Genomic DNA, 70,745 nt, shown 5'->3' on the forward strand with positions numbered 1-70,745 from the left:
AGAGACATTTACAGCTAAATGGATCCATATTGAGGCCATAGTCTTAAGTAAAATAAATAGGACACAGATGTGTAAATACCAAATAGTTTCTCTAGTGTGAGAAACTGAAAGTGTAATTAAGGATTAAAATGATTAAAACACATAATTTATAAGTTGAAATAGGAAGAAAAGTTTCAAAGGGGTAGGGGTGGCAGAAGGAGATGGGGAGAGATCAGAGTTACAGGTTGGAATGTGGAAAGAATCTATATATAGATTGTGTTTAAAACTATAGGAAGTGATGTAGATAGAGACTAGGCTGGAGCTCATCAGTGGGTTGGGAAGGAAGAGTCACTGAGATCAAAGGAGAGGAAGGTGTGTTTCCAGAAGAAGCACAAACAACTATGTACAGTACACAGTACTCGATAGTGTGATGAATGACTTACTCTTTTATGTTCTTATCATAACATGCTGTGCTTTTCATCCTTTAGAGCATAATCCTACTTTTATATGTAAAAGAGTTTACTGTAAAACAGTGTGCTGCTATGCCAGTGGTAGCCTCAGGTATCTCGTGTTTAACTGCGATTTAGATAATATCAAGGGGCCATCACAGATGACTGATGCATACCTTCTCAGTTTGCACTTAGAAGTTGGCACTCTGTGTGGTACTTTGCGATACACACGGATAAAATTGCCTAATAACATATTTCTCAGATTATATTTCCATCACATGTTACATGACTGTGTTGAAATTTAAATTTAAAAAACTTGGCCTATGTGGAGTCTACTAGCTAATTAGAATTTTTTCTCCAGACCACTGTTTGTTCAATATTAGTTTTGAAAACCTTTCTAAAACAAATCACATCCTTTGCTGTCTTGTTAATGCTTGAGATGTTTTTTTAAATTATATAGAAAAATGTTTAAGTAGTTTTCAGTTTTGCTTTGGTTGAGTTCTATTATATTCGAATACTATTATAGTTTTTTCCCTTGCATTGCTTTTCTTTGAATAATTTTAATTTTTTTTGTTGTTGTTGTTCCGGGAATTGAACTGGGGTCCTTGCGCTTGCACAGCAGGTGCTGAAACCACTGAGCTAAATCCCCGGCCCTGAATAATTTTAATTTTTGTATATGTGTGTGTGTTCAGTGAATGATAATAAAGTTATACATTAAAAAAAAAAAGGAGTGGACTCTCAGGCTGATTCCCGGAATCAGAAAACCTCTACGACGAAACTCACCAGCCACTGCTTTGGGAAGCACGGCCACCCTATGAGCGACTGTCAGGCCCAGGGTTCAGTCCCATCTCACCAGCTGGTCCAGCAGGACCGAAGGACCCTGGGCACTCTGCCTTCTCCCTCTGCCCGGCTGCCATGCCCACTGGAGCCCTGGGCAATCAAGAGGGATTAGCAACCACCTATTTTGGGACTCTGGCGAGTGTCTGGCATGGCCCTCGGTCCCTGTCTTCAACCTGGCCTGCCTTCCAGCTGTCAAACAGCAGTGAGAGGAGCCACTGGAGAGGAGGTGACTCGCTGTTTCTCACAGCCCTTGGGCTGTAACTGGAATGACTTTCCTTTCTCCCATTCCTTTTTTTTTTTTTTTTTTTTTTTTTTGGTACCAGGGATTGAACTCGGGTCCTTGCACTTGCGCAGCAGGCGGCGAAACCACTGAGCTAAATCCCCGGCCCTCCCATTCCTTTTTAATTATGCCTGGAAGTCCAGTTCCCCTCCCAGGTGAGATCTCTTATCTTGCTGGAATACTGTAATATACCTGCACCTGGGCCAGGTACGCTGCCTCCCTCTCACAGGGTCAGAAATAAATCCTGAAGTGTGAGCAACTAAAGGTAGAACAGGAAGAGCAATAAGAGCTGCCCTGGTGGAAATAAATCTCAAAGACCCCACTGATTTTCCTCACTGGAAACGACAGTACTCTCCAAGGCCTGAAGTTATAAAAAGACTATCACCTCTAACCAACAGCATGAGGGCATGGGGTTTACTTACCCCTGTAAGAGGCCCTGCACTGCTCCATTCTTGGGAGTTCAAAAACCCAATGGAGAGAAGAGGTTGGTACAGAACCTTAGTTAGTGAATGAGGCAGTAGTGCCCATCCACCCTGTGGTACCTAACCCACACACCCTCCTTTTTCAGAAGATGCCAGCTGGTTCTCAGTGTTGGATTTAAAAGATGCCTTTTTAATTATTCCTTTACAAACAGATCCCTAGCTTCGTTTTGCCTTGAACATCTTCGTGATCAGGCCTCTCCACTGACTTGGGCTGTACTTCCTCAAGGGTTTAGACATCCTCCTCTTTCTGGGCAAGTGCTTTCCCATGACTTGGCTTGTTTTGTTTTTTGTTTGTTTGTTTTTTGTTTTTTTGGTACCAGGGATCAAACTCGGGTCCTTGCTCTTGCGCAGCAGGCAGCGAAACCACTGAGCTAAATCCCCGGCCTTACTTGGCTTGTTTTGAATCTTCCCAAGTCACGGTCCTGCAATACGTAGCTGACATACTGTCGTGTGCCCCCTCAGAAGAGCTCTCCAGCCAGGGCACCTGTGCCCTGCTGAATATTTTAGCAGACAGAGGTTATTCGGTCTCTAGGTCTAAGGCACAATTTTACAGCCTTGAGGTAAAATGCTTGGGCCTTATCATATCTAAGGGAGTCTGAAAGCTGGGGGGAGAGAATTCAGCCAATGTTCTCCTTCCTGCAGCCCAAGACCCTAAAACAGCTAAGAGGATTCCCAGGAATTACGGGCGTTTGTCGCCTTTGGATGGCAGGGTATGGTGAGCGCAGGACCCCTCTGTCTGCTTGTAAAAGAGGCTCAGAAGGCCGACACCCATATTTAAACCTGGGGACCTGATTCCCAGGGTGCATTCCAGAAGCTTAAGCAAGCGCTTCTAACTGCAGGGCACCAGCACGGAGCCTCCGGACAGGACCTGTCTCAGTCCATATGTGATGAGAGGCGGGGCATGGCTTTGGGAGGCTGGAGGGGCAGAGTCCCTTAGAATCCAGCCCACCTGCTGAGGCAGCCCAAGCTGTGGCCAGCCCCTCTCCAGCCCCAGTACTCTCAGGAGGTCTGATTAGTGATCAGTCCCTGCAGGCTGATCAGAGGAGTGTTAGGAAGCTGTATTAAAGGCCACCAGGCTGTGTGGTGGCGCACACCTGTGATCCCAGCACGTGGGAGGCTGAGGCAGGGGGATCTCTGTGAGTTCAAGGCCAGCCTGGGCTACATAGTGAGACTGAAAAAAAAAAAAGTAATAATAATAATAAAAAAAGCTATGATTCTGCCTGGGAGCAGAGAAGTGTAGATGCAAGAGAGAGCTGCTGTCTCCAGCCCCAGGGCCACTGAAGGCCCGGATGGAGCCGCCATGAATGTTTCTTTTCTCTGCTTCCCCACAGCCTGTGACTTCTCAGGAACTGGTTTACTTTTTAAGCAAGGGTGCAACAGGTTTTTCTTACTTGTTTTGAGATAAGCCTTCATCTTAAAGGAGACTTTTTTTTGGAAGCAAAACATTTCTCGGTACATTTTTGATATTCACAAGGATCACATTGCCATAGGACTTTGCACCTGGACATGCTGTAGCTCACTGCTTTTTTCCCATCCCCCTCCCTTCCCCCCCTCTTCCCCTCCATTTTACAAAAGCTGTTTTCATTTTTTCCTTCTATTCTTTTTCCTTGTTCCTTCTTTCCTTTCCCCTCCCGCCTCCCTTGTTCCCCTTCTCATTTGCACATTTTCTTCCCATTCTTAAAGGATATTTTCAGTACACTGATGGAAGATTCACAGTAGGCTCCTATGGCATGGGGATGGCTTCGTGGGCGTCTCCTGTCTACTTCCAAACACCTCCAGTCGCCTACCTTAACCACGTGCAGCTTTTTGTATGCAGATCATACCTCAATTGCATGATGTAAAAGCTTTGCAATAGACTTAGGACCCGCCATAAACTGATTTTCTCTCATCCTGTCTGCCCTGGAGTGATGGAACACCTGTCACAATAAAATCTCCAGCTGCGCATGCACACACACACACACGGGCACGTGTGCTGACTTCCAAATATAAAACCAATAACCCAGAGCTCCTCAGCATTTAGAATCTACTAGGGAGCCCTTGGAATGGTAGGGTTCCAACAGTCAGTGCACCTGCTGGTGTCCACAGCCCTGGAAGGAGGCCCGAGGTGAGGAATTCCCTACAGTAAGGGGGTGGTTAAGAAAACATCGCTAAGCGTGAATGAACTTCCTGCTAAATAATTTCAGAAGTAAAATATGGAAGATGTCTTAATATTAAATTGTCTGTAAAAGAATGTATATCTAAGGCAGGACATGGGTGCTTTGTAGTATTTGGTGTGATGAAGGGTGCCATCTCCAAAAGTACAAGGGCCCAGCCCAGCAGGGCCCCAGAGAAGCAGCCTGGGGCCCCGGATGTGGAAGATTCAGGTTAGAACTCCAAGCTGGCCCTTGGGCCCCAGGTGGCGAGGTGGGAGGTGTGGCACCTTCAGAGGCCAGGCCAGAGCCAGCCAGAGGGACAGGGGTCCAAAGCATGTGCCTTCTTGGCTTGGGAGTCCCCCCATGGGAGCCCCACCATGGTGGTTGGGACACAGCGCAGGGATCCTTGCCCTGCTGTTTAGACTTTTGGCCACCAGAATCCTGGGCCAAATAAAGTTTTCTTTTTGGTACCAGGGATAGAACCCAGGGCCTTTACCTGAGCTACATTCCCAACCCCTTTAAATTTTGAGACAGGGTCTCACTAAGTCACTAAGTTGCTCAGGGTGGGCTCAAATGTATAATCCTCCTGCCTCAGCCTCCCAGAGTGCTGGGATCACAGGAGTGCACTACCACACCTGGACTTTAATCCTCTTTTCATCATGAAGCATCCAGGCTCATGTGTTGTTATAGCAATGCATAATGGACTAAAATACCAGGAGAAATTTTCATTTTATTATCCAACGTGTAATCAGTATTAAAATCAATGAGATATTTCCATTCATTTTTTGTGCTAAGCCTTCAAAACCTGCTGTGGATTTTAGTACTACTCACACAGTGCCTTCAAAGTTACTAAAGCCAGTCCTAAAATGACCCTGGAGCTTTTGGGATAGACTCAAAGCTCCTGCTCTTTCCTTCCCGACCAGGGTAGGGACCCTTGGCCCCGGCAGCACCAGGCTTTGGGATCCCCTCAGGAAACTAACAGACATTAAGTTTGAAATAGAAGAATCAGGGATCAGACTGCTTAGCATTTTCTAAGGAGGCTTCCCTCTTTCTAACAAAAGAGTATATTAAGAATATTCTAACAGGAAAAGCAGTCTTTCAAATTCTACTTTCCAAATATCTTAATAGTTTAGTAAGCAATTTAGTAATAGCCAATCCTTTTGTTTTTTGAGACAGGGTCTTGCTAAGTTGCTCCAGGTGGCTTCGAACTTGCAATCCTCCTGCCTCAGCTTTCTGAGTAGCTAGGATGAGTGTCAGTTCTTCAGCATGGGGAGCAGTCACTGGCACCATCTTCTGGCCTGACCGAAACACAGCCTCTCACCTAGAGAATCTCAAGATGGCCAGGGTCTAGCTTGGCCTACGCATTAGTGCAGCCGCACACCGACAGCAGGTCCGGGGGGAATGGGAAACTTCCTGCAGTCACCATCCTACCTGGCAGTGACAGAAGCGGCAGTGCACATTTGCAGACTTGTCGAGGGCCAGCTGCCGAGGTCTCTTCCCCTTGGGAGATGCGTTATCTCTGCTCAACCAGTGCTTAATGATGAAAGTTGCATCGTCTCCCATTTTACAGATGAGCCCACTGAGGCTCGAAGAGGTCGAAACCACACTCCTGGTTTCGAAGTTGATGACACAGTTGGGATCTGGAGGCTGTGAGCCCAACGTGAACTCTTACCTGCAGTGTTGTGTGGCTATTTGTCACCTTATAATCCATATAATTACTGCCCCTCCCACCCCTGCACTTAAGAGGAGAATGCAGCTCTGGCTCAGTACCTGTGGAAGTGCTAAAGATTCCTGAACCTCAAGATTTCATCCTAAACTCAGCGGAAGTGACAAGGACAGAGGAAAATCGCACCCCACGATATTCAACAATTATCAATGTGTATTTACATAGACACATATGTAACAAAGCACATCACATTTGGAATGATGCACTTGAATATATTCTGTACTCTTTTCGTGGCTCCACTTTTTTTTTTTTTTTTTGTACCAGGGATCAAACTCAGGACCTTGTGCTTGCAAGGCAGGCCTGGTGCCACTGAGCTAAATCCCCAGCCCCCGTGGCTCCAATTTTTACAATGCCAGTTGGAAGAACTACATTCACTTCCCAATTTACCAGGTGGTCCTGGTTCCATTGGGAAGGTTCCAGCTTGGACAACCCTGTGTGTTAGCTTGTTTTTTATGGAGCCCTCTTCCAATGGAGACTCAAATTGTGATTGAATGAGAAAATATTTCCCAAATCACCACCAAAATGGCACATGGGCCTGGTCAAGTAGCTAACACTTTATGTCACCAGTAGAGCTTTCTAGCGATGTATGTTTGTCCCTTCAAGAAACCTTGTATTGGGCCGGGGATTTAGCTCAGTGGTTCCACTGCCTGCCTCGCAAGCGCAAGGTCCCGAGTTTGATCCCCAGTACCAAAAAAAAAAAAAAGAAACTTTGTATTTTCACTTTATTGTATTATTTCATGTTTCATCTTTAGTACTTCACTGTATCAGTATTCTTGGTACTGAGGATCGAACACAGGGTCAGACCAAATGAGAGCAATGGAAAGGCGCGCCTTTCTAATCCCCATCTATCCCTCTTTTCGGCAGCATCTCTCCATGTAATGGTCACCACCAAGTGCAGTGTCCACCATGAGTAGCCAGGTCACGGGTTACAAAGAGCAGTGGCAGAAAAGCCTGGCAAAACCAAAGGGAAAGACTAAATACAAATCCAGTGTGTAGGACCACTAGGTGGAATCCAAGTAGGACACACGTTCACTGTCAAGTTCTTCCAATGTTTTTGTAATTGATTTTTGTACAATGTTGGAAAAATGAAGGGAAAGGTCACGTGTCTTCTGCATGAAGCTTATATCCTCTCAATGAGAGCAGCTCTACTTTTAATGGTATAAACGGGCCTGACACTGAAGGGTCAGGGCTGCACCGGGATTCTTCTGAAGCAGAAGATGCCATCAAGTGAGCAGTGCTTGCTGAGCACCTACCGCATCAGCACACTGTCCACCTGCCTAGAGGTGGTGACGTTCCTCGAAGACTCTGCACTCTAGGAAGTGTGGGAACACTTCCCAGTTTAATGATTTCACTGAAGCCCTTACCGGCTCACCACCCACAAACGTGCAGCGCACTGCCTTGCCCGCACAGAGCCAGGGGCTCAGCTACCCCACTCACGTTCTGCTCTCAGGGAGGCCAGGTCCCATACTGGATGTAAGCAAATCTTAACTTATCCACTACAGAAACTGCTCCCGGTGACGTGGCACACACGTCCTAATCCTATTAGGCCCATGACAGGCGGTGATTTTGTCATTTCCAAACACAGCCACTTTTTAAGAACAATGAAACTCGGGCTAAGTTGAAGCTGACAAGAACATTCCTACCCCACATGAAAGCTGGCTGTCAAGATGATCAAGCTTGAGTCTCTCAACTCAGGGATCTTTTCTACTTACTAGATCTTCCCATACATGTAGACTGTAAAACCACAGGTCTGATTCATAAACAAGCTGAAAATCCCGATTTTTCTATTGCACCTGCCGTTTCTCTCTAAAATCCAAATGCTAAGCCTGAAAAACAGGGGCCAAGAGTTAGTGGGCCTCAATTCACTTAAGATCTGGCAAAGAATTTAAACCACTGAGTGCAGGTAGTGTCAGCTAGCAGATTTTATTTTCATCATTTTTTATGAGTAGGCAAACATAGCTTACAATATTACTGATAGCAGATTTTCACATTCACCAAATTAGGAATTTACAAACCAGCCCCAAACAATAAGGCATATGAAGCATTTGGGACCAGAGGGTAAAATTACAACAGACCCAAATTTCAAACACTAAGTTGAGTTTCATCTTGGATACTCAATGGCCAGGAATTTTAACTTACATGAAGTAAAAGAAACATCCCAAATGACCACTCTGGGGGTTAGGGTTCAAGAGCAAGTCCCATGCAGGAGGCCTGGGTTCTTAATGTGAAGGCTATGTAATTATCACCTGCCTGGGCCTGCGAGGGAGCCCGCAAAAGGCCTGTCACTCAGCGAGAGGAACAGTCCTCATATCAGGGACTAGGAAATCAGCCAGCAGGGCTGGGAAGCAGGAAGCAAAAGAAAAACACTTCAAGCTCTGCCTGCCAAAGCGTGGAGGGGCCAAGACATCTCATGTGGCAGAAGAAATCACAACTCAGGATTCCTTCATACGTAGGGTGCAAGATTTCTGCAATCCCCAAAGGGGTCTGAAGTCTGAATTCAAAAGCCAAAGTTGAGCAGGACGACCATTTCCGAGACTATGGGGCAGGGCACCGGGAGAGAACAGAGGAGCCACTAGGCAGTCTTCAAAATACTTTATTACAAAATACAGTCAGGGCCCGCAGACAGTTTTCCAATGCTCTCCAGTACATAAACTGCCAGCAAAGGCACTGCCAATACCTGGCACTGCCCGCCAGAATCAACTTCTGTAGAAATTTCGGTTTCCTTAGGGCACAGGAAAACTGCAGCAGGTAGCAGAATGGAGCTGGCTAGTGGCCAAGGACTGAACAGCTGAACAATGACAACAGCGTTTCCTCCCGTGCATGGCTGGAGCCACCGACGGCTGGGGCCTAAAGTCTTAGAGATGAGGCAGCGTGGGTGGTCGTACACTCGACACCCCACCAGTCAGGCCGCTACTTCTTATTCCTGGGCTTTAGTTCTTCGGCTGCATTACGCAGGAAAATGTAATTTTTCTTCTGAGGATTATAAAATTCATGTCCCTAAAGAGGGAAAAAATCCAAAGACTGTATTATTAAAAAGCAGGAGTTAGCAATTGCAGGCACTTTTTCTATGATGACTCTCAAGCTACGGGCTTGAAGCATATCATCCCTGGCAGGAACGAACACAAAGACCGTGAAGAGAAAAGCCAAATGTTAACAACAGCCATGTCCTTGGAGCATGGCGAAGGGCCCGGAGTTGCTGTGGAGCGTCCTGCCGAGAGGGCTGGGCCTGCACTATCTCTGGCAGAGTCCCTTTCCAGCCTCCAAGACTTCAGTGCCAGATGTCTGCCCTGGCCCAGGCAACAGCCTGGGCCCCACAGGATTCACAGGCGGGACGGCTGGGCCTGCCGCGTCACAGGAGCAGCCCCACAGGGGGAAGCAGAGGCCCAGGGTAGTCCTAGTCTCCTGTGCAAAGTCCCGGACCTGAGGGGGCCCTCGGGAGACGGGCTAGCAGCTACCAAGGCTGTGTGCGGACCAGGGCCACAATGAGGTCTGAGCCGAGGAAGAGAAGCTGAGAGTGGAGCAGGCAGGAGCCTGGGCGGGCGCAGCTCTGGCGTCCCTTTCCTGCGATGGCACGAGTTTATTCTCACACCAGCAGGTGCGCTTACAAGTTCTACAGCCACCAACGGTCAAAGTGTGCGAAGAGCTTTTCTTAATGATTACACCCCAGGAGCAAGCCAGTATCCGTGAGATGCAACCATGACTTCACACTGGGATAACTGTGTGAACTAAGAATAATGCAAAATTATTTTTTTGAGACAAGGTTTTGCTATGTAGCTCAGGCTGCCCTTGAACTTGAGGCAACCCCCCTGCTTTAGCCTGCCAAGTGCTGGGCTTGCAGGCGTGTGCCACACCTGGCCAACAATGAAAAATTCTTAAAGTCATGTGTTTAAAAAATGGCTCAACTGTGATTTATGTAACCCCCAGTATTGATTGACAATGCTTGGATAAATCACCTTACTTTTTAAGGAGCATCAAAGCAATGAGCTTTCTTATTTTCAGCTTATATTTTAAGTGCTTTTAATATAAGCAGCTCTGTATGCGATTAAATTAAAATACAGCTTTATGAAGCTGTGCAGCAAAGGGCAGAAGACACTAGGCTAGAGAGAGAAGAAAATCACGACATAGCGGAGACCTGTGAACTCACAGCGGAAGACAAGTGGCATGCAGGCCGGCGGCAGCACCTTCCCATGGTGGTTGGGCACGTACCCCAGCCTGCAGCTGTCAGCATCACACTGGAGGCTTCCCAAATGCAGCCAGGGCCCGCTCAATCCTCCCTCCTCCTGCTGAACCTCCCACCACCCACCCGAGTGCCACCAGAGATGGCTCCACCGTGCAGCCTGGGCCCCTCCCCTGCACATCCCTTCACTCTCCCAAGTGCTGGCCTCTGGCTCGCCCAGGGCCCCATGCCCAGGGGCAGAGGGCGGCTGGTCAGTCTGCACCAGCCCCACAGCCCTGGCAGGGGCCCTGCAACATCCCTTGAACTCTCACCTTGGACCAGTCGTAGCTGGACGCGTAGGCGAATATGTTGCCGTTGTGGTTGAAGCAGCACGCAGATATCGGCTGGTCCAACTGTTCTGAAGTCTTCAGTTTTGTTCGGGCATCTTTGTCCCAGAAGCTGAACCGACCATCAGAGCCCACGGTTGCGAGGGTGCCATGAACAGGGTGGAATGCGATTCCGTTTACCTGCAAGGGTTGACGTGTGGTGAGGGGCAGAGGCGGACAGGAAGACTTCCATCAGTATTTCCCGCAGGAGCCAGGAAACAAATCCTCGACCACACTGCACCCCCCACCACGATCCGAGTCGCCTGCCAGCCCAGAGGCAAAGCAAAGTCCGCCTGGGATGCACACAGGCTGCAGAGGTTAGGTGTGGACATGGCTGGTGACACCAACCAGGGTGCCTCAGGGGCTTCCTTCTGCTCTTCCAGCGAATACCAATTCCTCCGTCCTAGCTATGAATACAAACTGTGTACCAGCAGCAGTGTGGAAAATGCTCCCAAAGTCTTACTGCCATTCCAAAACAACAACAACCACCCACAATCAAAGCCAGTCTCCCCACCGGTGGAGACACAAACTACACCACACAGCATGAGTCCCATCTGCAGGCACGCACAGGCCGTCCTCACTCACCCCGCCGGTAATCACCCGAGAGCCACCCATCTCCTCGTCCAGCTCCTGGGCATGCGCCCTGTAAACATACCGCGTAGATGTCCTGGGGAGCTGAAGTGTTAGTCCCATTGGATCGGTGACATTTAAAGGTGAAATTATCTTTGGCACTGAAAAAGAAAGGTCCATCTAAGTTTTCCTTTCTAAAACAGTCCCAGGTGGAAGTCCCAGCCAGTTTAGCCCCACTTACGGGTTTGGGGGGTTGATGTAGTGAATAGCAACTCTCCCCTCAATGCTCCCCAGGGCGAAGCCAGTCGGCTTGTTCTGTTTGTCTTTAAAAATAGCCACACAGCGATGCTACAAAGAGAATTACGTTAACACACTGCAAAGACAGTTAATGTCAAAGCAAGTAACTGTCAGCCCATTTTCAGTTTTTAGAAAAACCACAGATGTTACCTAAGCACAACAACAGAGGTGATTTTTTTTTTTTGGTACGTGGGATCGAACTCTGGACCTTACGCTTGCGAGGCAGGTGAGCTAAATCCCAGGCCCTTCACAGGAGTTTTTATCCTCTAGAAAGGGTCACTTCCACTGTGCTGAGCCTCTGCCACAGCACCAGCCCCTCCAGCGGAGCACGGGGCACCCCCAGCACCCTGCTGGTGGGGTGGGGTCCCCAGCACCGCCTGCGCGGGCAATCGCACAGGGAAGGAGGGCCGAAGGACAAAGCGGACAGAGCAGCATTTTGCAAAGGAGGATGTGCTACACACAAGTTAGACCGACATTCTAGTCTTTACTTCAGTGAATGTGCACGTTTCGATGCCACACACAGATGGAACCACAATCTTCCCTCTTGTGGCAGGCTCACTTCACTTAGTGTGACATTCTCCAGGTTCATCCATGGTGCTGAAAATGCCAGCATTTTCTTCCTTTTTAAGGGATGTGAATTTACCTATTCACATTGATTTCAGTTAACAATACTGAAATTCACAAAGGAGTCTACTCTTCTCTTCAAAATGTGGATTTTGACTTTTTGAGATAAAAACCTAGCTCAGAGTGATGGTGCATGCCTGTGATCCTAGCACTTGGGAGGCTGAGGCAGGAGGATCACTGAGAGTTCAAGGCCAGCCTGAACTACATAGCAAGACCCTGTCTCCAAAAGAAGCCCCAAGACAAAAAACAAACAACAACAACAAGATAAAATACCCAGAAGGACTGCTAGATCCTATGGTAGCCTTACTTTTAATGTTCTCAGGAGTCTCCATACTGTTCCCTATAACAGCCCCAGGATTCTGCATTCCCTCCAACAGTGCACAGGGTCTGACCCCTTCCTGCTGCTCTGTACCCAGCTGTTTCCCGCTCCACCGGGTTCTCTGGCCACTGCCCCAGCACCAAACACTCCCCTGCCACGCCTGGCCTGCTCCTCCTCAGTGCCCCAAAGTCCTCAGGTGGGACTCCTGTTCTCCTGGTGTCTCGCTGGAGCGCCAGGAGCCATTCCCAACTCACCTCTCCCTTCTTCTTTCTTCACCTCATCGGGCTCCCTCACTGCCATCTGGAGAGCATCTGGAGTCTGCTCCTTTCTCTCCCTCCCCAGCCACACTAGATCTAAGCCCGCTCAGTGCTTAGGTCAACACTTCACGGCACCGATCTCAGGAATGATTTCTTGGATACAACAGCAAAGGCACAGGCAACCCAAGCAAAGAGAATCAAGTCTGGCTTGGACCTTGCTGGGCTGGGGCCTCTGCGAGAAACACAAAGGAGCTGCAGGGCCACTGGTCCTGCAGGAGGCGACTGAAGGTGCCAGGTCCCTGTGAGGGAAAACGTGTGCACAGGCAGATCCCCAGACGGGGACAGGGACGGGGACAATCGACATCAGCTTTGTTCTGAGCAGGATGAGGAAGACCCAGCAGTCCCGTGGCAAGTGGAAAACTGAAGAGGAAAACCTCATAACCACATAAGTGTGAGGGGGCAGAGTTAAGGTTGGTAGTGACAAATTTTAACGGGACCAGCCATCAGATGTGCAACTTTACTCAGCAGCACTTGGCCACCAGAGAGGTCTGGGGAGGACGGGTGAGTTGGGCTCATGCACAGACAGCAGGGTCTACTCACTAAATACTGTGTCATCTCCTTTAATTCACCCTCTGAGAACACTGGGTCTTCCACCTCAGGTGTGTGCACTATCTTGCCTACAACGGCCATAGTGCCACGCTGGACTGACTCACCTGGTGCTTCAGCGGGGACTCTATCCTCCTGAACTCCGAAGGCTGATTTTCTAGCTGGTAGACAATTAGGCCCCTCTCTGCTGTTGCCACTACAGCCATTGGATATATCTAGGGAATGCAGAACAACAGAGATGCACTCGACATGAACGGTACAGGATTTTATACCAAGTATTCGATTGATTTTTTTTTTTTTTTTCCTGGTACCGGGGATCGAATTTAGGATCTTGCACTTGTGAGGCAGATGCCGTGCCACTGAGCTAAATCCCTGGCCCTCGATCAATTTTTAAACTCACAAAATTCTCCAAGTTTAATAATTCAGTGACAGCAACATGTTTCATAAAAACCTAGAGAAATTGTATTTGAAAGTAGGACCCTCAAAATAAACTCATCTTTTTTAAAACTATAAAATACGTGAATATTTACAAAATACTGAGGAACTGAAAAGAAATAAAATCACCTATATACGAGAATGACTAACACAATGGTACATTTTATTCCAGTCTTTTTTCTGACCATTATGTGTATAAACACTTCTGTATAATCCGTGCCCTTTGCTCAAAGCACATGGCATGAGCATCAGCCGATTCCTCACTTTTCCAAGAATACCAGAGTGGCTGTCAAGAGCTCCCTCCAAAGCACATACTGCAGGGTCACAGGGCTCCTTTAACCCTGTCAGCCTTTTAGGTCACTTTCAATGTTTCACTATATTATATCAAGCAAGACCACTTACACCCATCAGTTTGAGGATAAATTCCCCAAAGTGGAATTACTGGGATAGCTGATACAAGACCTTAAGACTGTGACTAAATAGATGGAGAAAATTCTTTATTTTCCATCCTATTCAGAGACAGTTCCAAATACAAGAACCATATCACAAAGTTACTACAAGCTTTTCTACCAGCACAAGGTAAATGCTACCCTAGGTATGACATGTAGCTAGGTGTACATGGTCACACGAGTGACCCAAACCACCAGCAATTAGTAATTCTGGAATAAATGCAGTCCTCAGATCCCCTAGGACAACTAGGGCAAAGTGAATTCCATCTACTGATATTGCTGAGGGGTTTTAGATTGCCTGCTAACGGCTGAGGGTGATAGGTGAGAAATGCTAAAGGAAATGATGCTCCTTACCACGTCAGCACAGTAACACCTCTCCGGGAGCTGCAAGACCATCATAGGGTTTGATGACCGAGAATCCCAAAACTGAAAGCAGAAAAGGAGAAGCAGGAAGTGACTGTTCAGAGCTGCAGTCTACTCAAGGTAAGAATAAGTGTCCACCGTGATCAGGCCATACAGTCCCTGGTCCTCGGACCATACCTTCAGAGTCTTATCCCAGCTTCCGGTCATCACACAGCTGTAGTTTGGAGCTTTGATCCAATGTATGGTTTTAACAGGTGCATCATGCTTTCCACAAAAGAAAAACAAACAGATCAGTGTAACAGTGTGCTAGAGTTTTGGTTTTAGAATTCAAAAAAAGGCAGAGTAATTTAAATACTGAGATCAGAGCAACAAAAACCAAAGCTATTTCAGTGCTTCCCCATGACCAAAAATATTCAATACAAAGGAATACACATCCACTTCCATTCTAACAAACTCTAATTTGATTTTTACTCACAAGACAGTAAGTCCCTCCCTGGGGGATATCTGAAACAACTAGTGAAGAACTGCACCATTTTATTTACCGAGGAGACAGGAATTAAGGTCAGGGAGATGCTACTAGCACATGCCACGATCAGTACACTAGTGCAGTGCTGTGATCTCAAGAGCACTAACACTGCTGCGGACATGTGTCCATGTCAGGAGGCTGCTCCTCAACGTCCCCAAAGAGCAGGGCCCTCCAGTGGTAGGTTCTCTCCTCACCTGCTGCTTCTCTCAGCATTCATCTCATGAAAATGGCTTTGTCACTAGGTAGACTATAACAGCTCTGCTGGCACGCGGGAAAAGTCCCGCTTACTCACTGCTGTATTTCTAGCTCCTGAGGACAGTGCCTAGCACATGGTAAGAATTTAACAAACACATGCTGAATGACGAGTGACCAAATCCAGCCAGGAAAAGGCAACTCACAGTGCTGGGATTCAAACACGTGAGTGTCCATGTCTACCCATGACACCTATCTGATGCCATCTACACATACACAAAGGACTTAGCACAAACGCTCTGTGAAATACTATGAAAATGAGAATGGCTCTAAAGCTGGTGTTACTTTTGTACTAAAGAGGCTTCTGGCACACGTATGTGACTTGGTATATTATAGGCAAACTGCACTTTGTACCACAGGGTAGAGAATTATTACAATGAAAGAATGATCACCAGCCCGACCCTGCCCGCTCTTTTGCAGTTCTGTCACCTGTGCTATCTGGATTGCTTGGTTACTGTTGAGGTCCCACATTTTGGCAGTTTTGTCACACGATGCTGTAAATACTTTGCTTCCATCCTAAAGTAAGAGAGAAAATTTGGCATTCTAAGGGAACTAAATCTCTAACATATGCATTCAGACATTAAGTTAAACTATGTTCTGAAATTTTTATTATTCTAATTAGGTGGAGGCCATTGTTTTCCAAACTATAGTCATAAACAAAACATTTCTGCTGTGTATTTTACTGATTTATCAAGAGACAACATCTAAAGGATTAAAAAAACGAGTATCACTTCAAGCTATATAATGAAATTTAAGTCTCTTTCTCATCCCTGATTCTAGTTTTTTCTCAAAAGCAACTTTAGGTCGCTTTTAAAATGTTTTTCTTAAAAGGTCCAAAGATGAAGGAGTGAAGGGAGGGGAAGGGGAAAAGAAAAGAGGGAAAGGAAAAACTATGAGAAAAGAAAAAAAAAAAAAAAAAGGAAATGAAATCTATGTAAATAGGGAAGGGCAGAGGGGGTGAAGGGAGCACAGGTAATGGGGAAAAAAAATAAGAACCAAGATATATCACGTACATGTACAAACACCCAATGATAAATGTAAACAAACTGTATATCTAAAATGTACCAATAAAAGAACTAAAAAAAAAAAATGTTTTTCATATTATGATACAATTTAGGTCTTCAATAATCACTGGTCTATCTCAACTAATGTAGCTTTAAAAATAAGCAGTCACTATGTATTGGTTTTATTAATTTTTTCTTTTAATAACTAATCCCAATAACCTGAGTAGAAATTTTCAAATTTTTCTTTTGGTAAAATGACATTCTTGAATTAAAAGTTATGCCTGAAATATTAATAAAATATCTCATCAATTTCAAAACTATGCAAATAAAAAGCAATTTTAGTAAGTCATTTGTTTCTTGAAATTACTTCTGCATCTGCATAAACTGAACTGCGATTCTGAAGTGCATTCCTTCACCAGTATCAGTACTATGCCCTAGAGAGGCACCAGGCAAGATCTGCTCCTAGTAAGGCCATCAACATCCAAAACTTGAAGGTCAGCATTTTTAAACTTTCCTTAACAGAAATGTTTAAGAAAGCAATTAACCCTTCTTCACATGCCAGTAAGTAAACAAAAATGAGCAATTTAGGCAAGAAAGCTGTTCATGGGTCTCATAACAAAAAAAAAGGAGGGGGAGGGAGTTCCATATAAGACAGCATTCTGCTTTGATGCGAAAATGGAGCTAATGTGAGGAAACACAAACAGTAAAGGGACTAAACAGTGTACAGAAATAGAAGCCAGATTGGTATTTTTCATCAAGTATACGCTTGTTTGAAAATCTTTGCTCCAGAAATAAATATTTGGCAACCACAGTGATTAGCAGAAAAGCAATTTCAACAAAAAAAGCCATCAAAAATAGACTTGGGACCGGGGATGTAGCTCAGGGGTTCCGCCGCCTGCCTCACAAGCACAAGGTCCAGAGTTCAATCCCCAGTACCATAAAAAAGGGACTATTTGTCTGAAAGAGCAGTACCTATATTATATAGATTGAATTTCATGGCTCATCACAACCATTTCCAAAATACAATTCATACTATAATTTTATAAATTAAGAGAATTTCATTTGTGTTCCATAGTGTGATGACCAAAAAGGGAGAAAAAAATAAAAAAGATAAACCCTCATGCCTAAATTTAGGACACTGTATTGTAGAGCAATTCAAAACATTCAAAATGAATTAAATAGTTTAACTTATTTGATAGCCATGAGCATTTCAAAAGCATAATGAAATCCAATTATGTGGTGCATAATGTAGACAAGAGTCTAACACTATGCACACATCCGCTAAATAAAAGCTCCCTGTAGGACCATTACATATGAACATTACTAAGTGCAGACTATTTCTGTGGAACCTTTCTGGAAGTCTAAAGCATAAATACGTTTTTCAAGTAGGCACCAAGTTACCCTAAAACATTTTCACAATGGTTGTTTTGACATTTCTCTCATCAGACATTTGACTTACGTCAACAATACATGTGGTTTGCCAGGAAAAAAAAAAAGTCCTCCCAAACCAAAACACCATTCCAGATTCCATACACTTAAATATATCACTCCCACTGGAAGTGCTATCAGCACAGTCTTTACAATTAGCCCAAAGAATATATTTAAGAAGTTTTTATAAATTGTTTGTAGGAAGCTCCCCGCCTCCATTCCAGGCTCCTAGGGCAGAGAAGCTCAGCCAGTCCCAGCACCCGGAAGGAAGCTCCCCTGCCACCATCCCAAGTTCCTAGGGCAGAGAAGCTGAGCCAGTCCCAGCACCTGGAAGGAAGCTCCCCTGCTGCCATCCCAAGCTCCTAGGGCAGAGAAGGTGAGCCACATGGGTGCCAGAAGCACCCCCCCCACCATGGAAATGAGAAGACACATAAAAAAGCCTCAAAAACAAGATTTCCAGATCACCTACAGCAACCCCAAAGGGAAACCAGATGGAACAATCTGATACTCAACCACCTGGACTCTCTGAACTGGCAACAAAAGAGGATCTGGGAAAAATGAAATCAGAAATAATTTCTCAGATAACAGCAAAGATTTTGCTCATGAAGACATGATTAATAAATCTAGAGAGGACACAGATAAAAAAAATAGAGGATCTGAGGAACATGATGGAATCCCAACATAAGAAATAAATGGAATCCATAAAACAGATACAAACAGATTTCCAAGAGATTAAAAACTCCATCGAAAGTCTATGCAGCAGAATGAACCAATGTGAGGACAGAATTTCACATATAGAAGAAAAGATTACAATTAGTGACCAGGAAAAGAAAAATTGCTTTAAAATTGTAAGGGAACATGAGAAATCAATCCAGCAGCTGCTAGATGATGCAAAGAAGAATAAGATAAGACGGATTGGAGTCAATGAAGAAACAGGACAGAGTGCAGATGACATAAAAAAACTCTTCACAGAAGTGATGGCAGGAAACTTCCCAAACAGGGGAAAAGAACTTGACATACAGATAAAGGAGGCATATAGGACTCCAGCTAGCCTTAATCAAAAAAAATCTACACATAGGCATATAATAGTTAGGATTCCAGAAATCCAACAGAATAACAAAATTCTACAAGCAGTGAGAGAAAAGAAACAAATCACATACAAAGGAAAGCCCATTAGAATCACAGCAGACTTCTCAATGCAAACCCTCCAGGCAAGAAGAGCTTGGAGTGATGTATTTCAAGCCCTAAAGGAAAACAGCCTCCAACCCAGGTGGATGTACCCTGCAAAACTATTTTTCAAAATTGACGGAGAAATAAGATACTTTCATGATAAAGAGCACCTCAGGAACTTCATGAATACCAAACCAGCACTTCAAAAAATTTTAGACAATATCCTAGGAAAAGACAATGAGGATCACAACCCCAGGAAACCCAGCAGAATGAATCCATTGGGCGTGACAAATTAAACACAAAGGGGGAGAATCCAACAAAAAGAAAAAGTCATGACAAGGCTTTTAAAACTTTGAACTTCATCTCCCCAATGAGTGTATAATTCAATCTTATTATTGTACTGATTAGTATTTTTCTGATTCTACAGTTGCACACCTTTCCTTGTGCTATACTGGCTATTTATCATCTTCTTATGTCTACATTTTAATTGGGTTGTCTATTAATGAGCTCTAAGAATTCTTTATATATTCTGGTCATAGGTTATATGTATTGTAAATATGGTCTGTTTAAGGACTTTTCATTTTAATGATGTCATTTAAAGTTCTAAATTTTGATGGAATCTCATTTATCAATTTTTTTCTTTTATACATCATGGTTTTTGTATCCTAGGTAGTTCTTGCCTACCCTGAATTTATAAATATTTTTCCTTATAATTTCTTCTTAAAGTTTTATACTTTTAGGCTTTCTTATTTAGGTTTATAGATCCCTTCAAGTTATTTTCATGTATGGAAAAAAAGGGTTGAGGATAATTTTTTATATACGGATACCAGGTGTTCTAGTGCCATTTGCTGAAAACACTATCTCTTCCTCGGCTCTTGAATTGAGTTTATATTCTATAAAATGCTACTGTTAAATAATCTTTCAAAACTCAGTGGACCATATATGTGTGGTTCTATTTCTAGATTCTCTGTTTTATTCCAATGATCTATATGTCTTTCCTTACACCAACACTGCCTTGATTACTGTAGCTTTAGAAGAAGTCTTAAAATTAGGTACTAAATGTCTTCCAACACTGTTTTTGTTTTTAACTTTTCTAGGTCCTTTGTACTCCTACATAACTTTTAAATTTCAATGTCCAGTTCTTCATTTATAGCAAGTATACACAGACCTGAATTTTTATATATACCTTTGTGTCTTCTAATTCTGCTAAATTCAAGTACAAGTTCTAGGGGCTCCTAGAGATTTCTTAGTATTTTCTCTGTAGATGATCATTTCATCTACATATAAAGATTTTGCTTCTGCTGTGCCAATACTATCCTAATTGTGTCATTTTATTGCCAGACTATTTTGGTGGGGACTAGGTTTCAAAGTTCAATGGACAGATAAAGAGTAAGCATATCTGCCCTTGTCCCCTACCTGAAGGAGAAAGCATTGTATCTTCTCCATTTATATAAGGCATTCTCGCTGGAAGTATGGAGTACATGTCTTTAATCTGTTGAGAAGGTTCTGTTCTACTTCTAGTCTCCTGATAGTTTTTACCATGAACAGCTGTAGAATTTAGTCCAATACTCTTTCTCCAACTAGTGACAGGATCATATGGCTTTTTTCTTTCCTCTGTTAAAATGATGACTTTTGGGGGTGGATCTTCCCATGCTGAACCAACACTGCCATCCCTATAACAAAACCACTTTCTACATTCTGCCAGATCTGACTTCTAATAGTTTGTTTTGTTAAACAAATTTCTATGTATGTTCATACTTTTTTCTTCTATTATCTTTATCCAGTTTTAGGATTAGCACAATGTTGAGTTTCTAAAAGGAGGGGAGAAGTGTTCCTTCTTTTTTCTGCTTTAATTGTTTGATATAATTTATCAGTTAAAATGTTTATGAGCCTGCTGTTGTCATATAGGTAGGTTTTCAAGCTAGGAATATACTTCCTTTAATAGGTGCTATTCAAATTTTGTATTTCCTCCAGAGTTAGTTTCATTTTGTCTTCCAAGGTACTTCTCAGAAGTTGTCAAATTTATTTCAAATAAGATTTTTGTAATATGCTTTCTATATCCTTTTAAATTCTGTAAAATCTGTGGTAATGTCTCCTAGATCTTAATATTGTAATTTTAAAAATGTATAACTGATATTGTGTAATAGGAAGAAAAGGTCTAAAAGAGCAGGAGAAGTGGGAGGGGTAGGGGAAAGGAAAAAATATGAGAAGAGGAAAAAAATGGAAACAAGGTCTTTGCAAATAGGGAAGGGTGGAGGGGGTGAGGGAGGGCAAGGAAATGGGAATAAAAATAAGAACCAAGATACTCATGTAAAGGTACAAGATCCCAATGATGAATGTAACTGTATTTTATACCTAAAATGTACCAATAAAGTTAATGGGGAAAAAAATAAATAAATAAATTGTGATGTTCATTATGTTTATACAAAACTGTTTTCTGACAAAGACAGCATTGTGCCCTATGTTAAGAATGGAAACCTCAAAATAATCACCATAAAGCTTCTAAGATTTATGGGAGAATAAACTAGTATGGTTCATAGATATTAGGATGAAATCCACAGTGGGGGCAGGGATTTAGCTCACTGGTACCACCACCTGCCCTGCAAGCCCAAGGTCCTAAGTGCCATGCCCCCCAAAAATGAAATCCACAACGTTGGAATTATAAATGTTTAGAGCAGCCCAGAGTAGAAGACAAAGCTCAAACCATCATTGGAAGAATGAAATATGATATGGTCCAAAATGTGTCCTTTGGGTTTTGTCTCAACCCTCAGTCCCAATAGTGAGGATGGATCTTCAGTTCAGTCCAGCCAGCAGAATCTGACTGTGCAATTTCCAGTCTATTTATTGTACAGACTATGTACATTCTAGAAAGTTCTTTTAGTGCTACACTGTGGTACTTTTTGCCCCAGCAATTTGTAGGCGTGCAATTCCACAAAGTCATCAGTGAGAACAGGCCGTGCTCCTCCATCACAATTAGACACGTCATCTGGAATCACTGCACTGAAGTCTAAAGAAGACTCCAAATATCTTGGTATCGATCATTTATGATGTTCCAACAGAAATTTACTCAGTAAGTCTAAGAATTTAAATCTTCCGTTAAGCACTAAATTCCAGTAGGCAATGGCCACTTCTAGGTCCTAATTCTGTCATGCCGTCCATGAACTCCTGTGTGGAGAACTCACTGTGCCGCTGCTCTGCACTCCCATGCAATGATCAAAACACGAATGCTGGCTGGACCGAGTGCCAAGTCATCACAGAATTGCTGTATACCATCTACTCCAACTTTATGTTCATCTCAAGGATCTTTGTATCTATTGTATAGTTGTTCTAACTTCTTCCTGTCCAATGATCCTTTACACTCTCTTGTATACAAAGTTCAAGATTTTGGAAAAAATCTGTTGCAACATCTAACTTCCAGTCATTTTGAGAAAGACAACTTACTGCAGTTATTTCACTAGATTGTGTGAAGATCATAAACTGTTGAACTTTATCCTTCTGTGACGATTTCAACTTGTTCACGTTGGTGTCCTCCAGGCCTCTCCCCTCCTCCTCCTCCGGCTCTGCAGCAAATGGGCGGTGGCAGCAGATCCTCTCACAAGCTCACCAGGCTCTGGCTCACGTGCAGTGCGGGTGGGCCCCTGGCACAGCCCGAGGAGGCTGCCCAGGACCGCGGGAGGCGAGGGACAGGGACCGGCAGTGGTCTATGTATTGGTTTTAAAAACAGCCACATGTAGAACTCATAGAGTAAGTGATCCTGGCACTGTTACCTTGAAAGCGCCCATACATGTCCTGTGGTTAAGGTGTGTGGTCTCATTCCAATAAAACTATTTGGTAGGGGCCGGGGATGTAGCTCAGTGGTGCTGCACCCACCTCATAAGGCAAAGATCCTAAGTTCCATTCCTGGTACTGAGAAAAAAAACCCCAACAAATTCTATTTGGTAGGTAAATAGCCCATGGGCCTGATTTGCCTCATGGCCATAGTTTACTAAACCCTGGTTTACTTATTTCAATTCTGGTTTCAGAGCAGAAAAATTCCCTACCCCCACCCCTATAAAAATATTTGAAGCTATCAGTTCTTCACCTCCAAGAAGAGTTTACATCTGCTTCTCCCTCCATTAATGAATTTACAGGGACAATGTCACAAATCCTTGGCAACACAGCAATTCAACTAATAGAAGGTTGAGCAAACCGTGATGCCTCCTATCACGGTACTGCTTAGCCACAAGGACAAACTACTGATACACCCCCCAAACCAGAACGATCTTTGATCCATTATGCTGAGTCAAAGAAGCTAGTCCCAAAAGCTTCTGTCCTACATAGGATCCCATCTTTAAGACATTCTTGTAAAGCAAAACTCACAGAAAACAGATGAGTGATTTCCAGGCACTGGGAGTTGAGGAGGATTTGACTACAAAAGGGCAGGAGAGAATTTGGGGCTGATGGATCTGTACCACATCTTGAATGTGAGTGTGTGTTCCTCAAAACACAGAACTATACACTAAAAAGGTTCAATTTGACTGTATGCCTAATAAACACCTCATAAATAAAATCTAGCTAAAAATATAACCTACTAATATCCAACTGAATAAAGAATGGTACAAAGCCTTGCAAGGGGCCTCGAAGCTTAGCACTGTGGTACATCTGTTTCTTACTTCTGTTAGGCTCAGCCATGAGGCAGCAGTGATGGGAGGAGAGGTGTGGATACTCTCTCCCATGCTCTGCTGTGAGCTGGCAGCTGCCACAGGTGCCTCACCCAGGTACCCTCTGATCTCTCTATCAATGGTTACTTTATTACCAAACTCTTCTCAACCAGGGGGGAAAAACAAAACAGACAAAAAAAAAAACAAAAAAAAAAAGCAGGAACAGGAGGGAAAGCTTACATGTTCAGGATTTAGGGAGGAGAAATTTTTTAAAATTTCAAATGTCTAATATAGTAGTACTCTTTGTTAGTTGGTTCCAGGAGATGCCAAGTGATAGGTAACGAACACATTCTTTTGGCTGGAAAGGGTAGCAAGTCATGCAGCCGTCCACACCAAGAAGACTTAGCCTGTACTTCAAGTACCAATCAAATGACAATTGTCAGGACAAAATTTTCACATCAAAATCAAGCACTGATAGAGAAGTCTCAAAGCACTCAAGTACCAAGATATGATGCTAAGAGAAATGTATTTGTTTTGTTCCCTCTGGGGTTTTCTGATAGTAAAATTTCCAATTTTAAAACGAAGCTCTATCTGGTTATAGTGGCTCATGCCTGTAATTCCAGCACACTAGGAGGCTGAGGGGGAGAGGTTACAAGTTTGAAACCAGTCTGGGCTACTTAGCAAGACTCTGCATCAAAACAAAAAACAAAAACAGTGTTGAGAGATAAAGCTTAGGGACAACATCTGAAGGTCATCACCAGTATCACCAAATAAAATTATAAATATAAATTAAAAACAACAAAGCTCGTGGTGTATTTAAGGACAGGGGCTTCAAGAAGTTGTATAATCCTTTGCTAAAATGTCAATAAAATCATGGATTTTTTTTTTAACCCAAGAAAAGCTTTCAGAGAGATTATCTTACTTAAGTTAACATTAAGAACATCAATAAACTACTGTACTATTAAAAAATTTAGAATTCCTATAATGTGGATATATACATTCTATACAGGTCAAGAATCCTTAATACAAAAAAAAACTGTTTCAAGCTACTTTTTTTGCTGTTTTTTGAGATAGGTTTTGTTATGTGGTTAACAGGCTGGCCTTCAACTCACAGCAATCCTCCCGCCTCAGCCTCACGAGTGCTGGGATTGCAGGTGTGGGCCACCACACCCAGCAATATTCCAAACTTTTCAGCATCACTCACCATTCAACCAGTTAGACACACTCAACCAGTAAAGTCTATGGAAAATATTCCCAAATCTGAAAATTTTGAAATCTAAAACACTTCTGGTCTTAAGCATTTCAGATAAAGGGGCGCTTAATCTGCGTTTGCATTCAGGTTACTGAGTATTCCAAATCACACAGTACTTAAGGTAGAAAAGAACATTAGAAATGGAAGGAGGCATACATCACTCCAGCAGATGTCAAGCACGGGGCCAGTGTGCATTTGCTGGGCTTTTGGAATGGTCTGCCCATTGTCCTGAACTTCCCAGCAGCGAACCTGTGAGAACGAAAAGAGCGAAAGAGAAGCAATTCAGTGTCACACACTGAGTGCTAAGGTACCACTCATGTGCTACTATTCAAAGAACCAAGACGGGAGTGGAAGCTTATGTTTCTACTCTGAATGCTTTAATTTTTTATTACTTCTCCATCCTCAAAGAATACATTTTACTTAAGGGATTCTCTAAGAAAATAAAGAAAGAAGGGAATGGAATTAATATGAGAAAATGAAAAAATGGTAACAGTCTTTGTAGATAGGGAGGGATGGAAGGGTTGGAGGGCAGGGGATGGGGAAAAAATAAGAACCAAGAGAGATTATGTAAAGGTGCAAATTTCCAACGATGAATGTCATTGTATTGTACACCTAAAATGTACCAATAAAATTAATTTAAACAAATGAAAATAAAAATCACTCTAAACTCTCACCAGACAGTTATGGCTAACAGTTCCTGTGCTTTCACTCTTCCTTCAATGTACCCAAATGTTCTTGAAATGACTAATTATACAGCAGCTTTACTTTGTAATCACAGCTTTTCTCACTGGTACCATCATCCTATTCATCTTTAAACATTTTTCTAACATTTAGTAGCAAAGCAAATGAAATTTTTCAGAAACTACATATAAAGCAAAGTTGTTCAACCTTGATGTCTTTCCTTCCCATGCTCCCCTCAGCCCTTCTCCCCGCACTGCAGGCCAGTCTGAAATCTTCTCTGCAAACTTCTAAGTGGTATCCCACTGTATGCACACATCATTAAGCACCATTGCTTTTGAATGCTGCAACTCTCCCACTGTCACTGGCACACAGTCATTCGAGGCAGCAGGCAGTGGCCAGGCAGGCAGCCTGAGCCTGAGTGTAATCTGCACCTGGCCTCCCATTCCACTTCTCCCCGCCTCAGAACCCTGACTGGTCACATGAGGTGGCAGGAGGCTCGTGGTGCTTTAGCTATTGTAAAGACTGATTCAGGTAACACATAAAAAGTAGCTTATCAGATTTCCTCCAGGAGAATCAATGAGACAAGGCCCTTAAACTTAAGATGTCTGAAAAACATTGCCAATTACGCTCCAGAAGAGATGTTCCAATTCACATGCTTACCAGCAATATGGGTTAAGGTTTAAATTTAGCGTTTCTGGCACTATTATTCTTTTAAACCTTAAACTTCTGTTAATTTGATTCAAAAAAGTATCACATAAATTTGTCTTTTTCTGCTTACGCGTGTGGCTGAATGGCTGCAGTTTAGTTTTTGTGAAGTACCTCTTCACATGCCGTGCTAATTTTTCTACCAGTTTTTGTACATGATGACTGATTTCTTTATGAACATAATGAGAAATTATAATAATCATGCAGGATTTGTGTGACTGTCTGAAGTCAAAAAAGTTGAACAAATACCTGAAGAACATTTTCAGGATGCCAAGAAAGGAAATTTGTGTACACCACCATGGGCAACATTCCTTTTCAGAGGTGAGCAATTTGATTTGGGAATATTCTACAAGATCCTGAACTAGCACAGGTCCTTTCAAGCAATGCATACGCTTGAAACGCCTCCACTCGGAAGGCTCACAGCCTCTGAACTGGTTTCTTGAAAAAGGCCATGCACACAGCCTTAGCTTGGCCTCACTCACTTGGCACAGCAGGGGGCGGATGGGAAAGGTGACCCTGAGCACACAGACATGGCTTACAGGAGAAGAGGTACTCGGGAAGCACTTACATCATTAGCCCACGATCCGGCAACAAGAAAGTTCCCCGGCAAGGTTGGGGGGCTAAATGATAGACACCCGATGCTGTCATCAGGAGAAGATGTCACTTCAATATCCTGGGGAGGGAAAAACCAATGTTAAACTGCACACATCCTCACCACATCAGAGCTGTTTTCTTTCTCACTAAACGCATCCTGACGGACTTTTCCTTCCCTCAGAACCGGACTCAGACCTTCCCTTACTCTGAGCTGAGAGGAGTAGTCAGGCACAGCACTGGGAGTCCTGGGCAGGCAGAGTCCCTACAGGGAAGGCCCAAGCCCCATCCTCTGTCCGCCAGCTCACTCCAGCCCTCTCTCCTCTCCCTGCCATGGAAATGCTGCCTCTGCAGGCCCAGCCAGTCAGGGGGAGCAGGGTACTGTCCCGGAGACAGGCACTCCTGAATTCCAGGCCCGAGAAAGTATGGCTGCACAAAACCCCAGAGCTTTCACCGCAAAGGCAGCCCCCAGGCCATCTCTTCCTGTCACAGTGTGAAAATTCCAGCCTGCACTCGCCCTGCAAACCTCATGCAGCCTTGTGTGGTACCTTCATAGGATTATGGTTATCTGTGGTTGTGCTGCCAAACATGCTGGTCCCACCAGTTCCAAAACCAGAAGTTGTTCCGAACAGACTCATTTTCGCTCTAAAAATAAAGTGGAAAACGTTAAAGATAGCTCCTTTCCTGAGTAATAAACATCAGTGAGATGCAATGTAGATACTAAGTCCCAGAACAGAGCTCTTCTGAATGGCTCAATGCCAGGCTTCTCTCTTCAGATCTAAATCTATAGTAAGCAACTTTCTATTTCAGAACAGTTTCACATTTACAGAAAATTGAAAAGACAAGAGAATTCCCATATACTCCATACCTTCTTCCCCTACTATTACTATGTATGATGTATTTGTCACCACTAATGAGCAAACACAGATATATTATAGCAGAGTATTTTTTTAGACACCAGCTAGGAAATAAATTGGGTCATTCTTTACATAGTTAAGAGATACTCAGCTACATGGCAGAAATAGAAGTTTACCTTCTTATTTCTGTACTCTGATCTCTGCATGCAGTTAGCTAGAAAAAGCACCAGTTCTAACAGACTCACAATTTCACATGAGGAGGAGTTTTAACAAAGGAATCCACTCTGGCCTGCTTGAGTGGCCAAAGATCTGGCATTGAGTGGTGGACATTTACTTGGCAATAATTTCCGCCGGACTTTTTTCTTGAGCATCACAATCTACCAGGCCACTCAGGGTTTGAATGGGACCCCTGCCATTTGCCAGAGCTGGAACCCTCATTTCTCCAGGCCTTGCTTTCCTGCTCTGAAAACAAATGCTGCACATTCTTCAAGACTGCTCTGAGGCCCACATCAGACTATGTGAAAAGTGCCACTGCCTGGCGCACAGAGCAGAGTAAACAACTTCCCTTTCCCTTCCAAGGAGAACGTCTAATTCTCTAATGACTCACACGCAATGACATCACATTTTGAATTATGTTACTGGTTAGCAAATTTCTTCACCCAGAAGTTCACCACGTCAGTCACTCTCCAAGAGGAGTCCAATAATACAGAGATACACAGTACTTGCTAACCGAGACAACACAAGATGCGAGACGCTCGAGGGACTTTGGAGGGGATGGGAGTTTCCTCAACGTCACAGAAAATAAAGTGCAAACAGAACGGGTCTGAGCAAGATCTCTGAGCACATTAACATCTCAGAAATCTACTCTGCAAGAGGGCATGGTGGTGCCAACCACATTTCTGCCCTCAAAAGTGCAGATGCACTCAAAACACCAATTGGCTGCATGAACAAGCAAATACCAACAGGGCTCCTGTAATCAGAGTCCAGAAAACAACTGCTATATGGCTCTGGACGCGTTGTTTAGTTTTCATCTTCTCACCTATAAAACAGACAACTAATATGGACTTCACAGTTACAAGAACTAAGTGCAGGTCTTGAGATACAACCTGAGATACAACCAGTTTTTTGTTTTGCAGTACTAAGGACTGAACCTAAGGCTCTGCATAAGTTATGAAAGCACTCTACCACTGAGCTACATCCACAGCCCTTATTTAATTTTGAGACAGGGTGATCCTCCTGCCTCAGCCTCCTGAGTAGCTGGGATTAAAAGTGTATACTACTGTTAGGGCTGGCTCACAGTAAGTTTTTGGTCATTTCTGTCCTCCTCTGTCCCCCAACCTTCAAGATGCCATTAGGGATGAACATGCAGGACTCTAGGCAAAAGTCAAGGCCCTACTAACTGGTGTGGGTCATGCGTTGTGCTGCAGGCACTGAGAAGCTCCAGGCACCTTCCCACTCTCTTCCTCCTTCGTGCACCCCAGCACACCCTCTACTATGTACTTCAGCTCTGGGCGACCTCCTCCCAATCTGCACACCCCAGTTCAAAAGTTGTTTTCTCAGAACTTTTTGTGGTGGTGGAAATGTTCTAAAGCCGCACTGCGGTGACATTTAGACAAATGTATACAATTTCCCAAACTCATCAAAACATGCACTTTTCCTGGGTGGACTTAATGTTATGTAAACTATACTCTGATAAAGCTGTCAGGTGCGGATTTTTAAAAAGTCACCTGCGAGGCTTCCCTAACAAATCCAACCCTCCATCGTCACCCTGCTCCCCGCCCCCCCCCTCCGTTTTCTTCACTGCAATTTCGTGTTTACAAGCTCTGCCGGGCGTGGTCAAACACCTCTGTAATCCCAGCACTTGGGAGGCTGAGGCAGGAGGATCCCTGCAAAGTCAAGGCCAGCCTGGATTACACAGTGAGTTCAAAGCCCGCCTGAACTACACAGCGAGATCCTGTCTCAAACAAAAGAAACAAAAACTCAAAAAACCAAGCTCTTCCCCAGCAGTGTGCTCGCTCCACGAGGGCAGGGATCTCTGTGGAGGCCCCGCGGCACAGGAACCGCCCCACTGAAGACCTGGAGAACTGTCTGGGGGAAGTGCGTACACACGGGCGTGTACACACGGGCGTGTACAAGAGATAACTGGCGAGGGGAGACAAACACACTTAATTTTCGAGTGAGAAGTCTAGAACGGTAGCAGACCGACCAGGGAAGACTTCTCTGAGGAGGTGACAAGTGTCTGAGAAGCCAGACGGATAAGGAGGCAAGACAGAGGCGACAAACGTTGACATTAACTCAGTGTAGCCCTTCCCAGAGCCTCGGTTTCCCCACAAGGAGAACGACAAGATTAGACCCGAGTCACCCACACGGCTCCTGCTCTGACCTGTCTCCCAGCTGTAACCAGTAAGCTCAGCCCACGGCCAGCTGGCTCCCCCGCGGCCCACAGCGAGGCGGTCACGCAGGGGCTCGGGCTCCGCCCGCGCCATGGCGGCGACGCGGAGGATGCGGGCGCAGGGCCTACCTGCGGGGCGCGCCGCGGCGGGCAGGCGGCGGAGGAAGGTGAAGCCTGCACACTTGCTCTAGGGAGGAAGGGAAAAGGGCGAGGTGGTGTGGAGCAGGAACCCCAAGCGCCTGGGGGGTCTCGTTAAACCGGTAACAGAAAGTGCTCAATTACCGCTGAAACAGGGCGCATGTGTCCTTAAACCACTTCCGGCGTCGCCCGGAAGGCGTTGAAAAAGGCTCCTCCTCCCGCCTGGCGAGGACACATGCGCAAAAGAGTTATTGGGGTCAAAAGGAAGTCCTTGTGCCAGCAGTTTGCTAATTGGTGGAAAGTTGCGGCAGGTTGCTAAGCAACCGCTTTTCTAAATTAGCAATTTAAGCTAATTGTGAAAAGTAGCGATTTTCGTAGAAACAGTTGTCGTATTTAAACGCCTTTAAAAAATCTTACTACTGCCAATTTGGGAAAGCTGCCTTTCTTCTGACCAAGCCTCCCGGGGACTCCTGGGTCCCTCAAGTTTCCTGCAGCAAGAGGAGGATGATACCTAACTTGCCGTGCTGTTCCTCATTAGGTTAAGAGAAATAACATGCGAAATGCTCTTGCTACACACATAGAAATACTAAGGATGTCAAAGGACAAAATTACAACCAATTTAGCTAGAGATCCTAGAATGAGTGGTTTAATGAACCATATAGAACAAGGTGGTTTTAGAGACAGTCTGAGTCCTGGGACTAGAAAAAGAAAGTAGATTGGTTCCTTTCCTTGTAAGGTGGGGGACAAGGTCACAGAACAATAGATAACTGACTGGTTAGCATCACATTAGATCAAGATTTTGTTTTTGGTCTGGATTAAAGAGCAGGGAACTTTATTATCATGCTAAATGAAACTGGCCTGTTATCTTTACTTGCTAGGTGTTTTGAAAGTTCAGATAAGGGCTCCAGTTTGGTGACTGGAAACTTAGTATGAGTGACTCTTTTTTATTTTTGGTCTGTTGGGGCCCAGTGTGGGAGCTAAGTGCAAATCAGTGGCCTCCTGTAATTTTTATGTGAAAGGGTCTGTTATAATGACTCAAATACATGCCGCCCCCAAATTAGTACTGAAGAGGGAGAACGGAGCGAGAGAGAGGGGAAGACCCTGAGGAAGGGACCTGGAGAGCTTGCCTCACACATGCTGGATCTTCTCTATTTGCTACGGTCTGCATGTGTTGACCTCCTCGGAGAGCTTTGGCGTCTGGGAGATCTTGTTCCAAGTCCCTAAAACTATCTTAAAGAAATTCTACCCAAAATAATGGAAGGAGGGCCGGGGATTTAGCTCAGTGGTTTCTCCGCCTGCTGTGTAAGCGCAAGGACACAAGTTAAATCCCTGGTACAAAAAAAAAAAAAAAATAGTGGAAGGAAGGAAAAGAACCATGAGCTTCTGCCGGCAGAGGACAGCCTTGGCTTGTTTATGGGAGTTTTGAGGGATGGGGTGGCGAGGAGGCAGACCTTGGAGCGAAGAATCCACTGAGCAAGTAGAAGTAAGAGTTGGTCAGTATTTTACTACAAAAGCGTTCTGCTGAAAATACATGTGCATGCGGCTTAGTTCTCAAAGTGTCTGTTCTTTTCAGCATCACTGAATCAATCGGTGCCTACATCAAACTAACAGTTCAACTGAGACCCAGTCACGAAAGAAGCCATGGATGGAAACCCTGGGTGTTTTGCCTGTTTTTAGAACAAAATGCACCATGTCTTTTTTCATGAAATAGTAACTTCTGAAATCACTTAGCATCACCCATCATGACAGTTAAATTTCCCAGAAAACTGGATATTACACAGCTTTTATTTTATGAGGGTCATTATGAGCCCATAAGGAAAACCAAGAATTTCTGAACATCTTTTTGTTGTACTAGTTTCTATTTCTATTCATTTTAACTATAAACAGATTCCAGTCCAATATTCTTCCTAGATTTAAAGTATGGAGATATTAAACATAGATGAAAGAGATGATGGTGGAAGCGGTATCTGTAGTCAGTTATTTTAAACCGCTATTTCACAGTAATCTGTTTTGGAAATAAATTTTATGATTAGAATTCTAGATGGTTCCAAATAGCATTAATTTTTCATCTGTATCCAATAAAGTTAGGTAGTAAAGGCAAACTATAATGTATGTTGCTCCTTCCATAAACGTTTCCCAAATAATTGAAAATTAAGTAAATTTCCAGTCATAAACTTAAAATTATTTAATTATATCAACTGAATAGATCTGCAAACTATTTTCAGATATACTCCCAAATTTTAATGACTATTGTAGATTTGTTATTCCCTCCCAGTTTGGACTGTGTACCCTAATCCAGATGGTTGCTGGGTTAAACATATAAAATATGGTAGAAATGTAAAGAAAAACTTTGTGATTTATAATTTAAGAATTTTTGATAGTCTCATAAGTAAAATTAACAGCATGCCAGAATGTTTTCAAAATAAAATGTTTAGTATCCGTGTGTCCGTGAAATATGATATATTTGTTAATGTCACAGGCATAGCATCAAGGAGGCCTTGATTTGGCACCAATAAGGGTCACAGACTTTACACTAGCAGTGTGCACACCAGCCCACATGCGCAGCACTGTACATGTACCAGGGTAGTGGGATACAGGCTCTCAGGGTTAAGTTTAGTTATGTGACTTGGGAAAGTTACTTAACCTCTCTGTACCTCTATATTTTCATCTGTGAACTAGGAATGATAATAAAAGTACCTAGCTCAGATGGGTGTGGGTATGAAAGGATTATTGTTTGCAAAACACCCAGAAAAATGCCTGGAAGAAAATAAGTGCTATCTAAGTTTTTTCTTTTATTATTATATTACTCAATTTAACCCTTACCACAGCCTTGTGGGCAGGGCTGGTCTCACGGGTGTGCAACCACTGTAGTCACAAGGATCCCAGCCTAAGGAAGGCCTGCTTGGTTTAATTCTTATTCCTACCTCCTTGACGTTCTTAACCTTTAAAACCAGCCCCTCATCATTTGTATTTTGCACTGGGATCTGCATTTATTGGTTATTGTTGGTTTTTGAGACAGTCTTACTATGCAGTCCAGGTCAGGGGTGAACTCATTGTGGAGCCCAGGCTGGCCTGGAACTGGCGGTGATCCTCCTGCCTCAGCCCCCTGAGTGCTGGGATTATAAGTGTGTGCCATCACACCTGACCGGGACCTGCATGTTCTGTAACTGGATGTGCTCTGGAGATTGGCAGTAACACTGTCCCCTAGTGTTATTGTGGCTTTGGACAGGTAACATGGTCAGTGTTGTCATTTATAAATTACGGTGTAGTTACTGAGTAATTGCAAGGTTCTTGGGAAAGTGAAATCAGACCACACATGAACAGCAATTGACACACGTAAGTTTTCAGAAATGGTATCTATTATCATCACCATTTATATTTATAAACCAACCCAACATTTCTATGAATGCATTTTGTTACTTATAATTACAAGAAACTTTCATTGCAGTGATTTACTAAAAGTATCCAATAAAATAATAAAACTTATCTTTATAAAAATTAAAATGGCTTTATAAGAGGAAAGATTACACTCCTACTGTTAGAAAAGTGCCTTATTAAAATCTGAGGCTTCTTTAGCTCTTCAAACCAAAGAAGTTCTTTGTATTATGGGATTAGACTAAAGAAGAATTCAGGTGCTATTTCAGGCAATAACGAGTAACACCCCAGGAAATATTTACAAATAAGTGTTGTCATTATAAAGATATACTCAAGACAAAGCAAAGCAAAGCATTGGAGAGTACATCAACCCAAATATTTATTCACAATAAATTTTACTAGGTTTACAAATGAGTTAAGGGAGCATGGCTCCTATGCTATGACCACTATACTATGAAGGCAAAAGAGAAAGGAAGAAACTACCAGGCACTAACTGCTTTGCAACATCTCAAATTTATATTATTATTATTTTTGTTACTAATAAAATACTTCATGCCTTACTTTAGTTATATTGTAGAAGACAAAGAAAATATTTTATAGACTTTTACAACATGTAAAACATTCTTTCAAATACAATTTAAAAGTCAAAAATCACATATATTCTTTTATAATTTATTTTAGAATATAGGATAGAAACCAATCTCCACAGAGGATAAAATAAAGCCTTCTAAAGAAAATCAGAACATAGCATTTGTTTTGACAAAACATATAGTGAGAAATTATTTTGTTCTACCTTTACAGAATTAGGGATGGATAGTTTTTCCATAAAAGAGTTCGCCAACTAAAAGTAATAATAAGCCTCAGGCAATCACAAGTTCTTCCAATGTTCTTTCATATCCACCCTCCAAATTTTAGCTTGTTGGGTAAGTATACTCTGGAAAGGTAATCTGAGGACAGGGAGGTCAAAGCTTGGATTTCCGCCTTCATTCTAGAGTCTGCCATCATTTCCATCTGTCAATATAGTGAAAAGAGAGTCACACGAGAGGCCTGCAGTTCTTCTAGTTCAACAAAATACTCACTCTAGATTCACTGTATTGTACAGAACCACAGGGAATAGTCTTTAGGGTCAGTCAGCCAGAATATTTTAGGTCTGCTACAGGTTCAATAAGTAGGAATGGGCTTGGAGTTTTTACTAATTCTTCTCTTATCCTATAAACTATGACACAGCCCATTGAAAAAGGATAAATAACTATGATAAGGATAAAAATAAACCATCTGCATCTGGCTGATCTCAGCTATTAGCTTTCATAGATTTGATTTTGACATTTACTTACTGCCAAACCACACTGACATTAGTTTTTGGTGATATAAAATTTCAAGGATATTTTCAAAACGCTAAGTGAATAGCCACTACTAAAGTGCAAGGTAACGAAACTTTATACAATACTTGAATTTTAAAAAGAAACAGATACTTCTTTTCTCCAAAATGGTTGGCAGGTAACATAAGGTCTCTTCAAGATACTGTCAAGTTTCATTTGGTCCCGTTTTGTAAGTGGAATTAAACTATCTTTAGGTATATTTAACCTGGAAAAAATAGATGAAAAAAATCAGTAAAAACAATGTGTTCCTATGAAGGATATATTTTGCCTATATTTATTGCATGTGTCAAGAAACTCAGGAGTAACAGATAAGAAAATCGATAGAGATCTAGCTCATAAATCTGTCACATCCTAGACCGGCGAATTTTAAAGTTCATAGCTACAGTTCTTAGAGGCGTGAGCTCCAGACTACATGGGGTGAAGCTCAGCTTCACAGAGGCACGTTTAAGCTCACTATGTACTGAAATCTTTGTAATTCCTTGAGGATTCTGAGCCACAGACATTGATCCATCACTTTCCACATAGGCATGAAAGCATGCGCGCACGCGCCCCCCCGCCCCCCAGAGACAGACCATCTAGTTTTAAATTTGAAAAAGTAGAATGTAACTTTATCTTGGTATGTGCTGTAAAAATAGAACATGAGAGCTCTGGGATTTATGGCATAATCTACTTTTTGAAGTCACAAATCCTAGATTTCCCAGGAGAGCTCCAATTTCAAATAGTCTTTTTCAATGTCCCCATAATTATGACCATTTGCCAGTGCCAGCTCCTGTATAGGGGTGACAATTTGATTGAAAGGGAGGCCTACAGCACTTCTCTTGCAGCGTATTTGTGTAACTACTACAATGCTTTGTCTTTGATCGTGTATTTATATATTTGCAGTGGTTCTGAGGGCACAGATGGAATTTATGAGCTGCTGCTAGAGCTTCTCCAAGCCCTCTACCTTAAAATTTACCAGATCATTTGTCCTGAATTTGTGTTAGAAATGATCTTCAAATAGATCACCTCCAAGAAATTGCGACCATGACATATACACTACATTGAACAAAACTTTAATTCATTGGATGGAAATATTAAAAAACAAAAAAGGAAATGTTTCCTCTTATGCTTTCATTTTAAAAACAGTTGATCATCCAAAAACTGCCCACATTCTGTTTTTTGGAAATAAACACCTGTAACCAAGGATGGCTCACTGCTTAAAGAAATCTAATAAACATGTTAAGTTCATCCAAACTGGCAAATTAAAACAATATGAAGAAGACATTTAAAATATCACATTGGCAGAAATGATAAACCAAAGTGTTACTCTCCTGTGTCAAGGGATGGGTGCTGCTCACTCTCCAAGAACAGCAAATCAATTAACCTATCCAGAGGGCAGCCAGAGCCTCAAAATGTGTGCACCCTTTGACCCATGATTCTTCTGGGAATTCAGCCTCAGGGACTAATTAGAGACTCAGGAAAAGATTTAGTTACAAGAAGGTCCATAAGCACACTATCAGAACAGAGATTTGGAAAACACCTAAATGTCTATGCGGGATTAACTAAACAATCACCCAGAATTGAAGCTCAAAAGTAAGAGGCAGTAACATGGTGTCACACAAGAGAAATAATTTATTGATATAGAAAAATGATCACATTATGTTGCATGGTAAAAGCAGATTACAAAATGACAGTATGATCACATCTTAGTGAAGAAGTTATGACTATGGACAGAAAGTACTCTACAAAAGCAAAACTGCTCAATTGTAGGGACTTTTATCTTGTAAATAATTTTTTTCTATTATGAATATATACATTCAACTTGCCACACATGAGGTTCCCAGATTTTAGGTAATCCTAAAATGAGGTTTTATGAGGTTAAAATTTTAAATGTATGGTAAAATTAATTCATGTGGCAAACAATATTGTCAATGATCATCATTTAGTTAGGTTCCATGTATAATACATATTTTAAGTATAAAAAATATACAGAGGGCCGGGGATTTAGCTCAGTGGTTCTGCTGCCTGCCCTGCTAGCACAGGGACCTGAGTTTGATCCCCAGTACCAAAAATAAAAAATAAAAAAAATAATAAAAAGTGTACAGAATGTTTAACCATAGTAATAAAAAATCATTTCTGTAGCTAGCCTTTTAAAGTACAACTAAACAAACTCATTTGTTAAGTATTTTCATAGTCGAAGCAAAAATGCTGATTAATCTAATTCATAATTGTATAATCCTGAGTCATAGTGGACAATATAAATTAAAAACATTTAAAAGTTTTTCTTGGTGCAACTTTCGTGGCTCATTGTCACACATGGTAACGAACCATCATTTTAAATGTCCTAGTCCACTGTACCATCTAACCTGTTAATATCAGAAGGGAGGAGACCGAGCCATCTAACAGCCGGGACTGTGAGGTTGTGGGCTTCAAATGACATAGACTGAAACAAAGAGCAGAAGTACATTAGATGAGACTTACTTGGAGGGAACTGGCATCAGCAGTCCCATTTTTGAAGGAAAACTTTTTGCTTATTAAGACACACAAGCGTTGAACTGCTCTGTAGTACTTTTGTATTAATTTTCTAGAAGCAAAACTACAAGTGAACCTTTCCAACGTGCAGTCATTACTATCTGTGGTTCCATATCCTGCACATTCTCTGTCCTCCTCCATCCGCTGTGAACCTGACCAGGCATTAGAGTCACCTGGAGTCTGAGGTTCAGTAGGTCTGGATGGGGACTGAAATGTGCAGTTCTAACAAGCTTCCCAGTGATGCTCATGTCACTGGCCCAAGATCACACTGCAAGAGCCACTGAACTATGGTCATTTCAGAGTCCCTGCACTTATGAGGCATGATCAAAATATATGGTGAATGTTCAAAATTTTAAAATGTATTACAGTAAGAGATACATTGCCATCAATCTCCATCAAAATACTCTTCCTCACTTTGGACACACTTAGCCCATCATTCTTGCCATTTTCATAAGCAGTCCTGGAAGTCTTCTTTCATGAGCATCTTTATGAGGTGAATGCTGCTGCTGAGTTTCATCCAAGGGAAAGGCAGGCATGATAAAAAAAAAAATACAGTAAATGTTGATCCCATCCAGTGGAAAGGCAGGCTCGTAAAAATATTACCGTATTTTCTCATCCACCTTATTCACTGGATCTGGGCACTGTGTGACTTCTGGCTCTTCCCCAAAGTCAAAATGACCATGAAAGGTAAACACTTTGAATCAATTCAGGATATCAAGGCAGCCACAAAAATGCCACTAACGACACTCACAAAAGAGAGTTTCCAACACTGCTTCAAAAAGTGGCAAGGATGATGTGATAAGTATTTTGAGAGGGATTAATGGCAATGTCTTTTGTTGTAATAAGCTTTTGAGAGCTTTAAACATTCACTGCATTTTTGGATCATACCCCATGCTTCAGGAGGCTGGAGAATGCAGGATGCTGATGCTTCTTGCCCATAGCATGTCTTTCCCTGTCACTTGTGGCTGCTGTGGTCTTGCTGGAAGCTGGACTTATAGCCACTGAGCCACAGAATAGGACTCTAGGTCCCTGGCACAGTGGTTTCAAACCTTTTAGAGACTGAGTCCCCAAACTGCAACCCAAAATCTACTTACTTATCCCAAAGCGCTAACACTGCAATTAAACCTGAATACTGAGGTTTTAGTTTAGAAAAAACAATCTTTTGTCTTAAAAACACAATAACAGAGCTTTCAATGGTACAAACAGCCTGCTACGGCATGTGTGCCATAGGTTCGCCACCACTGCCCTTACCCATTCTGGGGGCCCTTAGCTTCCTAGAGGGTGCTCAGCAAATGCAGAACCATCCCAGTGGATGCAAAATGTGTAAACAGTAAGGAAAGGAAAACTACTTTTGTGTACTCACCATAGATCCATACTTATAGATGCACATTATTTCTATGCCTATTAAAAGAAAATTAACTTTAAAATTAGTTTATTAGTTTATTGGTTTATATGTCAAATTTTATCTAACATCTGTAATTTTTATTTTTGTGAGCATTACTGATGAAAAATTTCTGTTTCTCGGGTTAATATAGCAGACATAACCATACATTGCCTTAAATAATTATAGTCTTCAATTTTAATCTAATCATATTCTCTTAAAATAGTTTATGAAAGTGATTTTTTTGTTGTTGTTTTTTTGGTACCAGGGATCAAACATGGGTCCTTGCACTTGCATAGCAGGCAGTGAAACCACTGAGCTAAATCCACAGACCTGTTTATGAAAGTGTTTTAAGAGCAGAAAGCACAACTAGAAACATGATTTAACCATGACTACTCTGAAGAGTCCCAGGGTAAATTACCATGTGGATCAGCATCTACCAATGTGAAAACGGGAATGTGAAAGAGGTCCCACAGTTTCTTGACTAAAAGTCTCGTGTTCAGATCAGGTATACCTTTTCCCTAGAAGCAAGATAGAAATTAAACTATTAATTTTATCCAGTAGGATAAAATGGATACCATGACTCCCTTGTTTCATTCATAATTTAAAAGCGCGATTCCCCACCTCGGATGGGGAAAACTGGCAGTGACTGGGAGCCATTGTGAAATACATGTGACAGGCTGGAGGACCCCGTGTGCATTAATGCCTCTGCCCCCATTACACCAGTCCTAGGAAATAATCCCAAGGCAACATTTTCACCGAAACAGAAATAAGAAAAATCCTACATACTAAAAGATGATCCCTGATATGTTATTTAAAATGGCAAAAACTAACCAAAACAATAGTCAAGACATCTAACAACAGGGACGTGTCCAGGTGGCCCAGCTCAGTGATAACAGGAAGCCAGCTGTGGGGTCAAAGGGCCCAGCTGTCATCTCAGCTGTGCACTTCTGGATGGCATGGATTTGAAGGAGTAATGAAGCCTCCTGTGATTGGGGCTCTGCAATGGCTTATACAGTTGGAAAAGGAATTACATTATTCAATAATCATGAACCACTTAAGAGTGCCTGGTTTAAATTTAGGGTTTAGTAAGCCCTAGTGGTAGAATAAATTATTAAAACAGGTAGAAAAGTAATTAGCCGGGTGTGGTGGCACACGCCTATAATCCAGTCCTCAGGAAGCTAAGGCAGGAGGATCACTGTTAGTTGGAGGTCAGCCTGGGCTACCTAGTGAGTTCAAGGCTGGTCTAAACTACATGGCCAGACCCTGTCTCAAAAACAACAAAAAACAAAAAATAAAGTAATTTACAAAGCATTTACAATAGTGTTAAGAAAGAAAGGAAGGAAACCAAATGAAACACAACAGAGAAAGGAAGCAAAATACATGTTGCTGGGCTGGGGATTTAGCTCAGTGGTTTTGCCGCCTGCTGCACAAGCGCAAGGACCTGCATTCCATCCCCCGTACCAAAAACAACAACAACAACAACAACAACAAAAAGTGTTGCTGTTAAGAACAAGCTTTGGGTACAAGACATGTAGTCTATGGTAGAAATCTTGCTTGGCATGCACAAGGCCCTGGGTTCAATCCTCAGTATATGGGGGCAGTGACCAGGGGAAAAAATCAAGACAGGCTTTGGATCAGATAGCTCTGAGTTTGAATTCTCTGCCCATCATTATCATAAATGAATGTGCCTGTGATAGTAAGCATGTTTCTTAGGCCTTGGCTTTACCTATGAAGTTACATATCTGGCACTATAGCAACACAGAGCTGAACACAGAGTTATCTGACCCAAGCCCCGGTTTTGAGTAGCCACAGAACTATGGTAAGGCACTTTCCTGGGATTGGGACTGTAGCTTAGTGGTAGAATGCTTCCCTAGCATACATAAGGACCTGGGTTCAATCTCAAGGACAGCAAAAAAATTTAAAAAACAACAAAAATACACAATGCACTGTAGTTCTTATTATCAAAGTAGAGGTGATGAGAATACAGACCTCCCAGCACATGAAAGACTGAGACAGGAGGCTTACCATGAGATTGAGGCCAGCCTAGGCCACCTAGCAAGTTCAAGGCCAGCCTGAACTACATAATGAGACCTTGTTTCAAAAAATTAAAAAAGTGTGAACTTTCATTACACACAGTGCTTAGCAAAGCTCCTGGTCCGTAGTGAGTACTTGGCGAATGGTAGTACATTTTAATGTTTTCCTTTGGGAAAAGATAACACAGGAACGTGCCAGAGAAATCAGACAGCATGAAAGGACATTGGGTGAAAATGGCTTCTTCCTCGCCTGGTCCTCTAGTCCCAGCTCCCTTCTTCAGAGGCAGTCCCTACAGGTCACCACCTGGATAATACTAGTGATTACTGCTGGATACTGTGGCAGTACTGAGGGAAAGCTGTGTGCGCAAGCATGCAGGCAAGGGCTAGAAGGCAGCACGCAAAAAAGAGCAAAAAAAATGGATTATGTGTGACTTTTCCCTCAAATGTTCTTTACAACCACTCAGATCCTCTCTTCAACCCAAACGTGACCCTGAGGCAAGCGTATGGGCATCTCCAGAGCAGCAGCACCAGATGGGACTCAAAGGGCTGGGCTGAACTCCTGGGCCTTCTATCTGAAGTGGCTGGGCCTCCAGTCAGCCTCTCGGTGCTAAGTGAAAGGAGAGGAGACCAGGCCAGAGATGAGCTGCAGGCCATGCCCACAGAGCGCACCCACTGCAGGGCCTCAGATAGGGCTTCTGTTCTACCACTCTTGCTCTGCACTTCCATCTCCACCCTTGTCCCTTAACTTCAAACTAGGCAGATGCCACCTGGATTTTCTGCTGTCCTGCCAAGTTCACCTCTCTAAAACCACACTCCAAATCCTGTGGAGAGCTGAGTGTGCCTGGTGCTTGTCCTGTAGCTGTCAGTGGTGATACTGCTCTGAAATTCATGCAGAAGAGCTGCTGGACTTGTCCCTCACCTCCAGTGGTCACCAAGTCCTTTCATGTATTCCCTTCACCATCCCCTTTCATCTTTACCCCAGGAGAACTGCCCGAAGGCCCTACCAGGCCCCAACTTCCCTATCTCCATCTAACGGGTGCACTGCCACACTAATCCATGTCGTTTCCTTCCTCTACTTCAAACATCGCTGTGAGCCCTGATTTTTCTGCACTAAATCAGGACGCCTCCGTGGGAGTGGCCAGGCCTTTCAGGACTCCATCCACCAGCCTAGTCACCTGCTTCCTCTCCAGAGTCGCTCTTGGCATGCTTCCATAAACATACTTCACACACACATACTTACTGTTAATCCAATAAGCCAGAGGAATTTTAAGTAGATGAGTTGTTTTTTGTTTTTTTTTCTTCTTCTTCAAAGAGCTAGGTTTTTATCCAGATCTACAAAAGCAGAAGGCTGGAAAAAGCTTACAGAGGAGAACCTGGTCCATTCTCTGACACTGTGGTCACCCTACCCACACCTGCTCCAGGCTTCCTTCATCCCCACCTCTTTCTCTCTGACTCCAGCAGGCTTTGCTGGTCACTCCAGGTCCATGAACTCCACGTCACCCTGGAGCAAGAAGTTTTCTGCCTGCAGTGGACCGTTCTGTCCCTCCCAGGTTTATACCGAGCCCTAACTTCAATTCAATGGCATCAGGAGGTAGCACCTTTGGGAAGTGCTTAAGTCATGTGGGTGGAACCCTTCTGATTGGGATGAGGGCTCATGTGAAAGGCACCCAGGTAGATCTCTGCCGTCTGAGGACTGAGGAGTCAAGGAGAAGATGATCATCCAGGGCACCAAAAGCAGGGTCGCACCAGTCTTGGAATCTGCTGGCCCCTTGATACTAACTCACCTCTAAAACTGTGAGAAGTGAATGTGTATTGTCTAAATGACTCAGTCTAGGGTATGCCGTTAAGGCTAGACACTGCCATGAGCGAAGCCTGTAGTGTCCTGTGAGTTCTCTCAATGATACAAATCGTGATGTCTGTGCATCTGTTCATTGCTATTCTTTGCACATTTGTTTTTAAAAAGCAAGCTCCTAGCCAGCCTTCACATGCCTATAATCTCAGCAGTGGAGAGGGTGAGGCACAAGGATCACTTTAGTAAGTTCGAGGCCAGCCTGAACTACATGGAGAGACCGTGTCTCAAAATAACAAAACAAAGAAAAAGGGGTGTGTGTGTGTGGGGGGGGAAGCAAGCTCCTTTTGACTGAGTTAGTGAAATTACTTTATATACAAAGAGAGGAAACAAGGAGCAGCTCTGTTCACCAAACCCTGGACAAATCCCATGCGTGAACATAAAATACATGAAAGTACCTGTGGGAAGTGTGATGGTGACACCAAGGGCCTGTGTAAGCACCCCTGGTACTGGACATTTACTGGAACTTAAAGGTCATGCCCATTGCCTTGTTTTTAGTCATGTTTGAGAATGTTTAACACCTTGGATATTCCTGTTCTTTGATGTCAAGTGACGTGCACTATGGAAACTAGAATGTTGTCCAAGGTGCAGAGATGAGGTTACAAACCCCTCTTACCAACATCAAAGCACACGCGTTAGTCTGCAGAGTGAGGTAAAAGCAGATACTATACCGTCACCATGATGCATGGCGACATTTTGTTGCAGAAGTTGTCATCTAGGAGCCGCTGAAATGTTGCATCTTTTTCTACAATTAACAGAAATTTTGCATCTGTAATTAAGTCTGTGATGTTAAGGCTGATAAACTGAAGGAACATTCTCACTTTTACTTTTACACATATAAACATTTCTATCCCTGTATTCACACATCTGTGTCTCCCACTTCATGGTGAGCATCCAGAAACGTCCCTAAGAAGGGACCAGGCCTGTGCTTCCTGATGGTGACATGGTCTCACTTGCTCCTTACACACTGTGAATGCTTGATTTACCAGTGCAAGGAATCAACACTCCAGAAGTTTAAATACTTTTCTCACTTGAAGGATACTCCGAAGTCCTTGAATATTAGATGGCACAGCAATAGCCTAAGTTTTTAAAAAAAAGGACATTAAAAATTTTAAATAAAAAGTAAGTTAAACTACACATTATAATGTATCACATGAATCATGTTTTCATTTTTCTTTGACTGTATCAGTCATCAAAGACTTATTGCTCAGTGCGGCAACAGTGGAGAAGAAAGTAATTCCTCAGTAAGGAAACAGACACACGACCCACACTGCTTCCCAGCAGGGAAAATTTCTTAGATGCTTTGTAGATACATGGCTTAAAAGACAGAAATGAGCCATGTATGGTGTTGCACACCTGTAATCTCAGCACTATGGATGGCTGAGGCAAGAGGATAGCAACTTTGAGCCCAGGCTGGATAACTGGCAGCTTAGTAAGACCCTGTCTCAAAATAAAAAAAATAAAAAAGGACTGGGGATGTAGTTTAGTGCAAAGGCCTTGGGTTCAGTCCTCAGTACGAAGAAAAGGAAAGAAAAAGATAAGGAAAATGTCCTGATGTAGGAACTTGGGGTATCACCTGTCTCCTTTCCTGACTGCTGGGTGGCCCCATCCAGGACTGAGGTTCTCGACATACCAAGGCCTAGCCAAGAGGGTAGTATACAATATATTAATTTTAGAACAGGAAATGTTTGTGGAGATTACATAAATAACCAGGCTAAAATAGTCAAGTGGAGATTACATAAATAACCAGGCTAAAATAGTCACAGTTCAGCTGTGTGTTTTAAAACATAACAGTTTGTTTTAAATGGAAAGTGTTTATTTCAATACGACAACTGGCATATTTTGAACTATGTGAGGTAGAGCCTAGGTCTATTCATCCATCAGTTGTACTTGAAAATCTTAAGCTCTAAATTATGTAACAAGCAAGAAATAAAATATATTTCAAAATTAAAGGAACCGGAAGGGCCAACGACCAGGAGACGTCAGGATGCTTACAGAAGCGCCACAGGCACAGCTCACTCTGGTGCCATCTTCTTCAGTGAACCTCAGACTGCCAGCGATTAACCCTTTGGATGTCGATAACTGAACAAAAAGTACAGACATCTGTGAAACCTTTTCCACTGATACATATCATGCTGCTATACTCATGTTCACCGGCTATATTATCGTCCTTTTGCTCAGACTGGAATTTGCAGATGAAGGAAAAACTATGCATGGGTATTTAGGAATTAAAGCATTTCATAATTCACCTGATTTGGTTCATTCATCCAAAGGAATATATTGAAAAGACAATTTAAATTTATATGAGAAAAAATATAGTATCAAATGATCTCAAACAGGCACAGATTACATTTATTTTTATTGCAATTTTTAAGAAACATTTTGGTTTCAAATAAAATGTTTATATTAAGTACAACTTACTATATGTAGACTCCTCCGTGGCACTTTCAGCATACAAGAAATGTCATCAATAATATTGTCCACAACAGACTGATTACCAAAGAGCTGGCTGTCAGTGTAATATATGTCTCTACAAAAATTTAAAACATACATTGTTAATTAAGTATTCTTCTGTGAATATGACAAGCATTAGAAATGCTATTTGGAGAAAGCTTTAACTGAATGAAACACAACATATAAGGCAAGTAATTCATTGTCCACAGTTGGGTGGGTTTTCAAAGCATATAACGAAAGTTAATCCAAAGAAATCACACATTCTATTTGAAGAGTAAGTAGTTTACCAGAATAATATATTTACCTTTTCGTTGCATAGGTGTTGCTCTGTACCAATTTATAGATCATGGATAATATTTTAAGAATTAGAGCTGAAAAATAAGAAGCAAGGAGCAATTTAGTTGCCATTTCTCACATTAATTCAAAACACATTGTTATCAAGGATTTTAATGGTCGCCAATTACTCTCCATAACATTGAAAACAGTCTTTCCAAAACAGGAGGGTTTAATACAGAATAACTGCCCAAGGAATCAGATAAAGTTAATTGCTCTTTTGACAGCAAAACAGAGAAAATAATGTTCTATTAAACCAGGTAAGTACATTTGTTTAGGAATGATTGTCTTTATGGCAGTTGACATTGCAAAATTTTAGAGAATTAACTAATTTACAAGTGATCTATTAATGAAAAGATCAACAACTAACAACAACTAAAATCTAATAACAACCAATTTTATTTATTTTTATTATTCAAAGCTAGGAAAGATTAATTTACCAAATTTTTTAACTGATTTTGGTGAATCACTTTTGATTTTTCTCGTGGTACAGTGGGATACCATCTGAAGGCCCACAGTGTCGTCAAACCTGTTGTTTTGTTTAAAGCAAAGGAATAAAATAAGAAACACTTAAGCTTCTGAATACCAAACGATATACACTTAATGTTCTCTTCTGCCCACCATTCCAATCCCACATTTCACCTTCATACAAACACTGGACCTTTAGGAACACCTAGCTTACAAGCTTAGGCTGATTGTTTCAGGTTGTAATTAGGTAATCAGCTTTGTGACATACAGTGGCTAAAATATTTACCTTTGATTGTAGAGTACGTGTGTGAATGTATAGCTTCTTGGGGAGACATTTAGGGTATGTGAAATGTTTCCACATTTCATAATTTTATTAGTATTTTACTCATTCCAATAATTTCATTTAATATTTTGACCCACTTTGATGTTTTGAAATATTTTATTTCTAATTCATTGACAAAGAAACATTACATAAAGTAACAATTTATATTAGGTTGTTAAAATGAACCGCCAGCCCTCTCCTAAAGGTAGCAGAAGGTATGAGGCAAAGATGCTAGATAGCAGCTGCTTCAAGTTAGATAAAATCCATCTTGCAAAATATGATTCAAAAGTGCACAGTTTGTATTAATTATATTGATCGTAAAACTGTCTTGAGTGACTAAAGGGTCTCCAAATTCCTTTTATTCTGTCTCCAAAGTATAAGAACTATTCTAGTACTATTTTTCATTATTCAGTAGAGAAGCTTTTGCAGGCTGGGGTTGGGGAGTAAAACAACTGTACCACTAGCCTGGAGAGTTTGGACAAAACTGTTGAGCTAAGCAAGTGTAGATCAGGGAGTCCTGTCAGTGAGCCCTGTGTTCAAGGTCCTTTTACTTCAGCCTGGCTTTCAGGACTGGATGTCCTGAGCATGCAGGCTTTCTTTGGAGTGTAGATGAGAATTGTACCCAAGGCATCTGCCACTCCAAGGGCTGGAGGCTTAGAGTCATGCTTGGAATCTACCTTCAGCAAGAGCATACACAATTCTGACCTCTTAAAAGTGCTCAATTTTGTTGTTTTTGTTTTTGTTGCTAGCTTTTTTCTTTGCTGTGTCTTTCAAACCTACATCTATCTATACAACTTTCCTTATGTGTATTTTATAAACATCCTAAATCTTTTTGGGGGGAGTAAAGACAATAAAAACAATGGAATCTAAAAAGTATTCTAACTCAAGTAAATTGGAATAATGAGATAGGTACTGCATTTAAAAATAAAAATGCAAAATGCCCACTTTATATTTTCCCAGCTTGATCTGTTGTCTATGATGAAGGCAGGTGCCTCATTTCTTGCCAAGGTTGTGACAACGTCTTGAATGATATTTTCTATAGATGCAAGAACCTCAGAACTGAAACAATAAACACACCATGATTCACCTTTAATTACAAAGTATGCCTTTGTAATATGTAACATTTCCCCACATCAATATAAAAACAACTTTTATTTCATGGGTTGTGTTTTAAGACTTAGAGACTCATGCCAGTAATAATCTCTTCCACTAAATCTTAACATCAGCCCTGCATTAAACCATTGGTGTTTAGAATGGTTAATAACAAAGAAATTGTATTTGCTTGTAACTTTGTTAAGTTACCAATTGAAGTAATGGCTCCCTTTTATATTAATGACTAGATAATATAACTTACAAATGTTTGCTCCTCATACTAACTTCCTTTACTCTAACTCAACTTAAATATAAACTTATTGGCTCGAAAAGCTACTGATAAATGTTTTAATTAAAAATGATGCAATATTGGTTTTCAATTTCTTTCCCAAAAATGCAATGCCAAAAATATTTCAAAAGAAAAACTTTATTGTAGCACATTGCCCTAATTGATCTCATGCCTTAAAATCAGCCTTTCTGAATTTTAGTGATTCAAAATGGAAAAAAGTTTAATCACTACCATGAAAATAACAAATCATGAGTTCTCCACTAAATGGTTGACGTGGCAACTCTTACGCCACTTTACAGCAAAATATTAAAACTGAGCCCAGTTTTATGGCAGCGGACTTTCAATTTCGCAAGCCATCAGTTAAAAAAAAAGTTCTGTTACCAATAGCATATTGTTAGAAAGGGAAATCAAATGAAATCTAGAAAACAGGCAAAATGTTTTAATTTCCATAACAACTTCACAGTTTTTAGTTGAAACTTGCATATCAGAAAATGAAAATTTGTGTATCAGAAAATGAATTTTCAAACATTTAACATTTTCTAATATTGAGAGAGGAACTGACCCATATATTTCATTTTTTTCCTCCCCTAGTCTGGAAAAGGAAGTTGCAGGACAATACCATAACCAACATATAATCAGATTAATTTACATGGGTAGTGTAGATAAGAAAGTTCTTACTCCTTTCTTTCTCATCCTTCTAAATTCTCCTTCAAACTAAATCCTTTTGTAAAAATTTGTTTGCTTATGGGATTTTTAGTAGTTGGTTGAGGCTTAAAAATAAATGGTAACTCATCAATAAACAAGAAAAATAGATCAACACTGCAAAACAAGAGAATTTTGAATAACAAGCCAATCATGTCAATATATTTTCTGTAGTTAATTCCAAATTTGAGAGCTGTAGTCTCTGTAGCTGATTTTAAATAACTCATTTTAAATATGGGCATTGTCTGCAAGTCAAGAAAAGCATTATTACAAACCACCTAAAATGTGCTGGTGTCCTTGTTAATTTTGAGAAAACCATTAGCTCACTAAGTGTAAACTCATAGGATTCATTTTCTCACTTTCCCCCCCCCCCACAAAAAGCTTTGAAAGCTTTTAAAGTTAAATATTTATTTTGTAAAAAAATTAAAAAGCAAAACCAAATACAGGGCCGGAGATATAGCTCAGTGGCGCTGCGCCTGCCTGGCAAGCTCAAGGTCCTGAGTTCGATTCCCGGTACCGAAAACAAAACACAAATCCAAATCCAAACTGTCTCCCAACTCCCTGACTTGCAAGAGCCTCAGAGGAGCCTGCGAAGCTCCTGGAAGCTTTAGAAGGGGAATACTGTAGAAGATGGCAGGGCGCTGTCGCCAGACTTCATGAATTCAAAACCAGGTTAAAAGCGGGGAGGAGGCCAGGAGCTCTAGGAAGGGCCTTTTCCGGCGGTCAGAGGCGCCCTCCTCGGCAAGGGCACTTTCTCCTTCCCCAAAGCCCTGCGGTGGCGGCGGCGGCTCTTGTACCTAGAGGCCGTGCGAGTCCCTTGGACAGGGGGCTCTGGACTGCCTTTACTCAGGGCGGCCAACAGGGAAGCTCTATGTCGGTCGAGGACCTCAAAGAACGAGGCCTCCGGACCCATGGGTGCAAACGCCATGAGGGCAGAGTGGCCAGAAGCTCCCTTGAGGTAGCACAAACCTATCCCGCGACTTCCGGCTGCGCAGTGCCCTGCGCATGCGCACATTGCATCGCCTGCCGTGGCTGAGCAACGCATGCGCATAGCACCAAGTGGCGTGCAGCGTTCTTTCAGGTGTGCTCTTCCTGCGAAGCCAAGGGGTGTGTGCTCACCTGGGCTCAGGTCTGGCAAATGTTGGGAATATGAGCTCAGATTTCCTCATTATTTTGTGAAGACTATTTAGAGAAAGTAATATGAACAATTTTTCATAAAACAATTCTGGGGCTGGGCATGTAGCTCAGTGCTGAGGCAACAAATAATTATGACGATCTTGCTATGTGCCTGATAGAGTTCTCGGTACTGGGTTTAGCCCTGATCCGGGCAAACACAATTCCAGCTCTTATTAGTATTTGTGTAAGAACTGAGGGCTTATGAAGCCCTTTCACTCAGCCTCTCTTCTTTTTCCCTTAACTGATGAGAGAAGTTTGCCCTGGTCAAGCAGGCCCGGGTTAAAACCCCAACTTTGTCACCCTGCGGCTCCATCAGATTTCCCAAGTTAAAACCCAAGTCACCCATGTAAATTTGAATTTCAGATAATGAATCCTTTTTTTAAAGGGAACCTACTTCCCATGTAATCCTTAGTACATACTTTTACTGAAGTTATTTCATGGTGTAACTCAAGTTCAAACTTAGCCAGGCATCCGTATTTTGCCCAGCAACCCTACCAGTGCACCTGGCCTCCCCTTCCAGACATGCTGAGCTGCTTCCCACCCTCCTCTCCCAGCCTCCTAGAGCTGAGGGTAGGAATTCTGAAGCCCAGGAATGAAGTCTTGACCCAGAGCTATGTCCTTGACCAAGAGGAAGTCGGGTGAAACCCCAGAGCAACATGGCTCCAAGGCCTGGGTCCAGGACGGAGTCACCTGACCACACACCTGCTCCAGAGAACAGTTCTACTCCTTCAGTTCCTGGTTACTTCTCAGTGCCTACCCTGAGCTGTCCAGCACTAGCTCTGAAGGCTGGGCAGTGAACAAGGAGAGGAAGGGGGTACTAAACAGGGAACACTTAATGAAGTTAGCAGGGTGAAAAGTACACTTAACAGCCCTGCGAGGTAACGATTATTATCCCCATTTCACAGATGGAGAAACTGAGACTTGGAGAAGTTGAGTTATCTGTGCAAGGTTGCACCTCCAGGAAGTGACAAAGCCTTGACTTCACTTTCATGCTCTTAACCCTTAGGATGGGAGGCACCTCCCGGGGTCTGACTAGGAGCAGAGGGTCATGTTTTGGAGCTCTTTTGGAAGTAGAATTCCTGTTTGGTCTCAGTTTTCTTCTCTCTCAGATGAAGGCATTGTGGGAGGTGGGCTTCCATGCATCACCCCTAGTGAGGAACATGCCAACAGAAGGCCCTCAAGGACCAAGGTGAGTCAATGACATCATTGAGGCTTTTGGCAGAGGCACGGCTGTCCTGTGACTGTCCTGGACTAGAGCCATGTGTGGCCTCCTTCCGGGGACAGACCCATCCGTATCACTTAGCACTGGCCCAACCAGAAGCAGCCTCTCCTCCTGGCTCGGTCACTCCATGAAAGGCCTCCGGCTGGGTGGGGTCACACTAAACCTGCCTTTCCAGCAGCCAACACTGCAAGGTGCAACTTGAAAGGGCCTCACTGGGCTTCCCACTGTCATAGGCCAAAGTGAAGGGTTAGCAACCAGGTCCTTCCAGCAGCTGCAGCTGCCTCTCTCCCCAAGTATTCTGTGAGTTCCTTGCCTGCACCCAGGCAGCTGTTGGCCCCACCTCCACATCAAAGGAAGTCAGCACTCCGGCCCTGGACAAGATGGACCCAGAAAGGCACATGGGCCCCTAGCAACCCACTGCAAATGACCCTGGAAGATGCCTACCTGCAGGCCCTGCTACTGAGTCCTTCCATCCGGCAGGCCAGCTAAGCATCTCCCCAAACTCCCCTGCGGGGTCTTTCCTCCAGCCTCAATCAGTGCTCCCCCCAAATCTGTCTGAGGGCTAGAACTTCCATGTGGTGGGAAATGTTTAAATTAGCCGTAGTTGTGGGTTCTGCCTCTAAGATACCACAAAGGGAAAAGAGCTAGGCAGGGAGGGAGGCACCAGAAGAGATTGTCATACCTGGTACATTTTCAAAACAATTTTTACTTATTTAGTGGAACTGGGGATGGAGCCCAGGGCCTCACACATGCTAAGCAAGCACTCTGCCGCTGAGCTATACCCTCAAGCCTACCTGTCACACATAAACAAGGTAGTTTCTTTTGAAGACGTAAGCAAGTTTTAAAATATTATGGATTCTTAGCTCTTTTTCTTTTCTTTTCTTTTCTTTTCTTTTTTTGGTATCAAGGATTGAACTCGGGTCCTTGTGCTTGTGGGGCAGGTGGCAGAACCACTGAGCTAAATCCCCGGCCCCTTGAATTCTTGACAGAAAAGGAGTAGAGAAAATGCCATGTATTTTCTTTATGTCTTGAGGGTTTTTTGGGTTTTTTTCTTCTCATAAAATATTTACCCAGTTCAGAAGTATATGAAGTAAAAATGAAAGGAAACCCCTCCCCACCATGGCTGCTCCCAGCTCCATCTTTATTTGTCTTGGTCTTTGAATGGCAAGTCGGCACCCTGACATGATTCCTTCCTGTCCCCAGGGTCCTTGCATGTGCCCTTTCCTTAGCAGCTCCAAACAGCTTTGTTCTTTTTCTCTCCCTGCTCTCCTCCCCTTTGCCCCCAAACCACCCTGACTACTTCTGCATCTTTCAAATGGCCTCCTAAAGAACAACAACAACAACAACAACAACAACAACAAATGGCCTCCTGAACATGTCCTTGGACGTGCCTCAAAATCTTGCCTCCTGTCTTCCCTGTCTCCATCTGCCTGTGCTTCCCACATTGTAAGCCCCAGGAGGGAGGTGGGCTGTACTCACCTGTGCCTCACATTGCCCATGGCTCCTAGAAAGTTCTTGAAAATGTCAGTTGAGCAAATAAATGAACGGACGACTCCCATAGGGTTATCTGTTACTTATTCATTGTGTTTCATTCATTCATTGTTTCATCGTGGGAGGCTTTCTATACACGTCCCAGGTACCATTCAGTAACACTGAATAAGACCATCTTCTCTACTTCTTCCCCAGGTAATATTAATAATTACAGTTTGTGGGCCAGGGATTTAGCTCAGTGGTTTTGCCACCTGCTGCACAAGCGCAAGGACCCGAGTTCAATCCCCGGTACCAAAAAAAAATTACAGTTTGCTAAGGGTCAGGCCCTGGGCCAAGTGCTCTGTGCACCTAGTCACATTCACTCTGTCTCATTTGAACAGGGGAGAGAGTGGAGGCTCCAAGAAATAGCATAAATAAAATCACTAGGTTTCATCAAAGAGACACAAGTGACAAAGTACTGACAGGGACATTTTCTTTGACCCAACATTGCCTCAAAGTCAAGGTAATTTAGTATTGGTGGATTAATTTGTCTACTTTTTATAGCCACTTGTGAAATAGCAGGGTGTATGATGTAAAGCAGATCAATAAGAAATTCAAATTTAATTTTAAAGTGATCACCAAACTGTTTGTAAGCCTGTGTGTCATCTCATGAATGAAAGCGTGGTGTTCATCTGCCTTGAGAAGAGTGAGTAGCATCATTTGCTACCTGGACCTAACACCAGCCTCTCTGACAGTCAGCTCCTGGCCAGACTCTGTGTCCCATCTACCTCCTTCCCTTCCCTCTCACCAGATTACTTTGAAGCAAATTCCAGGCTTCGTGTTGTTTCATCCATAAATATTTCAAAGATACTCCTCTAAAGAATAAAGACCCTTAAAATGTTATCATGCTAAAATGTGTGTTACCAGTCACTCCTTAACATTACCAAATATTCTGTTAGAGTTTCCTTAATCTTTTTAAAATTTAAAAAACAACTATGTACAAATTGTGGAATCATTAACTTGAACTAGTTCACATACATATCACCTCACATACCTGTCATTTTTTGTAATGAGAACATTTAAAATCTACTTCGTCAGCAATTTTCAAGAGTACAATACACTATAATTAAGGATAGTCATCACGAACTTCTCCTAACTGAAATTTTATATCCTTTTTTTCCTTTTGTGGTACTACAGATTGAACCCAGGGCCTCGTGGATGGTAGGCAAGCACACTGCCATTGAGCTACACCCTCAGTCCTTTATTTCATTGTATTTTATTTGGAGGCAGGGCCTTGCTAAGTTGCCCAGGCTGGCCTCAAACTTGGAATTCTCCTGCCTCACCCTCCTGAATAGCTGGCATTATGGGGATATCCTTTGATCCACATTTCCCAGTGCTCTTCCTCAGCCTCTGGTAACCACATTCTGCTCTATTTTATGAATTCCACTCTCTTATATCTCACATATACTCATGAGATCATGCAGTATTTGTTTTTCTGTGCCTGGTTTAGGTCACTTCTTCTTTATTCTTTCATTGGTCCATTGACAGACACTTAGGTTGATTCCACATCTTGCCTCACCACAGTGGAGCATCACCTCTCACCTATAAGAATGGCTATTGTGGGCCAGGGATGGATTTAGTTCAGTGGTTCTACTGCCTGCCCCACAAGTGCAAGGACCCACGTTCGATCCTGGACCAAAAAAAAAAAAAGAATGGTTATTGTCAAAAAGATAGCTGATATCCCAGCATGGTGGTGCACATCTGTAATCTCAGCACTCAGAAGGCAGAAAAAAGAGGATCCCTGTGAGTTCAATGCCATCCTGGGCTACATAGTGAGTTCAAGATCAGCCTGAACTACATTGCAAGAGCTTGTCTCAAAAAAAAAAAAAAGATAAAAATAGAAGAGAAATGTTGATGAGGATGTGGAGAAAAGGGATGCCTTGTACTTTGTTGGTGGGGATGTGAATTAGTACAGCTACTATGGAAAAAAGCATAAAGTTCCTCAGAATGTGAAAAATGGAACTATCATATGATCCAGCCGTGTTACTCCTGGATATTTAGCCAAAGGAAATGGAGTCAGTGTGTCCTAAGAACACCTGCAATTCCATCTCCATTGTGGCATTATTCACATTAGTCAAGGTATGGCCTCACAAGTTGCCTTTGCAGTCCCTTCTCATCAAGGTGGGAATAAGGTGCAGTCATCCGTGTCTGTTGGTAGATATTCCTCTTGGCTCCTTAGTCCTGGGGATTCTCCCCCTCTTTTCTTTTCTTACAATTTATTTGTTGAAGCTTTGCTTGTCCTAGAGAGTTTCTTGTAATTAAGAGTCTGGATTGTGGTCCTGTGGTGCCGTTTCAAATGTTTTTCTGTTCCTGGTGTGGGCTGGATTCAGAATTGTCACTGATTTTTTTTCTCTAAGAATGTTTCATAAGTGGTTTAAAATATTTATGGCTTCTGTTGAAATTGCTCAGAGCTTTCATGCCTGGGGGCTCTGGGTTGAGAACTTGAGAACTAACCAAAGCCTCATTAACTGAAAGAGAAGCCAAGCCTGGGGCTAAATAAATCATGCTCAGACAAATCCGTGCCCACTGCAAAACCCCTTCACAGAAGATGTCCCAGGTGGATGGTGAGCTTACAAGGAGTTTCCCTCCACCTAACTGAGTCTACCTGTGGCTTTGCAGGGAAGGTTCCTTAGCCTGCCCCTTCGTATTGCTAGCTTTTTACCACTGCAGAGCCGGACTCCTTCTCTCTGCTTGTTATTCCTTTTTCCTCACATCCCAAAAGGGCTGCTGCTAGCCCTCCTCCACCCTCCTTTGTGGGAACAGCCGGAATGTGACCTCCAGTCTCACACAGAGCTGGCCTCCAGCTCTGTTGGAGTCCAGCCCCTGCTCTGCAAGACAATCAGTTGACAGTAACCAGAGATTTGCTTTGATTGAAAGAGCCTTTTAAAATTAAGGCATTCTGCTCCACTGCTGCTTCTATTTTTTTCTTTAACCCGAAGACTTTTTGGGAAGGTGTTTTTTGTAGACTCTTGCAAAAGACCACAAGGCATGCTCAGTGCCAGGGCTGTCACCCTGAGGCTATTACTACTGGAGGGGTCCAAGCAGGCCTCCCGCGGAGACCCCAACTCCCCCTCCCCCCTGGAGTAGGTTGTAGGTTGACTGACTTGCGTCACAAAAAGAATTTCAGTGTGTATCAGCGAGGGGCATAGGCAGATTCATTAGGCAGAGTGAGGAAGTGTACTACCCTTGGATAAAATAGGGTGCAGGTCCTCAGAGAGCTGTCACTGTCTGGTGGGGTTTCTGTTTGGGGGCGTGTCCTCAGGACAGGTGACGTAGGATGTGTATCTCTAGTGTTGCTCATGGCACTTGTCAGGGGACTAGGCTAGAATGTGAACCATTGGTATGTGTTTGAAGGTTAGAGATATGGTACCCAACTGATAGTGCTGTTATCTTGCAGGTAGAAGTCTGTGGAATTTGTGAATCTATAGTATAGGAGAAGTCCAGGCTCCATGTACAGGAGAAAACCTTAGGGCCCAGTTTACACTTACTGTGTTTTTAAGATCCTTAGGAATTTTTTGAGTGAATTTCTTGGAAAGGGAAGAAAAACTTTGTAATCTTGGGTAACTTTGTCTTCTGAAGCTGCTTTTTTTTTTAAAGAAAAATTTTAGGTGGGCGCTGGTGGTACACACTTGTGATCCCTGTACTATGGGAGCCTGAGGCAGGAGAATCACACATTTGACCCCAGCCTGGGAAACTTAGTGACTTAGTGAGATCCTGTGTCTGTGTGAAGGCCTTGGGTTCAATTCTCAGTACTGAAAAGAAAGAAAGAAGGAAGCAAGGAAAGAAAGAAAGAACCTTAAAATTAAAGTTTTTCTTGTCCCCTTTCTCCTACCTTTACTTCTTCTATCCTATCTCAACACACTGACCTGATGTGCATGGGGCAGAGTCCCTGTTCATCCAACAGACAGGACAAGTACCTTCATGGTTGTCAGAGTCTTCCTGGACCTGGAGATTCGACAGAGCACAGGATCTCCAGGTGCCTCTACATGCAATGCTGCTATCTTTGTGAGGAAGTATATGATAAAGAAAAATCCCAAATGCCCAATGTCAATTTAATAATAATGTGCTCAAGGAAGATACATCTGGTTAGGGAAACCAAGCTATTGGGCAAGAGACAGTAGAGAAGGTAGGCAGCAAAGTCCTGTCTCTGTTTTGGGTAAGGGCACATGCAAAGGCCCTGGGGCGAGGTCTGCTGAAAGAGCAGGCCAGGAGCATGGGAGGGGGTGAGGTGGGAGAGTGGGTGCTCTTGGCATCTAGTGAGGAGAGACTGGGGTGCTGTTAACTACAAGGCCCAGGATGGCCCACCGTGAGAAGGAGCCAGTCCCAAACGTAAGGACAGAGGGAAGCTGGAGGCAAGGTGAGGCCTTACGGGAGGACGGGTTGCAAGGAGGGGCCCGGAGGCAGCAAGGCTGGGAAAAGGCGTCACACCTGTCACAGGTGCTCCCGAGCAGGGAGCTGCCCCGGAGGATGGCGAGAAGGCAGATGTCTGGTGACCGTAAAGGAAGCCGTGGTGACACACTTGTCGGAGGCACTGTACACTGCGTGGAGGTGAGCACTTGGTGTGAATTTCAGAGCAAGGCTGATTGGATCCACGTCTTGGCTTTGCTGCTTGTTTCTGAGAAAGGGGAGAAAGGCCTGTGACTCCCCACAGGCTCCTGTTTGGAGCAGCTGCCCCAAGCAGCCCAGGTGCGCCAGGCACCCGAGGCTGTGATGAGAGATATTTGCTTCAGGTGCAGCAGAGTTCAGACACAGGCCTGCCTCCCTCCACGTGACTCCACCACTCTGCAGGCTCCTCAGCTCTCCAACCCACGGTCACCTTGTATAAGCAAGCTCCTGCCGGTCAGCTGGACTTGGTCATGCGCTGTGCTTATCAGCGTAAGTCCTGATAAAGCTTCTCCTCCATGCCAGCTTTGGTTACTCATGGTTTCCCTTTAGTAGAGCATGCGCAGCTGGTGCACTACCAGCTGGTAAGGCTGCTGATGCTGAAAGCCACCTGTTAGTACTGAGGTGGCCAGCTGTCAGAGAACAATAGAGAACAAAGGATGGCCAGGAGTCATCATCTCTGGTGGCCAGAAGAATTCCTCAGACCTCTAGTAGCTGCTGGCTCAGAGTAGCAAGGAGCTAATAGCTTCTGGCATGCAAAGCCCAGGGCTATTAAAACTAAAAGAATTAAACTTTGCCAATTCATGATTTCTGTACAAATTGAGCAAGAAGCTCAGTGGGTTGATATCATCTTGGAAGCTGGTATAGAAACCCTTCCCTTTGGTTTTTCTTTTCAATTTTTATTTTTTTATTAGTACAGTAAGTCCTTGACTTACTTACAAACGAGTTCTCTTCCGGAAGAACATTCCTAAGTCAGATTGGTTCGTAAGTCTGACTAAGTGAGTCTTACACGTGTTTGACACAAATATACAATGTAAAGCATAGAAAACTACACATGTCCACCGCCTGCCTCGCAAGCTAAGGACCCGAGTTCAATCCCTGGTACCCCCCAAAAAAAAGAAAAAAAAAGAAAACTACACATGGTCCATGATCTTTAGAACTGTGCCAATGGTTGAGAGATTCATGTTACAAGAACAAGCGACGACTACCATCTTTTTGCCTTGGTCCAGTCTCTTGAATATTTTCACTTTCGTTTCCATGGTTGCTGCTTTGCCCTTCCTAGCAGTCCCCTACACATCACCACTGCTTTTCCTCTTGCTTCCGGACGTCCTGGGCTCTGAGCCCTGCACCACTGTTCACTGTCACACTGTACAATAAGGACCCAGCAGCACAACTGTGACACTGTCCGGCAGACGCGTGAGCTACTTCCACGATTTGTTCTCATCTGTGAGTGTTCGAAGTTCAAGATCAGTTCATATCTGTGAAACTTCACAACTCCAATGTTCATATGTGTTTGCGTTACATGATCACATTCTTTGTGGGGAATTGGTCATGTACATAACATATCTTAATTCTTTTTTCACTGCCTTCCTCCCCTATCCTCTCTTGATCCCTTCCCCATTCGGATAAGATCTATCTCCCTATTTCCTATTATCTACCTTTTATTTTGCTCTCTATTTACATTTTAAGTTTCTCATATAAGAGAAACCACGTGATATTTAAGCTTGTATTTCTGATCTATTTCCCTTAACATTATGATCTCAAGGTACACCCATTTGCCTACAGATGACTCAAGTTTATCCTTCTTTATGGCAGAGTAAGTAGCACTCCATGAGGTATAAATACCACATTTTCTTTTTTTTTTTTTTGGTATGGGGATCGAACTCGGGACCTTGCGCTTGCACAGCAGGCGGCGAAACACTGAGCTAAATCCCCAGCCCGATACCACATTTTCTTTATCCATTCATGATGAACATATAGATCATTTCCAAGCTTTAGCTATTACGAATTTTATGCTGCAATAAACAGAGGTATACACTGTATCACTGTAATATGATGTCTTAACTCTTTTGGGAAGATACCTAGAAGGGGAATAGCTAGGTCAAATGGAATTTCTATTTTTTGTGTTTTGAGGGATCTCAATATTGATTTTCATAATCGTTGTCCTAGTAGTAGTTTACATTTACCAACAATGTACATAGAAGGGTTCCTTTATCCCTGCAGCCTAGCCAGCATTTGTTATTATTTGATTTCTTTTTTTGGTACCGGGGATGGAACTCAGGTCCCTGTGCTTGTGAGGCAGGTGGCTACACCACTGAGCTAAATCTCTGGCCCATTATTTGATTTCTTGAAGATAGTCATTCTTTCTAGAGTAAGATGACATCTCAGTGTTGTTTTAATTTGTATTTCTCTAATGGCCATTGATGTTGAATGTTTCTTCATATACAGTATTTATTGGCCATTTTTAATTCTTTGGTGACGTGTCTATTCATTTCAGTTGTCCATTTTTTGATTGAGTCTTTGATTTTGGGGATCTAGTTTTTTTGTTCTTTATATATTCTAGATATTAGTCTTCTGTCCAAGGAGTAACTGGCCTAAAGTTTTCCCCATTCTGTAGGTTGTCTCTTCACTCTGTTGATTGTTTCCTTTGCGGTGCAGAAGCTTTTTAATTTCATGTGATCCCATTTGTTGATTCTTTGTTATTTCTTGTGCCATTGTGTGCTATTGGGGTTTGTTCAGAAAGTCTTTGCCTATGCCTATGTCTTCAAGAGTTTACCTATTTTGTATTCCAGCAGATGGTTTTTGTTTTAATATTTAGTTGTTTGATCCATTTTGATTTTTGTTTAATACCTGGTGAGATATATGGGTCTTCCCACCTGTAAAATGGGAATGAGGATGAAATAGGCTGTTTATGTAAAGTGCTTGCTACAGTGTCTAGCAGTCAGTCTCTAGGAGCCATGTCATTGCTGCTGGCATCTGTGTGTCCATGCTGCCAGGTGTCTTGATTTTGTTTTTTTTTGAGACAGAGTCTCACTATGTAGTTCAGGCTGACCTCAAACTCAAGGCAATCCTCCTGCCTCAGCCTCCCGAGTGCTGGGATTACAGGTGTGTGCCACCGTGCCCGGCTATGCCAGGTGTCTTAAGATGAGCACTGTGGCTTTGGAGGGTGCAGTCGCAGACAGCGCTGGAAAGCAGGGTGCAGGGCTTCCTCTGGCAGGACGCATGACATACACAGCTTCACTGCCACTGGATTGTGACAAACAAGCCTCTGCAGTGACTGAGCCAGTGTGCGCTCCCCTGGAAGATGCCTGTCACACCTGTTCTTCCAGCTCCTGCTGTACCCATCTGCTGGGTGTAAAGTGGTGTCACCTGTGGTTTTTACTGGGACAGCAGTTACTGGATGGTTTTATTTAGCATCTGCAGACATGGTTTGCAGTAGATGCTAACAGTATCTGAGTTTTGCAGATGAAGAATCGGGCTGAGAGGTCAGGGGCCCTGGCCATCCCCCTAGGCTCGGCCTCAGCTTTCCTCTGTCTCCCCTCAGGCTCAGGGCTGAGAAATAAACATGAAAAAGATGCAGGGTGACTGTTTAAAACCATTGTAAAATCTAACAAGTGTGTTCATTCTTTCATTCAACGAGTAGTTACGGAGCATCTACTCTGCACAGCTCTGTAGGTAAAACTAAAGTCCCTGTTTCCCAGGCTCATGGTCCAGTGGGGAGAGACAGCAAATAAACCTGCATCAGCAATAAGCTGTAGAAGGAAACGCAGCAGGGCCCAGGGCTGGAGAGTGATGGGACAGTGTGTGGGAGTCAGGGAGCCTTGGTCAGGGAGGGGCGTCGCACAGAGACCTGGAAGTGGGGAGGGGTGAGGCACCTGCCTGGGTGCCTGCAGGAGGGGCTTCCTTAGCACAGGGAGCAGCACATACCCGGCCTCGAGGGAGAGCCTGAGGAACCACAAGGAAGCTGTGGTGGACAGAACCCCAACACTTTCCCTGGCATCCCCGTCCTCTGGTTATTCAGTCAGATGAGAATCCAGGTGCTGCTCTGCACAGCTAGCAGATGAATGCAAGTCCCAAGGTGAATGACCCTGAGATACTGGGCTAACCTGGTGGGCCTAGTCTAATCCAGGAAGCTCTTAGGAGGACAGCGCTGTCTCTGGCAGGAGGCCAAAGGGGTTGGACACATGAGAAGTTAATGTGCCCTTGCGGAAGACAGAGGGAGCCATGGGACAAGGGATGCAAGGGGCCTCTCTAGGTTTGAGAGCTGGCTTTAGCCACCAGCCAGCGGGGATGGGGGGACTGTAGTCCTGCAGTCACAAGCAGCTGAATGCTGTCAGCTGCAGGGCTGCTCTCAGAAGGGAACTCAAGCTCCAGGTGAACACATAGCCTGGAAACACCTGGCTTTCGGCCTGAACAGAGATGGTGGCCATGCATGCTGACTCTGGGCCTCCAGGACTGTGAGCCGTGACACAGGCGTTGCTTTAGGCTGCAAAGTTTGGGCAGCTTGTTACACAGCATAGGAAGTGAACATAAAGGCCGTGTGGCTGGGCCAGAGGGCACAAAGGAGGGAAGAGGAGATGAGGCCCTTGGGGGGGGGGGACTTTGGCTTTTATGCTGAGAGACAGCAATGGAAATGTGTAACCCTCAGACTTCCCCACCATCTGCTCCCACAGTCACCTTTGCTCATTTTCCATGCATCCTTCCTTCTGTCCATGCATATGTGCATGTGAATCTGCCAGGGCTCTGCTGGGTGTGAGAGGACAGCAGCATAAAGCACTGTGTCCAGATCCAAAGACTTCAGGCAGAGCTGGGCCTAGGAACTGAAATCTGACCTTTAGAATCCATGTCCCTCCACCCCTCCGCTTTACTCTCTTCAGTGTGTCTTCCTTCTCAGGCTTCCCCACACCGTGGCTACCATGGTTCCCAGAAGCTCTGAGTCTACTTCACATCTCAGCATTTCGAGCAGAAGCACCCATCTTCCCTCTGTGGCTTCTCCAGAAGTCTTGGGGCTGATGTGCATGAGCCCAGCTGGATCGTGTGGACAACTGCAAAGCGAGCGCGAAGCCAGGATGGTGCCCACAGGAAAGACCCAGCTTTGGTGTGGAGGCCACAGAGCTCCACGCTCTGCTCGGCCAGATCACCCTGTGTTCGTTATCTCTGCATCTCATTAGATCTTGGCCCCAGCAGCGGGCACTCCAGAAGAAGGATGGAACCCCGCCTTTGCCCCAGCTGTTTACTGCAGAAATAAATAGAGAAAATCAGCTGAACAGATGCTTGCACAAATAGAGCAGCCCGGGAAGGCACAGGCAGCATGGTCTTCTTTGTAAATAGACACCGCCAAGAGGAGCTGCCAGGAAAGTCAGTCCGAGTCCCAAACAAATGTGAAGCCAGTTGGAGGTTCCCAGCCTGCGGGGAGTAGGACCCCCACGTCCATGGGAGCAGGGGAGAGTGGCCCAGGATGCTTCAGCTGTGTGGGTGCGGGTGTGCACTGACCAGTGCAGCTTCCTTGGTGTTGCCTCACGGCAGTACTGGGTGTGAGCCCTGGAGGGGAGCTGGTGGGCTTGCAAACCCCTTAATCACAATGGTGAGCCCTCTGGGGCCTCCAAGGACATTACCACTGAGCCTGGCACATGCCTCTGACTCCATGTCTCCTGTCTCCTTCTGCTCAGGCTTCTCCAGTCCATGGGCCTCTTCCCTGACCCTCAACTAGGCAGGGTACACTCCTATCTCAGGGCCTTTGCACATGCTTTTCCTTGTGTCCACAGCATGCAGCATCTCACATGGTCCTGTGGCTTGCTGTCTTGCTTCTTTAGGTTCTCAAGTGCAGTTCACAAGAGGGAAGAGCCAGCCTCCCACTTTGGAGAGGCCCTCAGGCCCCAGCCATTTAGGACCAGTGTGTCCAAGCACAGCCACTGAGGGTTCACCGTGTGTGAGGATGGGTGTAACAATGGCAGGAAGTGGTAAGAGAATCACTGATTACCAAGCGCTGGATGCAGTACTAAGGGAGGGACACGTCATCTAATTTCTTCACCAGAATCATCAGAGCAACTGTAGTGGTGACGACTCTTCGAGGAAAGCTGAGGCTCTCCCCTTCCAGATGTGGAGGCTGGAGAACTAGCCATACCATCGTCCTGCCTCTCTGCTGACCTGGACACTGAGAGCATGGAGAAAGATGAATCGATATTTGTCATCCCTACAGCAGTCCCTTGGCAAGGAAAGGGCCCAGCTTGTCTTGCCTGACTTCATTATGAAACTGAGTGATAGGGTATAATGCCAGGTGCGGCATCATTGCCTGGCAGCATAATTGCCCTGCAGGGGCAGTTCTGTTTTTCCAGAGCAGAGAAGAGTAGTTTTAATGTTTTTGGTCCATGCATGACTCAGTTTCCCCATCTGTAAAGTGGTGATAAGGGTCATTCCTGCCTTGTAGAGCTGCAAGGATTAAGTGCATTGGCAATTTACAGACATGTGCAGTAAGTATTTAATCGGGAGGATCGAGCCTTGAGGGCTTTGTATTTCTGTGACTTTGTTTACCCACCTTTAGCTCCCTGGCTCAGCATCAGGGAGTTTTGGAATCCTGAAAGTGGGAATCCTCACCACAGGTATTTTGGGAACTCTTAATTTGTTGCTGAATAAAAACAGAGCTAAAAGGGGCTTGTGGGATTGACTGTGGTCCCATTGCAGGCCCATTGTTAAATTCTCTTCATTGCCAGGCGCAAATGCTCAACCTCTATGTAATATTGCATGCTGCCTTATGCATGTGATGGCATGGGTGGCAGTCGTCTGCTTAGCCTCTGTCCCAGAGGTGGCACTATATGGACAGCATCTCTTTGCCTCTCATGCTGCTTTCCTGTAACTACATTGAAAACCATACCCACAGGTTTCACAATTGTACAGTGGACCCTTGATCTACAAACTCAATTGGTTCCCAAGGGCTGGTTGTAACTCAAGTTTGTTGTAAGTCAGTACAGCTGAGATCTGGATGTTTACCTGGGTATACATTATAGATAACAAGAGCCAGGTGAATCTTCCCATTAATTTAAGTAACTCAAGTTGTTTGTATATCAGGCCGATTGTAACTCGAGGGTCCACCGTAATTAGTTTTACATGTGCTGGTGGTGCAAGTGGCTGGATCCCTGGGACTCAGCTGTTCCATCTCAGAATGATTGTTGTCACTCAAGTTCATTTGCCAGTGCCAGGTTTTCTCATGAGCAAGTTGGTTTCAAGAAGAAATATGATCAGCAATTCAGACCTGCTCAGTCGACTCATTAGCGTGGAGTCCAGACGGGTCACTTGTGGGGAAGAAAATAGGGGCAGGCAGAGGGACGGTCGGCACACTTCTAGTTGGAGAACTTCTCTGATTGGCTCACAGTCATGGGGCTTCCGGTGTGCCATCACTTCTATATCTACCACATTTGATGTCAAGTTGGTTTGACACCTCTTTCTTTTTTTTTTTATGGTGAAAATAATGTCTATTTAGAATTAGGCAGCTGGACTCAGTTTGATGATCCCAATTTTGTTGGCAACATCCAAAGCATCATCATCAGGAGCCAGTAGAACATACGCCTTCTTCTCTCCATCAGGCCTGATTAGGGTATTGACCTTGACCACCTCAATGTCATAGAGCTTCTTCACAGCTTGTTTGATCTGGTGCTTGTTGGCCTTGACATCCACAATGAACACGCGTGTGCTGTTGTCCTCTATCTTCTTCATATCTGACTCTGCGATCAGGGGGAACTTGATGATGGCATAGTGGTCAAGCTTGCTTCTCCTGGGGGCTCTTTTCCGAGGGTATTTCGGCTGCTGCCGAGTCGCAGTGTCTTGGGGCGGCTGAAGGTGGGTGACGTGCGGATTTTCTTCTTTTTGTGGCTGTGGATGCCTTTCAGCACTGCTTTCTTGGCTTTCAAAGCTTTTGCTTTGGCTTCAGCTTTGGGAGGGGCAGGAGTTTCCTTCTTCGCCTTTGGCGCCATCTTGGTAAAAAGCTGACACCTCTTTCAAAAGTGGCTTGAGGGCTGGGGATTTAGCTCAGTGGTTCTGCTGCCTGCCTCCCAAGCACAGGGTCCTGAGTTCAATCCCTAGCACCAAAAAAACAAAAAAAAAACCCCAAAGTGGCTTGAGGCTCACCAGTCATGAGCAGAATCCATGCCATTAGCCCAACTTCCTAGCCCTTTGGTTTCCTTAGTGGTTAGTTGGGGGGTAGCCCCACACTGCCATGGTTGTGTTTCCATCTGAGTTCTGCTGTTTCCTAGCTGTATAACTGAGAAAAGTTTCAATCTCTTGGGGCCTCAGTTTCTCTGCCTGTAAGATAGGGATGATGGGGTGGGGTGGTACACATCTAGATGTCCCCTAAAGCCTCGTGGGATCACAGGCAGGCTCATTGCAAGGTACCTGGATGACAGACGCATCATAGCTGACTTGTCAGCTCTGTGGTCTGGTTGGGAGAGGCAGGATGCTGTGGGTGTGACTTGGAAGACTGTGTCTCCCTTCCGGCTCCTTTGACTCCCTGCTTCCTGTCTGCCATGCTGTGAGCGGCTCTGCACTATGCCCCTCTGCCCTGCTGTCCTGCCTTGGAGCCAGCCCACCATGGATTTAAACGTGAGCCAAATAAACCTTGCCTTCCTTTTAGCTGCCAGTGTGGGGTATTTTGTTCCAGCAACAATGGAAAATGACTAAGACAGGTACCTACCTTGCAGGATTTTATGTGAATTAAGTGAGTTAATACGGTAAAGAGCTCTGAACAGCACCTGGCCTACAACGGTGTTCTGTAAATATCAGCTGTGTGATCAGAGCTGCTAATCCAGCATTATCTTCCAGCTGCAGTGGAAATGCCAGGCAGCAGGAGCAATGCTCAGGTTCTATTTCTGTGTCCACCCATCAGTCTGATCATGGGATCTGTCTTTTTTGGTCAAAAGTTACCTTTGGCCTTCCTCAAGATTCTGGATTTTGTTAACTCTAACATCAGCTTCTCCTCCCTAGAACTTGGGAGTGCTCTGCTCCATTCTTGGGCTGCAGTCTCTCCCGTCATGCTCTTCCGTGTTCACCCAGGGCACCCGCTCCTGCCCTCAGCCATGACCTTGCCTTGTCCCTTCCTGGGAATGGCTTGCCCACGAGGCCCTCTTTATCCCTCTCACACTCACTCTCCCTGCCTCTCTCCCCGCAGTTCCCAGCCCCTTGGGCTGCCATGGGTGCTCAGATCTGGGAGACCCCAATGCCATCTCAGCGTCTCACCTGAAAGCAGAGCTAATGGGTCACGGGAACCCCAGGACCCCTTTCCTTCCAGTGAAGGTCTTCAGAATATAACTCCAAAAATGCTGATGAGAACGTTACAGAGAGAATCACAAAACATCATGTAAACACATGAAAGAAGACTGAATAATTGGGGGCCGGGCCTCGTACATGGATGCAGGAGACAATGTTACTGAGACAAGAGAGTGTCCGCATGCACTGAGGTCCAAGGGAATTTCAACAGTCATTTTTGGTTGTTGCATTTTTAATGGAATTTGACAAATTGATGCTAAAACTCATTTGCTAGAACAAGAGCTGTGAATAACTTCGATAGCTTAGAGGAGCCTGTGGGGAGGATTTACCCTGCCAACATCACCTGTGGAGAGATCAATACTCTAGTTATTGAGAGGCGGAGTACTGACACACAACAGAGAAATGGGGGAAAGAAGAAGGGAAACTTGCTGCATGACTCAAGTGACATTGACAATGATGGGAAAGGATGGGCTATTCCAAAAATAATACTGCTGGGACAACTGTTTTTCCATGTGCTATGAAGAAATTCACTCCTTCCATGTATCACAAGCAAAACTCATTCCAAGACAGACTAAAGACCTACATAGGAAAAACAGACTTCAAGAAAAAAACCTGAAGAATATGACTTTGGGGAAAGGGATGACTTCTTAAATACTCTTAGGGAGGAAGAGAAAGACTGTGTCCAGGCTGCGGGTTCTGGACTCACCTCTGCAGCCACTACCCGCAGCGTGACCCTTCACGTGCTGGGTCATCCCCCCGTGCCTCCACTCATAGAAGGTGGGCCTGTATTTTACTTTTTCTTTTTTCTTTCTCTGTACTCCTGGGGATTTAACCCAGGGCCTTCACACTGAGCTAACTCCCCAACCCCTTTTTTATTTTTTATTTTGAGACAGGGTCTTGCTAAGTCACTAAGTTGCCCAGGCTAGGCTCAAACTTGTGGTCTTCCTGTCTCAGCCTTCCAGAGTGCAGTGATTACAGGCATGTGCCACAGGGCCCAGCATGTTGTCCCTGTTCTTTAATCCACCCATAACCCATGTAAGCTGTGATCCGCTGGCAGGTTGCTTCTGAGTGACACAGTGACGAGAGTCCTATGCCATCTGTGTGTGTAGGGGAACTAGGTGAGACACATGTTTAAAAGACACTCAGTACCACCCCCTGTGCCCATGGGCGCTGAGGACACCCTTCCACCTGGTGGCTGCCACAAAGCCAGTGCTCATTAGAGGGCTTCACGGGACCCACCCCACAGGCCAGGCTCTGGCTAGTGGTCAGCATGCATCTGCTCACTGAGTCCTCACAAAGGCCTCGTCATCCTCATTTCATGCACCAGGAAAGTGAGGCTTGGAGAGTTTACAGAATTGGCCAAAGGTCCGCAGCAGGAAAGTAGGGGGATCTGGGATCTGAATCCAGACCTGCCTGTCTCCAGAATTCCAGAGCTTATCCCTCCTTTTTGAGACATTTCTTGGTGTTCCCTGCAGGTGGACGCCCTCACATGGGAGCCACAGCCCTGTGGGGTGGTGTGGCCCTCAGGCTCCTGCAGAGTCCAGCTCAGGCCTCGTGCTGTGACACTTGCCTCGTGTGCTCCCTAGAGAGGCAGGAAGAGCCAAAAACCCCTGGCTCCAAGGCCTCGCTAATAGAATTAGAATGTTCTTGTCGGGAAGGATTTCTTTAGGAGATAGCCAAGCAAGCCACGTACGCAGCTGCGGGAGCAAGGGACTAATGCAATGTACCACTGCGATCCATCTCCTTGGGGAAGTTTCGATCATTTCCGATGTCTTCACACTTTCTTCCTGTGTTTCTGTCCTGCCTTTTCTTCTGAGGCCACTCTTGGTGTCCTCCTGCAAGGTCTCCATCACTGGAGCAGCAAGGGTGTGAAGTGCTGAGCAGAGGAGCTGCCTGGCTCTGGGAGGGGCCCCGTGGTCCTCCCTGATCTCCTTCCCATCGCTTGCTTAGCACATTTCCATGGACGCTGGAGAAAGCTGCGGTCAGAAACTGCCATTTCTGTTCACTTTAAAATCCTTCCCCAGCTCTCTACAGAATCTCTGGGCCAGCTTCAACCTGGACCTTACACAGCTGATTCCTGCTGGAGCTCTAAAGCCAAACGCTAATGAAGTCACCACTGAGCTCCTGGAGCCTTTGAAGAAGGAGCAGAAACTGGGAGGCAGCAGCTGAGGCCAGTGCTTGGAGATTACAGCCTCCCTTGGGCTTGTGTGCCTCCCTCATGACTCAGGACAGGAGATAATTGCACCCAGATCTGTTTTGTTTCTCTTCCTCCCCACTGATCTGCAGCCCTACAGTACCCACCCTCTTTTGCATCAGAGGCAGCAGGAAAGCTGTCCCATTGTCACATGCTTGGAAATGCCCTTCAGGATGGGCTTCTCGCACTATGCCCAGCTTCTGGGGATGCGGTGTCTGCGTTTGGACCTTTGAACATCTGTCTTGGGGCTCTAGGCTTTACGTGCTATCCACAGGTAATGAGATCCTATTTGATGTTTTTGTCACTGGCACAAATTTAGGCAGAATAGAGATGCAAGAGGTCCCTTCCAAGTTGGCCGAGCTTCGGGGAGGTGCTGTGGCCAGTACCTGCTGGCCCAGGTCCCTGTCATCACCTGGTGCTGCTCTGAAAGCCATGAAGAGTGGCTGTGGGGTAAGGACTTCACCCCCCCACCCGCTCTGCACAACCTCACCGGCCCTGTCTTTCTATTGCCACTTCAAAGCTCCTATTATCATCTTTATTGCTATAGGATAGCGTTTAATGTAACTGAAGTGTGACAGAGTCACAAATATATTCCCTTTGGAAATTTTCTCATTGCCCCTCCTACTCTGAAAAGGAACACATTTCAAATGAACTATGAGTCAACCCCTTTCAGCACCTCCCCATGTCTTTCCCTTTGGGCTGCTCTTTCTTCCTTCCTATCACTACCTGAGGTATCCGATCTTGGGCCTTCCTCTCAGTTTGCTGCCTGCAGAGGAAACTCCAGGACAGAGCCTGCGTCTTTTTGCTGCTTCATTCCCAGCATCTGGTGCAGAGTAACCTGTCCACTGTTTGATGAACCCTGGCCATCATCTGCCCACTTGGTACTAATCCCTGGGCATCCCAAGGCATGAGTTGAGTACTTGAAGGAACCAAATGGGGACCAGATGCCTCCATTTATGGATGACTATGTGCAGGACTGGTGTGACATCTCCCATGTCTCTTCACAAGCTCGACTGGGGAGCAGTGAGCCAGAAAGACAGGCTCTACTGTGCTACTGCCTGATTGCATTTCTGGCCTTAGCCCTTGGTGGGTCTGTAACCCTGGACAGGCTCCTCAGGCTCCTCTGGGTTGGTTTCCATGTCTGTAAAATGGGACGAGTAGATGTACCAGCCTCATCGGGATGTTGCCTGGATTAAACTAGGCAGTTCCTGTAAGGCACTTTGAAAGATGCCTTGTGCAGGACATGGGCTCAACAGACACTGCTGCTCCTCTTCCTCATTGCAGCCCTAACCAGCAGAACCTGTCAGGATCCCCGTGTAGACCATGTGGCCGAGGAACCAAGGCATTCACAGCAGTTAGCATGGAGAGCTCAGCAAGACCTGGCCACCCTTGGGGGTTTGTGGCTCAGTGTGTGAGTGGAGGCCACTGAACCAATAACTAAGCTAAACATCACAGTTTTCAAAAAGGCGATTGCTGACATTGTGCCTCACGGCCACCATCAGACACCATTAGTACCTAAGGGTTGCCATCACAGCCTCTGCCCGGGTCACAAACTTGTGTTCCGTGACTTAGGGTTCTCAATTATGCAAGGACACGGACTACGGTGGCTCCTGGGTGCCATGTGCTTTGGAGCATTCTGCACAGATAGCAGGGTGTTTGAAGGGCCAACAGGAAGTCTCCACTCTCACAGATGCCCAGTGTAGGTGTGAACCAGTTCACTCAGGGCCCAGACCCCCCGGGGACTTACTGGTGTCCCTAGCAGAAAGCCACACGCTGACTGTTTCATTTCTGCTTTGCAAGTGCTGAGCCTGGGGCCCAGAAGCCAGAGCCCACAGCTCCAGTGCTCCTCATCCCTGAGGGCGAGGCCATGTGTGTGCTGCAGCCTCCCCAGAATGAAGCTTTCCTGCACGCCCAGCAAGCTGAAACCTGCCTCGGATGAAGGGCCCATTAGGGGTAGTCATTACCTGGCCCCGGCCTTTGAACCTTGCCGATGGTGGTATTTATAGTCTTAGAACTGGGCTGAGCAGCTGGGCCTTTCTTTGGGATGGGCCTTGTTTGAGGAGTTAGGTCATCAACTAACAGAGCCTGCAGATGACCTCGTGGAGACATCCAAGGAGGTGGCAAGAGCTGACCATGTCTCGGGCAGCCTTAGTGGACAGCGGCTGTACCAGGTCTTCATATGTACACCCTGACCATCCACATGTCCATATCTGTCCACATACGTCCACACAAGAGAACTGCCTATGATGAGCTTCTCAGAACATGTGCGTGCCAGCCATTCAGTGATGCGTGACTGATGTGTGTTCCACTTCCGGGTGTCAGCAGGACTGTTTAGGTTGCAAGTGACAGAAAATCTAATGAAAGAATCCAACAGAAAAAATATTGTGTAACTGAAAAGCACTAAGTAGGTGGTTTCAGGCAAGGCTGTTTCCAGGTGCTCGGACAGTGCTTTTGTCTTTGTTGTCTCCTCTATCAGGCAGACACTCTTCCAGGAAGATGGTGGTCAGCGGCTCCAGGTTTCTGTCCAATGCTCTCAGTACCTTCACTGGAAAGAAGAGCCTCTCCCAATAAAGAAAGGAAGAAAGAGAGAAAGAAAGAGAGAGGGAGAAAGAGAGAAATCCTAGGACTGAATGACCTTGCCTTGGACCCATGTGGGCTGTTCCTGTGCCCATCTGTGAGCAGTCACCGTGGTTGGCCTGGGGACATGATCCCCTGATTGGGTCACCCACATGGAGAGCCAAGGAGGGCGGTCTACTTGGGCTGCCATAACAAACTGCCAGAGACTGAGGGCTTAAATCACAGAGATGT

General features: G+C 44.2%; 2 protein-coding genes, 1 long non-coding RNA gene and 1 pseudogene across 6 annotated transcripts; 1 reads left to right on the forward strand and 3 right to left on the reverse strand.

Annotated features, from left to right (window-relative positions):
* Window positions 1-8,465: 8,465 nt before the first annotated feature.
* Window positions 8,466-30,233, reverse strand: Rae1 (ribonucleic acid export 1). Of its 3 annotated transcripts, none has more exons than XM_013070762.3 (13): window positions 30,131-30,233; window positions 29,978-30,035; window positions 27,148-27,244; window positions 26,577-26,681; window positions 24,779-24,871; window positions 15,558-15,644; window positions 14,528-14,614; window positions 14,342-14,413; window positions 13,211-13,318; window positions 11,242-11,348; window positions 11,086-11,161; window positions 10,377-10,571; window positions 8,466-8,885 (listed from the first exon to the last, which is right to left on the reverse strand). In XM_013070762.3, exons 3-13 carry the CDS (start codon window positions 27,235-27,237, stop codon window positions 8,799-8,801), a joined length of 1,107 nt encoding a protein of 368 aa, XP_012926216.1. In that variant the 5' UTR covers window positions 27,238-27,244; window positions 29,978-30,035; window positions 30,131-30,233; the 3' UTR covers window positions 8,466-8,798. The 3 variants fall into 3 exon arrangements, with proteins under 3 accessions (XP_012926216.1, XP_087054074.1, XP_004840983.1); XM_087197948.1 differs by having other exon boundaries at window positions 29,840-30,035; window positions 30,131-30,177; XM_004840926.4 differs by lacking the exon at window positions 29,978-30,035 and having other exon boundaries at window positions 30,131-30,191.
* Window positions 30,234-33,401: 3,168 nt separating this feature from the next.
* Spo11 (SPO11 initiator of meiotic double strand breaks) lies at window positions 33,402-49,181 on the reverse strand. 2 transcript variants are annotated; one of them, XM_087197670.1, is made up of 13 exons: window positions 48,975-49,181; window positions 47,040-47,153; window positions 45,745-45,833; window positions 45,276-45,342; window positions 44,939-45,047; window positions 44,513-44,599; window positions 43,560-43,596; window positions 43,189-43,298; window positions 39,054-39,153; window positions 38,615-38,652; window positions 37,086-37,162; window positions 34,809-34,945; window positions 33,402-34,372 (listed from the first exon to the last, which is right to left on the reverse strand). In XM_087197670.1, exons 1-12 carry the CDS (start codon window positions 49,103-49,105, stop codon window positions 34,816-34,818), a joined length of 1,089 nt encoding a protein of 362 aa, XP_087053796.1. In that variant the 5' UTR covers window positions 49,106-49,181; the 3' UTR covers window positions 33,402-34,372; window positions 34,809-34,815. The 2 variants fall into 2 exon arrangements, with proteins under 2 accessions (XP_087053796.1, XP_004840980.1); XM_004840923.3 differs by having other exon boundaries at window positions 33,408-34,372; window positions 34,834-34,945; window positions 48,975-49,180.
* Window positions 49,182-49,875: 694 nt separating this feature from the next.
* Window positions 49,876-52,133, forward strand: LOC147822168 (uncharacterized). Its single transcript, XR_015446037.1, has 2 exons — window positions 49,876-50,542; window positions 51,905-52,133. It is a non-coding gene; the product is annotated as an uncharacterized LOC147822168 (long non-coding RNA).
* Window positions 52,134-63,967: 11,834 nt separating this feature from the next.
* On the reverse strand, window positions 63,968-64,455 carry LOC101705845 (large ribosomal subunit protein uL23 pseudogene; annotated as a pseudogene).
* Window positions 64,456-70,745: the final 6,290 nt, after the last annotated feature.

This window comes from Heterocephalus glaber, unplaced genomic scaffold, assembly GCF_053883595.1.
Source record: "Heterocephalus glaber isolate CG9 unplaced genomic scaffold, H.glaber_assembly_v1.0 deba00001673, whole genome shotgun sequence".
NCBI classification, from domain to species: domain Eukaryota; kingdom Metazoa; phylum Chordata; class Mammalia; order Rodentia; family Bathyergidae; genus Heterocephalus; species Heterocephalus glaber.

Bases quoted from the DNA above. Each gene is read 5' to 3' on its own strand.
- Rae1 (XM_013070762.3), bottom strand. From the start codon at position 27,237: ATGAGTCTGTTCGGAACAACTTCTGGTTTTGGAACTGGTGGGACCAGC. The intron at 14,615-15,557 runs GTGACAGAACTG...TTTTGTGGAAAG, and splicing joins AAGCAATCCAGATAGCACAG to CATGATGCACCTGTTAAAAC. The intron at 11,349-13,210 runs GTGAGTCAGTCC...TTCTCTTTGTAG, and splicing joins AGTCCCCGCTGAAGCACCAG to CATCGCTGTGTGGCTATTTT.
- Spo11 (XM_004840923.3), bottom strand. From the start codon at position 49,105: ATGGCGTTTGCACCCATGGGTCCGGAGGCCTCGTTCTTTGAGGTCCTC. The intron at 44,600-44,938 runs GTAAGTTGTACT...CTTTTTGTTCAG, and splicing joins CACGGAGGAGTCTACATATA to TTATCGACATCCAAAGGGTT. The intron at 38,653-39,053 runs GTAATTTACCCT...TTCTTTTAATAG, and splicing joins GGTAGATGCTGATCCACATG to GCATAGAAATAATGTGCATC.